This window comes from Epinephelus moara, chromosome 24, assembly GCF_006386435.1.
Source record: "Epinephelus moara isolate mb chromosome 24, YSFRI_EMoa_1.0, whole genome shotgun sequence".
NCBI classification, from domain to species: domain Eukaryota; kingdom Metazoa; phylum Chordata; class Actinopteri; order Perciformes; family Serranidae; genus Epinephelus; species Epinephelus moara.
In genome coordinates this window covers 25,156,398-25,228,486 of record NC_065529.1, presented here as the reverse complement: position 1 = coordinate 25,228,486, position 72,089 = coordinate 25,156,398, and the positions used below count along the sequence as shown (strand labels likewise).

At 41.1% G+C, this 72,089-nt stretch overlaps 3 protein-coding genes across 4 annotated transcripts; 2 read left to right on the top strand and 1 right to left on the bottom strand.

Annotated features, from left to right (window-relative positions):
- Nucleotides 1-921: 921 nt before the first annotated feature.
- LOC126385716 (ras-related protein rab7-like) lies at nucleotides 922-13,444 on the bottom strand. The gene is made up of 6 exons (XM_050037595.1): nucleotides 13,079-13,444; nucleotides 6,957-7,019; nucleotides 5,501-5,627; nucleotides 5,120-5,338; nucleotides 2,498-2,626; nucleotides 922-2,337 (listed from the first exon to the last, which is right to left on the bottom strand). The coding sequence occupies exons 2-6, from the start codon at nucleotides 7,007-7,009 to the stop codon at nucleotides 2,242-2,244; spliced, it is 624 nt and encodes a 207-aa protein (XP_049893552.1). The 5' UTR covers nucleotides 7,010-7,019; nucleotides 13,079-13,444; the 3' UTR covers nucleotides 922-2,241.
- A 4,631-nt stretch (nucleotides 13,445-18,075) lies between these two features.
- Nucleotides 18,076-25,205, top strand: si:ch211-157b11.8 (fibroleukin). 2 transcript variants are annotated; one of them, XM_050038152.1, is made up of 6 exons: nucleotides 18,076-18,671; nucleotides 19,361-19,556; nucleotides 19,911-19,988; nucleotides 20,071-20,183; nucleotides 20,320-20,582; nucleotides 22,236-25,205. In XM_050038152.1, the coding sequence occupies exons 1-6, from the start codon at nucleotides 18,393-18,395 to the stop codon at nucleotides 22,576-22,578; spliced, it is 1,272 nt and encodes a 423-aa protein (XP_049894109.1). In that variant the 5' UTR covers nucleotides 18,076-18,392; the 3' UTR covers nucleotides 22,579-25,205. The 2 variants fall into 2 exon arrangements, with proteins under 2 accessions (XP_049894109.1, XP_049894110.1); XM_050038153.1 differs by lacking the exon at nucleotides 19,911-19,988.
- Nucleotides 25,206-40,936: 15,731 nt separating this feature from the next.
- gata2b (GATA binding protein 2b) lies at nucleotides 40,937-51,113 on the top strand. The gene is made up of 6 exons (XM_050039042.1): nucleotides 40,937-41,111; nucleotides 41,315-41,747; nucleotides 42,337-42,912; nucleotides 44,666-44,811; nucleotides 47,722-47,847; nucleotides 50,082-51,113. Exons 2-6 carry the CDS (start codon nucleotides 41,519-41,521, stop codon nucleotides 50,358-50,360), a joined length of 1,356 nt encoding a protein of 451 aa, XP_049894999.1. The 5' UTR covers nucleotides 40,937-41,111; nucleotides 41,315-41,518; the 3' UTR covers nucleotides 50,361-51,113.
- The last annotated feature ends 20,976 nt before the right edge of the window (nucleotides 51,114-72,089 follow it).

Genomic DNA, 72,089 nt, shown 5'->3' with positions numbered 1-72,089 from the left:
TTTATGTAGTGAAAATAAATGAAGCTTGCCGATACTATCACACTGGCCTTTATTTGACTAAAAATCAACATGGATCCCGTTTTGTTAGTTGCTTCCCAATTATTGTCAATGATTGATAAAAAAAAAAATTCGGGGGTGGGGGGGTGACAGAAAGAGTTTGAGAACCACTGATTTAAATTGAGTTTGCCAAAGTCATCCACTTCCATATAATTCAAAACAATCACAAAAACTTTTACAGGTGAAGGTGCAGCTACACTAATGCTGTGTTCAAATGGGGTCGTGTTTACCGTGATCATGAGAAAAGTGTAAATGAACACCCTCAATGTGGTATTCATGATCTGGCAAGTGGAAATTTTCTGAGAGCTCCAAGTTCACAAGTTCGTTTTCACAACTTCCCATGTCGTAAACATGAGCTCCACTGAACGCAGCATAATAGGAGAGTCAGGAGGTTGTCAGTCAGGCACCTTGCATGCACACCCTCACAGTCCTGAGTGGAACCTGCTAAAGCTGGTGAAACACCTGTGTGTTTAAACACTGCAGTTCATCCAAGCATAGCATCACACAAATAAACTGTCACAGAAGAAGTTTTTGACTTGTCACAGTGGGAAAAGCACAGGTGTATATGATAAAATTAATGACGGCTGAATTCCATTCAGCTTTTCTGATTTCTGGTTCAGGTAAGATGCATGTTGGCTCAGTCACAACTTATTTCAACACTTGACTAGAGAAGATCCATTGTTAAGTGTTGTTGGTAACGCCTTTGATTTTCCTATGACAAGTCAAAATGTCTGCTCTGAGAGAGGCCCATTTTATGTTTCAAGTCAAGCTTGAAAACACAGAAATGAAATTGGTTGTACTAAAAAAAACTGTAAGAAATTAGGTAGAAAGTTAAAAAGAAATGAGACATTGTTAGACCATTGATATATTCAAGATTTTTTATTATTTGACGTCCCAATTTTCTTTGACAACATCATTGGCATCGCAGTGATTTTTTTTCTATAAGGAGAAGGAGTAATACCAGGGCAAAAAGTTGGATCTTTTCTTTAAATGGAAAGAGAGAACATCCATTTCAGTTCAATCCATAAACCTTTACCATCTATACACCGTAATGCACAATCCATTAAAAATATTAAGTACTTAGCCAACCTGAGCTACAAGCAGATAGAGAGAACAGCAATAACAAAGACATGACAGAAGACAGGTGTATGCTGTGTTGGTGACACGTATTGTAATTCCATAAGCGTTGAAAGATGTCTGATGAAGGACATAACACATACAGCAGTAATAGTAGCAGTACAAGTAATGTTACATAAAAGGCAAATATTAATATATCAAGGAATTAATCCATGTTTTACACTGTGACTGCGTTATCAGCTTTTACTTAAAGTCTACTAAGGAACATTTCTTCTGCAGTGTGAGGCCGTTATAAACCCACTAACACACGACCTTGTAGGGAAAAGGCAGTACAATCACCAAAGTGTTCCACAAATTCTCAGGGATTATATTTGACATGGAAAACGAGTGAGGAGGTATAATTTGAAGTTTACCAAAAGGCGTGTGGTAGCAGACGTTGCCCAAAATCAGTCATCCCGCTATAATATTTAAAGGCAAAAACATAAAAAGAAAGTGCAAAAAAACAAGCATGTGTTTCACATTGGCTCGAGAAATACCATAAGCCAATTAAAATATACATATATAATATAATATATATATATAAAGTTCAACTTGATTATTTCTTGACAGCTAGGCAATAGAAAGCAAAGAGAAAACAGAAAGAGAGAATTAGATACTTGGGATGCTGACATTAGCCAACATCATCTCACATTACAGAGCTTCAGCCAGTCCATCTAGTGTTCCCAACTGCACTCTTTGAACATGCCCCCTCAGTGTGAGAGTCAGGGGCCACAGTCAGAAGAGTGGGTGGGCAGGACAGGAGGTCACTCACTATCGAGTCGGGGGGGCAGTGAGGTCAAAGGGGGGGGTGTCATTCTTCTCTTGTGTGATCTTTGGGCACTGGATTTATCAGCGAGTGAACGCTAGTGTATTAATTTGTGTTCTAAGTGTGTGGGGGGTACATCCATGTGCAGCGTACTGCGTGAGGGGTTGTGTCGATGGAATGAACAGTGGCGTGAAGGAGGAAGACCAGTAGGGAAGTCTTTTCCCTGGGAGCAAGGTGCAGGTGATGTAACCGGTGACAGGGTGTTTCAGAAAGCCAAGAGAGGAGATGGTCCAAGTTGTCCCTTAGCAGCTGCAGCTTTCTGCTGAAGGTTTAGCTCTGTCATTCCTATCCAGTTTTATGGGCTCCGGGAATTCATTATACAACTCCACCTCTGTCTCCTGAAACGCAGCAAATGAGAGAACATAATCAGCGTAAGAGAAAATCAGACTGACAAAGTAATAGACTGGGTTTTGAGTTATTCATGCACTGAGATATGCAAATAACAAAGCACTCATCTTAACGGTCTTTCATTTTTCATTTCAAGCAGCTGTAACTCACTTGTTTGAGGGCGTTACGTGCAATTGTCTGGAATGCCTGTTCTACATTTATGGCTTCTTTGGCGCTGGTCTCAAAGTAGGGTATGTTGTTCTTACTCTGACACCAAGCCTGAGCCCTTTTGGTGGCTACCTGTGTGAATAAAGAGGAAGAGATTCATCAATATGGTGAGCTGGAATGCACAAGGATGAGTTCATGGTTGTCTTCAACAGAAAATCATTTTAATTAAGTCAGAATGTTTACATTAAATGTTGTTTCACGTCATTCTTTTTTGAGTAAAACAGATTAAGAAAACCATACGCTAGCTCTATTCAACTGGCAGCCCACGGGCCACATTCAGCCCAGAAGTAACCTCCGAGTAGCCCGGCTAGGGATGAGTACTGAGACCCAGTGCTGGGAAAAATTAATCAAGACCGTAGTGTTAATGATCTCTGACGTTATCTGTTCTTCTATTATTGCTTTTGAGTTTTGGTTTCATGTAGCATCATGCTGCAGCCTGTTCCACACAGCACACACACTCAGACACACACGAACACGACGCGGAGTGAGGTCAGAGAACAGTAGAGGTCGCGGTGCAAATGAAGGTGATGTAACTTTATGATTACTCTAGTTGACAAAAATTACGGTTGTTACTGTACCTAAGTGCAGTAAAACCTTCACCAGTAAAAAGCCAATAGGCAACTTTATGAGTACATTCAGCATGTAGAACCTGCAGACAGTGAGTCTCCTCGGTAGAGGGTCAACAGAAAGCAGGATGAATGACTGATACTGATGTCTGTGTTCTTTGTGCTTACATAACATTACTTTTTTCATTCAGTATTGTGATGTCTGGAGTAATATTATTTCATTGACATGTTAGATTTGTTTTCACTATTATTGAGTTTACATGGTGACTTTGCTGTTGTAAACTTGACTGTTGCTGCCATAGACTGTATAAAGCTTTGTCCTGTATTTTCCTAAACACTTGACCACAGAGGAAGACGTCAGGAGGGGAGGTATGTGCGTGTGTGGGTACAGAGAAGGGAAAGGGAGAGAAGGAGACACTAGTAGACAGAGAGAGTGTGTTATTAGTTGCTGTTAATGCCACTTGTTATGCTTCTGTGCAGTGATAGCTCTTTTTTATTCTGTTTCTGCATTATATGACGTTCCTCGGTCAGATATTTGACAAAAATATTTGTTTTTATTTCAAAGGTGATATAAGCATTGCTACTTTTAACAATTTACATTTGTTTAAATTTGTCAATACTAAAAGCTGAAAATGTCTGACATTTTCTCGTTTTAAAATCCAGCCCAATTAAATGTGTATTTGAATAGATCTATCATACGCCATATAAGGTCACCATAGTGCGGAAAGATGGCGGTATTTTCATCTATACTATAAAGTTCCAATGTCCATCCTTATGGACTCTCAAGACTGTCATGCACAAGGGCATCGAGTGGCCGAGTGGCTACGATATAGAACAAATCCACATTTCCTGTCTGTATCCCTGCTGTTATAAAAGATAACATAAAAGCAAAATATCTCCCCGCCCAAAAAGAATGTGATGCACACGGGTGCTATTGGGATTCTAGCCCTTTGATCTTGTCCTGCACACTTTGCGTGAACGTTTTAACACTTTGATAATTAAAACTGGAATGACAATAGTCTAAAAAAGATGGTCAAAAACAAATTCAAAATGTACCTTGCAGTAAGCCACGTTTTTTGCTGTATGGATCTAGGGTACAAAGTTGATATTGTTTTTTTCATTTACTGGTTGATGAAGTGGGTCCGAAATTTACTTGCCCAAGTAAATTTTTACTTTTGACGTACCTTTATAAAACCACTTGCAGCAAACCACACAATACATAATTGGAGTTTCGCCCACATTCTACAATGCCACCCTTTTTATTTCCTGTTTGTTTATTTTTTTGAATGCTCGCTTGCACTTCAGTTCATAAATTTTGTCTTTACCTGCCACCATTTTCTCATGAGTGCCTGATTGGTCCTGCGCATGTACAACTATCAACAGAGCTGAGAAGGAAGAGAGATGTCTCACTCCTTAGCTACTTCCATCATGAGTTCTGCAGAAAACAGTGTGTTTAAGTTTTCTTTTACCCCTTATGGGCGAGTGACTTGGTAGATTTACTAACCTGATGTGAATTTTAATTTGCCCCAGGCAATCGCGCAATCCTTAAAGTTGAACCCTGGATAGTATGATGTTGCTTTGTTTGCATCTGATCTAATCCAACACCAATAATATGCTATTTGTGGGTCATACTACAGTGAGTAACAAACACTGACCCTTATTAACCTGCATAACTACAAGCCTCAAACTTTACTTGGAGAAAATCCGTTGCCCAGGTAAATTGCTCTTCCACTCCTCATACAGCAGTTTGAGCATTTTCATTAAGACAGTGACGTTAATTTAAATCTCTGAGGGTTCAGTGTTCGCTCCGTCTGTACACAGTGAGCGAAAGCAGCACACTGCAGCTGTGTGCTCAAAAGCACTTCAACAGCACTCACAGCCCAAAACCCATTAATGTAGTTAAGTAGTGAAGTGTTTGAGTGATCTGACATTTGAATGCAGCATGGGTAATGATTTAAAATGAGGTCATGGTGTGGAGGCATTATTCACCCATACCAACCTGTCTGTTCTCCAAGTCAATCTTGTTGCCTAGCACCACAAACGGGAAGTTCTCAGGATCTCGAGGGCTGGCTTGGATCAGGAACTCATCCCGCCAGCTGTCGAGTGTCTTGAAGGTGTTGGGGGCGGTCACATCAAACACCAGCACGCAGCAGTCGGCACCGCGGTAGAACGCAACACCCAAAGACTGGAACCTCTCCTGTCCAGCTGTGTCCCAGATCTAGACGACCACAAGGAGACAAAAAGGTTAGTGTATGGACACGATTACAGAGCAGACGAGCTACAAATATTAGCATATATGGGGAAAATGAATAACACTCATGCCATTTTGTGTATCTAGTGACAACCATTTCATTCTCAAAGACGCAACCTTGTACTATACCTGCATTGTAACGAGCCGGTCGTCCACCATCACCTCCTTGGTCAGGAAGTCTGCTCCTATTGTAGCTTTGTACTGGTTACTAAACTTCTTGTTCACATACTGGTTCATTAGGGAGGTCTTTCCAACACTGAGAGTAGAAGACAACAGACAGCAGGATAACAGAGACTGAAAAAATAAAAGGTGGTACAGGTCTGCTGACAGCTTGCATGAATTACACAGTAAATAGATTCATTTAGAGACGGGTATATGAATGTAGTCAAGATCCCATTTACACTTTGTACCACTTCATGCATCTTGGGGCGGATCGGAGAGTCATCTCATTACACACAAATGGAAATGCAACCAAGACGCATTACAGACAGATTGAAATTTGATTCCTCGAGATACCTCCCAGGTGTAACTACTTTAGTTAGCGGTCTGTCATAATGTAACCACCCATATTGTCTCTACACATGTGATAATGGCAATGACAATGAATTACATGAATGAGATAATAAATTACAAATGAGATCAATCATCACTACTTCTGTCATCTATAAAGTGACAGAGAGAAAAAAGCTCCAGCAAATTCACTCTGATCCCGAATCAGTGCAAACACTGGGTGATCTGTGTGGGTGAGAGAGAATTGCCCGTGAAGACAAGCAAAATATTTGTCTCACTAATAGTCAACTTATGCAATTCACCAATAAGTTTGTGTTAGTTATGGATAACTGTTAACTGACTAGTTATACTTCTTTTTGCTGGGAACTAAACTGCTAAATCAAATTTCTTACAATTTTTGCAGTTACAAAAAACACCTTCAAGTGCATTATGACCATACACTGAGCCAGAGAAGCGTCGACCCCGATGTGCATATAAACAGATGTATGATATGGCTAACGGAAACATATTTGTGTAGGTAATCATATCTGGATTTTATCCCAACACAACACACTTGAAATGCCTTAAAATGGAGCCCATTATTGTGAAAAACAGTTTATAAATCGCCATAGTTTAAAATCTGGTACCAAAATCACAGACAAAATATTGTGACATCAACAGTAGAGGTAGAGGAGTGGATTTGCTTGTATCTATTATCACAATATTTATCAAACTTAAACTTACTTTAAGACAGGCTGTGAAACATCAAGAGCTTGTTACATAATTACTGTTCACAGACACTCCTGTGCAGTACTCAGCATGAAAGTCAGTGTGATTAAGTTTTATTAGGTCTGCAGTTAAGAAGCATGGTTGAGGAACAGCAGGACTGTTCTGCCTGGAGACAGCTTATGGCCGAGTAATAACTCCTGCCAGCAAGGAAGTAACACTGATACAAGCCGTTCTTCAGTAATCGGACAAAAATAATACCTTGGTATTAAGGTTGTTTCCCACCAAACTATTTTTAGAAAAGACTTAACTGATCATTTCCATGCTGGTTTTGAAATGAAGGAGAGAAAAATCTTGTAATGTGACTCACCCAGAATCTCCCAGGATGATGACTTTCAAGAGAACTTTCTTCCTGGATGTCATTTTTCCACAGCTGCAGAGAGACAAACAGCATAAAGTTCAGCATACAGGGAGCACTCGACAGTGCCTTCCTAACCTCTTCATTTCAAGTCACAGCCCAATCACCAGTTTCTATTGTTCAGGGACAATACAAACAATACAAAGGTTAATCTGTTTCTGTGCAGTCAGGACCTTTGGAAAACATTGCTCTATAAATTTGTGTGTAGAGTTTCATGGCCCTGGACCAATCAGGTTTGAATACCGTTCATTCCAGTCATGTGCTCTCTAAGCTGGCTGCTGGGTAAATCACGAGGAACACATCATTCTTTCTCTTTCTCCCTCACACGCCACAGGAAGTCACCTCCTAGAGGATTCGCTCCTTCTACGTATTACACAAACGGAGTGACACATCTAGATTTTTTTGCAAATATCAACATCACTACATCACTACATCACTACGTCACTACGTCACTAGTGACGAAATTCTAAGAAAATGTTATAATAATGTTTTCTAAGAGTTTCCCCTTACGGTTAAGACGAGGTCCTGGTAAAGAAAAGTTATTCACAAAGCATCTTAGCCCTTAAGAGAGCTCCTAAGGTAAAAACTGTTGAGAGTAGGTAGGTGGACTTCTAAGAGAAAGACAAAGAAGTAGAATCTCCAAACGCAGAATGACAGGGAGTAAATAAAATTCTTCAGATTAGATCATGCAGGGATAATGTTTGTAGGCCATCTAAGTCCCACCCAACACAACAGCTCTAGAAATAAAGTGATCACAACACTCAGATATTTGGCAACTGGGGAAATGCAAGAGTGCAGCAGTGCTGACTTGGGTCTGTCACAACCTTCCACAAACAACGACAACACTTTCAGTCTCATATTGTGACGCAGTTCATTTCATTTCCAATGGGTGTCCACACCTTGCAGGCTCGCAAAAGAACAACCAATCACATCTGTTAATAGACTGTGTCATACCTAGCAACAGAGTCAACCATACCTCCTCATTAAAGTGAAAGTTTCTGTCCCTTCCTTGCTCAGAGTTGCTCTGAGAAGTTTCCTAAATCACTCCAAAACTAGGACTCCATGCTAGAAATTTTTAAGCTAACTTGAGAGCATTCTCAAACGGTTTGTGAATACGGCCCCAGGTGTTCCCAACAAAACAACAATAATCTTGTTGTCTGTGTGATTTCAGTTTGTCAGTCAGAGATACAGCATATGATGTTGCTTTCAGCAAGAACTGTAAGTCTGAACATTCAAATGCAATGGTGGACAGTGAAGTGCATCATTTCCTCCATGTCTCTTTAAAGTTAAGAAAGTAAGATCTGAGATATTGCACAATAAATGACAGAGCGAGAGCAAATTATCTATTGTCCCCATCTTTTGTCTAGATGATGTTTTCACTGATAAGGTTTGGTCTTGACGGGCCACCATGGCAAAAATATTCTCTCTGTACAGTATCCTATATTCAATCTTTTATCAGCTGAGGGTTTTTATAATACTTGCTTTTAGCCTGTGCTTACTTCCTACTGCCATGGCTATGTACAAAAATAACGATAAATAAAGTTTTTCAGTACAATATTTCTTTTAGGCGTCATGGAAAATTACCTCACTCCACAAAAAATCTAAATTGCATCTGGGAGATGATTCATTCAACCATGGTTCCACAAAACTGAGGAAGTTAAGTGTGTAATTGTAGAAATGCCAGAAAGGAACAATGACATGCATCATACAGTCGATCCTGATCACTGGTGTTTGAGTTACTTAAGTATGACAGAGGCTCATCTTTACTCCCTCCTACTGTTATTAATTCTGCCTTCTAACTGTCCACAGTATTCCCCTACCTTCACAGATTTCACTTTCACTTATAATGGAGGAAACTCGTATCATGAGATGAACTGTGGGGCTCTAAAATAATCAAAAAATGGCAGCATTTAAGTCTTAATCCTTACTCAAATAGGCTTAAACAAACCTTGATTTCACAAGAAGCTGCTTTATCTTTTTTCATACTTATGTCTTATCTGTGCCACGTAAACAGTCCAGCACACTGTTATTGACGAGAAGAAAAAATTTACTGTAGTTGAGCTCACTCTCAGTGAGAACGGCAGCAGTAGCAGCTGCCTGGTGGAAACACTGCCTATGATACAAGGTTTAAATAAATCAGTTCCTGTGAGATGTAATACATTTCCTCATAACACTCACTGAAGAGTATCTCAAGAGTATCTGCTGGAAATAAGGCCTGTCTGTGCAGTAATAATAAGACACAAATATTTTTGAAACAGGTGCTACATGACCTGAGAACACAGAGAAAAAGGTCTGTGGCATTCGCTTTTGCTCAAGAGGTAGAAAACACAACTATCAAACTGCACTGCGCCACATCACATTACTAGATGCTCCTGCTGGTGAGTGGCATTATGCAAGCTCGTCCGTTTGACACAATGGCAGCCAGCTGGCAACAAATAATCTTGTACTTCTGCTGAACATAAGCTAAAGTATGTTTCTGAAAATATTTGAGGTGAGAAATATGCAAGTCAGAAACAGAATCTTGGTTCGTATTTGATCAGCGTAGCTTACTTTTACTGTCTGATCTCTGTTTGTTCAGCTTCTGTTTTCAGTATGCAGCAAACAGTATGGCACCTACTTCCTGCTCACAAACTCTCGCAATTACAGCCAAACAGGGCACTAAAATATCATTATGGAAGCATTTTAGGTGAGAAATAAGCAGTGCAGTAAAATAATCTTGATTTATACTCGATCAGCAAAGTTTTACAGTTCAATTGCATGTCGGTATAAGATCATGTGCAAAAACGCATCATCCAGTGGAAGGGGTGGTATCTATGCATTAGTTAAGTGGAGGTTCTTTTACACATACTACCCACAGTTATGATACAAAGCTGGTTGAAAATGAGTAAAGTATCCCTTTACCTTTCACTGACACTTGTGATTTGAAAACAAAATTGTCTTTACGAAAAGTATTCTGTCTCTGATTTGGGGGAATACAAGTGATTACTGTCATCGCTTTTGATCAGTGAAGCATGATGACATATTAGACAACAGTTAGCAGAAAACATGACCACTTCCCATCAGCTCTTCACTTAAGTAAACATAGGTTGAGCACAAAGCACAATGACATTTTACACATGCCAAGGAATCCACCAACTCAAACAGGTTTTTGATGCATGCCAATTATAGAACATAAGCCATACTTATTTAAAAATAACAGAGGGGAAAAAACAAACAAATTTGATTCAACTAACACTGAATCACGAGCTATTAAAATGAATCCAAATTCTTAAACTGAGCCTATAAGATACAAACTCTTCAGTTCCCCTCAGGAGCTGGAGAGTACACTTGCATTCTTTCTGACTTGAACAAGGACAGCACTCCAGTGACTGCCGTACTGTGAAGCACAACATGTGAAGCACTATATGCTAGTGACCGATTAGCTGACAGAAGCATGAACAACAGTACATCCCTGAAGTCTAGATGTACTCAGACCACAGTCACATGATTACAAAAGAAACTCAACTCCGGTCTTTCACCTTTGACAGACAGCTGAGCGTTAGACACTGATTCCTGAGTGCCAACGAAGTAAGACATCAGGTAGATGTTTATCACTACAAACAGTCTGAGTCCCTCTGTCTCAAGACTCTTGAAATACGCTAATACACCAGCATCAACTGCCAGGTTTCACTGATACTAGTATCAGAGCATTTTGTGACAAACTGAATTAATCTTAATTAAAAAATGTGAAGTTAATTTTTACAGTATTTACCTGTCTGTGAAAACACATGATAGTATGGCACTGTAAAAGCATAGCATTTACTGCACCAGTAAATTGTCTTTAAAAATGCTGCTGGTTTTAAGTAGCCAATGTGTCATGGGCATTTTTTCATGCTGTTTGCATTAGCTAAAATAACTGTGTAAACCTTTTTCTTGCATGATTTTGCATTAAAATATTCAAAAGATCATATAGTTTAGAGCAGTATTAGAGAGAGTCCTGGTATTTAAATGTGTTTTTTTTTCTCTACTAGGAAAAAGTAAATTTGATCTATTGGCTCCATGTCTAGTATTTAATTTCCTGACTCTACCATTATGAGTTTGATGCATAGCTGCTCTCTCTGGTCCCTAAAAATGACCCAAATACATAAATTATCATTGCAGCACAGAAAGTTTCACCTTTAGTTTGCCACCACCAAATTGTCTATCAATTAATTTGTGAAATCTGTGAGTGTAATACTGATAATGTTAATTATTTTTCAAAAGCCACATTGTTTTTCTTTTGATGTTTTATCCATCCATTGTTCATGGACAGTGTTCCATCTGTTTACATTATTTAAGAATCAAAAAGGATGACTGGGCAAACATCTGTAAGACAAAAAAAAACTGACAACTACCCATCAATGCACTAGCTAGCCAACTGTTCATAGCTTCATATTGAGAAATGTGTGCTCAAAACTGTCATGTGTAGCACTCAAGTAAGAAATCACAACCGACTTCCCCCTTCTGCCAGTAAATTACTGGCACAAGCAGCTGGAATTCACAGATCACCTCTGATATGGATTATGCCCGTACACCCACAGACACAAACAAACTAAATATAACTTTGGATGGCTTCAGATGTTTCTCAACGCTCAAACCCATCTGTACACGTCAGAAAGTTACACCATCTTCATGATTCCAGGTTAGCTACGTAATGTGCATCTTGGTTAGTACACAAAATGTGATTAACAGATGGTTCAGTGACCCAGGGTTAACAAAAGGAGTCACGTCAGTGCGGTCAAAATCGAGCATATTGACAGAACGGAAAACAACATACACATGTTAAGCAATTAAAGCACTATACTACTGTATTAAAGGAGTACAAAATATCACATGCAGTAACAAATTCCTATATAACAATGCTTACAAACAAGGTGTTTCCCTACAATTACACAGTAACTCAATTTTAATCTTTCATTGCTGCAATTCAGGATTGTATCAAATGTAAAAACATTTCCACATAAGCCTTCAGACATATATATAGACGTTCAACAATAAACACTGACGGTATGTACTTCAGTACAGCGGAACAAACTGGGAGGTACATTGTGCAAGGTGAAGGTAAAAAGAGACACAGCTGAGTATGCTACACTGTTAACCATGAAAAAAGGGTAAAGCATTTTAGCCATGATGATTCAGCATGAACATAGGTTGTATTATATTCAAGAAAATTAAACGAATCTCATATCAGAGCTGATCCTAACTGCCAGGCAGGTGTTTCAGGGTAAAACTCCAGTATGGTTGCTGGTTGCCAACAGCAGAAAAATGTCTCAGTGTCCATACTCAGTAAGTATGATCTTGACAACCAATCTAGATGAAGTTAATGAAGAAAGCTGGACAACATTTTAACTTCAACAAGAAAAAAAATGGATGGAAGTGGATTTCAGGTTACATTTAATCTTGGCAAGCTTTTGGCACAAGTGATGGGCGTTGTAGCTCTGTCAGATCATTAAAACACACACTTATGATCAAACAAATAAACTGAGAGACGAGTACCTGCGTGACCTGTGAGTCACAACTGAAACAAAAACAACTTAACACAGACAAACATAGTCTGCCTGGCAACACCACGGCAGAGACAACAGGGTATTTTTCTCATACAGCCTGTTGACAGAAGACATACATGAACTCGATCCTTGCCACCATCAAAATGTTTTCTGTCAAAATCCACAGTGACAGAAGACTAATCAATCAGCAGCAGAGAGTGGTGGGTTTGAGGTGAAAAGCTGAGTGTAGCCCGCACCCCCTCCACCTCAATATGCATGGACAAGTAAAAATTAAAGTAGCTAAATCACTCTGTCATTATTTGACAAAGGGGGCTTCTCTGTTTTTTGACAAAGCCTTGTTCGACCGACCTCGTCTCCCCGGTTCTGCTTCCTTGTTGGATCCGACCCAGAGGAGCCACAGGCCGGCCTTGTTTTTGTCAACCAGCTTCTCGAAAAACATTGCACCACCATTAGCTGTTGTAGCGTTGGCGTTAATAGGACACTGACACGAAATGATGACTGAGCAAACATTATACGTATTAACAGTCTGTCGTCGTCTCTTGTACTTACTTTCAACTTGTAGCACACCGGAGCGGCGACTTCTTGACTTGAACCGAGCTGTCCGCGAGCTAACTAGCTGTTATTGTTCAGGGCAGTTAGCGTTAGTGGCTAACTAGGCGTTACGTTAGCTAGCTAGCTCGCTGGCACCGAACTCGTTAGCTAGCGTTAATTTGGCAGTACCTCGTTTCAAATTGTTAGAAAAATGTGTTGCCCTTTGCGTGGACGCTAACAAAAACCGCGGCGTAGATTGACGAGGCAGATTATCGACAAGTGGTGTGTAAATTTGGCACTTTTCTTAGATGCTTGCCTGCCAGCGAGCTAACTATCTGCTACCCCCAGCTTCTCTCTTCCCCTTTCACTTCCTCCTCCAAAACAACGTCTGCGTGAAACGTCACACGCAGCCCGCTGATAGTCTCCGCCCACCTGTGAATTATTTCTCTATGTCACAGTAAAAGTTCTGCGTGGCTTCTGCAGAAATAATCAGTTTGTTTTTTGGAAGATAGAACAATCAATATATATGTAATATAATGACTATATGGTTATATGTTCAGATTCAGCTGCAGTTTCAGCTGTTTGTCATCAGTGCAACATCATATCATGTTACATCATATGATTGGTAGGCCCATAGAGGTTCAGTTTAATAAGGTCCCTCCACATGTGGGTGTAAAAGCAGTATTTCAGCAGTTTAGTATTCCCATCCCATAAAGTTGGGGGACACACAAAAGGCAGATTCAACATAAAAAATATGTTAAATTAGGGTTGAAGTCATATACAGGTTCAAGGTATATCATGTACATTTGCTCAGCTACGATATCGGGGAAAAAATGCAACTGGACCTAGAATATCCCCTCTAATTTTGATTATTTTCAAAAGGGAGAGTTTTTACACATACTTTCATTGACAAAATGGTTTCAAATTTCAAACTGAACATACCCTTAGTTCAGGCAGGACAGGATGTCAAGCTCAGCTCCCATCCTAGCTACATTAGCTGGTCTCAAACAGCCCAATCAACTGATGGAGCAGCTGATTGATGGAAGGGAGTCAGCTGATAGATCACATGATTCCTTTCTATGCAAATCTCATTCAGGGCGCCTATTTAAACTGATTTGGCCTGCCCTCTGTTGCAGCTTCCTCTGCAAGCCGCTTTGCAACCCGCTTCCAGCCCAGCTCCTACTTTTCATGCTGTGTCTGACTTATCAGTGTCATTGCTGTTTGTCATTGATGCTGCTCTGTTCTGCTCCTGGGGGGTCTTTGCTGCTGCTCTCCCTGCATCAGGCTTTCTATGTAGGCACATGGAAGGGCAGGGAGGTTTGCTCTCTCCGCCTCAGGCTTTCCTGGTTTGCATGTGGAAGGGCAGAGAGGTGTGCTCTCTCTGCCTTCAGTGGAAGAGGCTCGCTGCATTGGCCTAGGAAATGCAGAGGCCCCAGAACAGAGCCATACCGCCAAATGTAATACTGCAAATGGAAATAAAGTTTTCTTTGACTAAAGTTTTCCTGACTGAATTATAGTAATAAAACATTTCTTCAATCAAAAACAACCCTTGCATTTTCATTTCTTTAAGCATCATTAGGATTGATGATAATATCAATTCTGTAATACAGTGAAACCATGATATTTTATGAGATGGTTAATATACCATGAAAATATCATACCATTGCGACCCTATTTAAAATTTCAAGCAAGAAAGACTGACATATCCAAGTGCTAAGTCTTTATGGGTCAAACTCCAAAAACACTAGTACCCATAATTCCCACAGTGCAACTGCCTCCTGGCTGTGCACTTTTATCAAATCCCACAACCCTCAGTTTGAAACAGTTTTGCTATTAAAATGTTGATGCCTCAAGCCCAAGCTAAGACAACCTGACAACATCAACAGGGTTATTGTCTGAGACTTTGTCACATGGAGACATGACCACAAAACTGAACTTAAAATCAATGGTGTGCCCCTTTGAAAGCAAAGGTCCACTCTCAACCTAGAAAACAGTTTCAAAGTCCATTTAGTAGCCTTTCTGGGGCGTTTGACCATATCACATGATTCTCATCACCCGAAGTGTGTGTGTGCATACTAGATCACCTGCCCTCTTACTTTAACACCTCCCCCCATCAGTGATGTTTTTTCATCTTTACATGATCAAGATAACATGTAAGAGACGTGATGGTTCAGTGTGGTTAATTGCAGTGAATCAATGACAAAGTGGAGAACTGTGATGATCCACCACTAGAGGACGGTGTCAACTCACTTTGAATCAATGCACCAGGTGAACTGGTGGTCCCAAACACTAGCCCACATTCAAGTTTTAAACCTCTATAGAGTGCTGTAGCACACTGTGGTACTGACATTGTGCTGTGAAAGTGTTACGGTCAAAGACAGGTGAGTGAGCTGGTTCGGTGATACATGAAAGACTGTCTATGCCCTAAATACAAAAACACAGTGTTTCAGAAACATGTAAAGATTGGGATGTAGGTCAGCCTTTACGGCCTGTCTGTGGACTGTTAGTCCAGGAGAGAAAATATGTTTTTGTGAGTGTGTGTCTGTGTATATGTGTGTGTGTGTGTGTGTGTGTGTGTGTGTGTGTGCGTGTGTCATGTAAAAATATATTTCTGACAGATATGACAGAAAGTTCATGTCTAATTAAAACACATTAATATTTTCCCCTTCAAAATGTGACAAAAAATGTACGATACCATAACACATTACAAAAAACTTTCAAACTGATTTTGAACTTTATATTTATAAGGGCTGTGTGATATTAATATAAAAATATATAATTAGGATACATTATAATGATATTAAAAAAGATTTCAGAAGTGTCACTTTAAGCAAATTGTTACTGTAAACTCCCAACTAAGTACCAAAGACATGCTTCAAGTTCTTTAAGAAATATAATCTCTGGTTAGTGAGAGACACACACAATAGTTTTAGCAGCAGAACCGTATTCATAACATCTGAAATATTTGAGTCACAAACAGCTGCATGTCTGTCAATAACAACATTCAATCACTACATGCATTAAATTGCAAATATCTATTTTCTCAGCTACACATAAACAAAGTTAATTTGAGTCGCAATAACAAAATGCTTACCCTTAATACATTTCTATTTTTTCACATTAAATGATCTGGATTAGCTCACAACAGTCACATATAGTTTTTACAATGGTCTCATTGTGGCATTATTTATGAGTGAATGTGTGCTGTACTATTTTTATATTTAAGATGTCGCATATACGTATTTACTTTATAAGACATGTTTTTTTTCTTCTATTTTTAGGCAATCTTTAACATCTACCTATAGACTACAGGTGACTGGCTCATTTGCAGTTTTTTCCATCAGTGAATAAATACAAAATAAAAAACGAATTTGTTTCTTAAATACAGAACTGTAGCATCTATAGATATCCTATTGTTCACAAACTCCTAGTGTTACATTTATCATTAATCTAACAGAATCTTTAAAGGTTCAATGTGTAGGATTTAGTAGCATCTAGCTTTGAGGTTGCAGAACTTAAACTTTCTACTGTCATGCGCGGATTATGAGATGATGGGCTCCTCACAGATATGCAAAAGGCCCCACCACCTCTCCTACACAAGAGCAAGACACAGACTTTGTGGTGGTTTTGCATCTCTTTGTAGTCACTGTACATTCTGTGGGTTTGTGTCCCTTTGTGGTCATTTTGAGTCTCTTCCTGATCAATACGTGGCAATCTGGCATTTCACATTTTGCAAGTGAAGGCCAGGGGGGCCATAACACTTTGGGCCCCTGGGCCTGTGCCCAACAGGCCCATTCAGGAATACATCCATGTGTGTCCAAGTGTGTAGAAGAACTACAGTGGCTGACATAAAAACAAGAATATCCCTATCTAGAGCCAGTGTTTGGTTTGTCCATTCTGGGCTACTGAAAAACAACATGGTGGACTCTGTGGAAGAGGACGCGCTCTGTGTGTAGATACAAACGGCTTATTCTAAGGTAACGAAAACACAATGATTCTTTTTTTCAGGTGATTATAAATGAATGAAGACATAGTTATAAATATTATTTTCCATTTCTGCCAATAGATGCCTTTAAATCTTACACATAATTATGTACCAAGAGAAACGTGTGTGAATTTAGTAACTTAAATTAGGATCCTAACTATCTTTTGAGTCTTTAAAATCTTCATTTAAACTCTAAATAACAGAGAGCTGCCATTGGCTCATCAGAAGTTTCACATCATTAATCCAGAGATTTCATACTGCTCCATGCTCATGCTTAAGTGTGCACCTACGTGTGTGTTTGTGCTCCTTGTTAGTGGGAGTGTGCCTCTGCAGAATCCTGATGACTGGTGTTTATAGAGGAATTCCTGCCCTCTCCATCCTATTGAATGTAGAGTCTTTATGGCCTCTTTGGAACGCCGTTTGTAAACACAAACACTGTGACACAAAAGGATGTGAGCGAGGAAATGGTGCACAGGAGGAAAGGAGCCACATACTTTAAGCATCTGCTGCATTTTCATCTCTGCAAACATTGTATGCATGTTGATGGGTAAGAGGGGGTTAAAGTCTGTTCAGACTGGGTATGGGTTAGGAAAGTTATGTTAGCATGAACATACAGGATGTGAGACAGGTATTGTTGCAGAGGCAGGCAAAGTGCTACTCATCCGCAGCATTAACAAGTCCATTAGTCTACGAAAGATTTGTTTGCATAATGTTACACTGCATGTGCGTGTGTGTGCGTGTGTGTGCGTGTGTGTGTGTGCGTGCGTGCGTGTGTGTGTGTGTGTGTGTGTGTGTGTAAACGTGCACCTCTGTGTGTGTGTGGCTGTGTGGGAGTCTAAAAGAGAGAATGAGATGAGTTAAGGAGATGGACAGATTGTGTGTGTGTGTGTGTGTGTGTGTGTGTGTGTGTGTGTGTGGGTGTGAGTGTGTGTGTGTGTGTGTGCATGCATCAGGGGGTGGGTGCATTAGTCCGTGTCAGACAGCAAAGAGTGCCGCAGTTATCTAGGAATCTGAGCCAAAGCAACCTCACTAACAGACAGAGAGCAGGAGAAAGAGGAGGACGGGCAGTGAACTGAACTGAGGACAAAAAAAGAAGAAGACGTAGAGGATGAAAGAAGCTCAAAGAGTAGAAAACAATAGAGAGATCTAAACAAAAAGGACAGGTCAGCAAAAACATTCCACCTGAAGAGGCAGCTGTTAAGATATAAAGTAAAAGTTTTCTGAGGACCCTCAACAACAAAAGGACAAACAACTTACAGCTCAGAGAAAGGCAGCTTTCCTCCTGGAGGAGAAGGCTCAAGAGTTTAAGACAAAGGTCAGGACGAGCCTGCATTATTGCACTTTCCCATGATTCCCCTCGGTTCTCTCAGTTTCCTTTCTCTGCTGTCACTGTATGCGGGAGCACTGCTGTCCTCCGATGCATCTCCAGCCTGCACGCATCCTCCCTGCAGGGACAGTCTGGTGGCTGCTCCCATCCAGCCTGGGACGGGAGCAGGAGCGGGTACCGGGGCCTGCGAGGGTCAAACCGGGACAACTGCCTGCAGGATGGGGCTTTCACTTCCAGCAATCTCAGATGCTCCTCGGAAGGTGGAGCACAGGCACGACATCACCCAGGTTCAGCCAAAGGTGAGTGACATCACCTTCAGTGTAGTGGGAGGTCATGGGCTGTACTTCTCTCAATGAATCTCATTGTTTAATATCTCAAGTGTTATTCTAAGAAAAGCCAGATAAGGGGACTTTTAATCAGATATTTCTCAGCTGTGTAACAGTGAGGTGGTTCATAAACAGTGATAGACGAGTTGAAACAGAGCTGCCCCCATGTCGTCTCATACATGTGTGCCAGGGAGACTGAGCAGTGAGCTACCAGGCACAGGTCAGCAGGTCCTTTCTCACGGGACAGTGGGCACACTAAACTTGGCACCACCTAACAGCCATGGAGCAATGACAGTCAGCAATCAAAGAAGGGATAAAATTAGGTCTGCTTTAAAAATGTCCTCATCATATGGTTGTGCTGAGCTCATGCAGCAACAGGTGTGTGAGAGGGACGTGACCATGGCTGATGTAAGTGTGAGAGACAAATTGAGTGTGAAACAAAAAACTGAGCTGTGAGTTTTGAGAGTGGATTAGCCTCTGAGGTGTTATCTTCCAAACTGAAGGATGCATGATTATGCACAGCCGCAGCTTGATTTATTACAGCATCATTTCACCCATCAGCGTTTATGCATATTAAATTTCCTTGATAATTAAAGAGGAGTTGGCAGTTTTGTGTGTAACAATGTCGTATCAAGAAGTACCTGTGAGCACTGTCTTTGCAGACTGGAGGTGTCAAAGAGCGTCTTGTTCAGCTGCAGCGCTGCATGCGCTCTGTCCAGGAAACAGGGGGCCCCTGGAGTCACGGGGGCCAGGAGAGCAACTCCCTAGGGGCCATCCTGGCACTAATGGCAGCTGTGTTGACAGAGTGTGACCTCCACTGTCACAGCCAGGCCCTTGGGGCGATGGCCAAACGACTGGGTGAGTAGTACACATTTATATCCCCCACCTCTACTACACACAGACAACCTCACACACACACATAGAAATGCCAGCGCAGGCACTCCCCCACACATAGTAAACAGAACCTCAATGAGGCCTGCTAAGTGTCGGTCACAGGTGAGTGCATAGGAATTTAACTGCACTGAGAGGGATGAGAAAAACTCTGTGTACATGCACACACAGACACACATACTACAGTATATGGCTCACGATGTGAAGATTTAAACAGCCTTCATACAAACTGAAACCCCTCTGTGTCATATATCAAGACAAGGCTTCTATTTTTAACCCCAATGTCTCACTGATAACCCATGTCTTTGTCGGGGTTGACAGAGAGTGCAGCTGTGGGAAGAGAGGGGGAGAAAGACCTGCTGCTTTTCCTAAAGAGCATCACACAACATCCACCCACAGGTGAGGGCATCAGACATGATCACATGATGCAACTGTTGCTGATTAATGATTTGAATTAAAGTGTACTGTTCATGGTTCTCAGTTGCCCCCTTGGAGAGGTTGCATCCTCAGGACTGTGCCGAGATTTACAGGCTCGGGATCAAAGAGAATGGAATCTACACCATCCAGCCTGACCTGCACCGGCCGGCTTTGGAGGTATTTCAGATTCGCCACACTCGTAAAATACACAGACGGACCCCCACCCTGCTCCTCTTCTTTTAGAGATGTGTATGCTATCTGTGGATCACTAAAATCTAGGCTTTATAATATCAAAGTCTTTGTTTTGACTCAGGCTAAATGTGACATGGAGACGGCGGGTGGTGGCTGGACAGTGATCCAGAATCGGTGGGACGGCTCGCTGGACTTCAACAGGACATGGCAGGAATACCAGGAGGGCTTTGGCAGTCCGCAGGGAGAGCATTGGCTGGGGAACGTGGCGCTGCACGCCCTCACCGCCACTGGCCAACACCAACTCCGCATCGAGCTGGAGGACTGGCACCAGCAGAAGCGCCAAGCTACCTACAACAACTTCAAAGTGGCCTCAGAGGCACAGAGGTGAAACACACCACAGAGGCACAAACGCACACTCCTTGCAATAACTAGACGGGTGGAATTCATTATCTTAAAGCTCCTGAGAATATGTAGCATTCAGAGTATAGAAAGATTCATCTTGGTTGTCATTTATGGAGTTTAAGAGTTTAAATAAGTTCCATTAACACTTAGAATTGGCTTCATTGGAGCTTTGTGGATGTGGTTTGATTGGGTTTGATGGCAGGGCTACTCAAGACCAACTTAATCGAGTCCAAGTCAAATCCAAGAAGACCAGGCCCAGTTGAGTCCAAGTCAAGACCAAGTCCAAGGCAGTGGAGTCCAGAGCAAATTAGGTCCTGTTCATGACCATAATAGGCAATAGTGTATTTCCAATGCTAATATAATAATTAAGGAGTTAGGATGGACAAACATAATCTATCTATAAAGAAAACTGATCTACTCCCCATGCTGCAAAATGTGTATTTGGCTTTGTGCTTCTTTTTCAACAAACTGCTCACAAATTCTTTGTGGCTGGTGAAACCACATTTACTTACAGTAGAATTCACGAACATTTTGTCATCTAACGGAAGATGGCTAGTGACTGGCTGTAGGTGATGTTGTTGTTAGCAGACTGTGGTGGCAAGTCCTGAACTCAGAGCCAACATGGTTTGACAACTGGACAAGCTCTCAGCTCTCAATAGCCAAGCCCAAGACCGAGACAAGTCTGAGTCCAACAAGGCACAAGACCATGACCAGTACAAGACTTAAAAGAAGTGGTCTTTAGACCAAGACCGGACTAGAGTACCACAACTCTCTTTCACTGACCGTGCTGGTCTTGTCCAGCCTATTTCTCCTACACATAACTGAGCTCAATATAACATAAATATGAGATTTTTCTCATACATCTTAATGTCACCTTCTGAGAAATATCCTTCCTCATGTCTCAGCTTGATCCTAATTTAAGATCTTATTATGCTGTTTCCTCTCTAACTGCAGTTATCTTTATTTGTCTGAAATAATCAGCTCTTGGGATAACAGTAGGACCCAAAAGAAAACTTGATTGGCTTATTAATGAACCTGCACAATTTCTGAAATTGTCAGATTAGAAACCGATCAAAATTTTGTAATCTCAGAATAAGAAGCTTATTTATTTCTAATGAGACAAAGATAAGACTATCATGAGCTGCAAAATTTTCCTCTGGGAAGACAACAACACCAAATCTTTGTGTGTTCTCCAAAATGAAATGGCTCTTCTTTGGCCCATGTTACACCCTCCCACAAAGTTTCATAAAAATTGGGCCAGTATTGGATCAGCAGTTTGTTTGTAATTCTGCTGACAAACAGACAAACCGACAGACCAATAAATCGGACCGAAACATTACCTGCTTGACAGAGGTCACACAAAACCAGGCTTGTCAGTTTCTAACATCTACTGAGTAAATGAAAACTGGGTCTTTTGTTTTAGAAATTGCAGGACTTCTTAAAAATCACACAACACACAGACACATTTGCTCTGACCTCTAATAAGTCTGGTTGTGATTTTATACCAGTAGGGTCACCACATGCCTGGTTGTGTCTATGTATTTAATCCACTTGGTTCCCCAGTACATGCATAAAGACTTGGATGTCACACACAACCCTGATAAATGTATCATATGTTGTTTCTCTTCCTCCCAGGTATCGTCTAACAGCACGAGAGTACTCTGGTGATGCAGGCAATGCATTGAGCTACAGCAAACGTTACAACCACGACGGCAGATCCTTTAGCACAGCTGACCGAGACCACGACCGTTATGCAGCTGGAAACTGTGGTCATTACTACGGTGCAGGTTGGTGGTTCGATGCCTGTCTGGCAGCTAATCTGAATGGACGGTATTACCGTGGGCGCTACAGTGGAGTGACCAATGGGATCTACTGGGGGACATGGTACATCCTGACAGACGGGCGGACTGGAGAACGCTATTCCTTCAAGAGGGTGGAGATGAAGACGAGACCCAGGAACTTTGTAGGAACATCATAAAGATGTTGACAATTCTCACAGATAATCGTGTGAACCACAGATTTGTTTTAGTCACTGTGTGGACATCACTTTTCTTAGAGCAGCTTTCATATCATTTATCAGTTACATGCAGATGGCAGCTAATAGATTAAAGAAATAAATATACAAAAATTAATGTTTTAACATCCACTAGCAGACTGTTTGAAGCCACACTCCATATTACAATATTCTTTTGTTTATCGAGCTCCTTCACTACGATGGCAGAGATGTTTCACACAAACTGCATGTCCAAATGCTTTGCAAATTCAACAAATACAAGTGCATGAAAGGAAAACATAAATACGAGAGCCATTAACTGGAAATGATGCACAACAGTTTCATTTCTGTCGAGCAACACTTATACAAAGTGTTGACATATATGCAATAAATCAGCCTTAATATCGTGATGCCTCCACACACAGGTACAGATTAGGTGACATCTCCATGACTGACGTTAGCTAAATGACGTAATGCTAATGTTACTGCATAACGGCCAGTTAACATCTGTTGACGCTCACTTCAATGTGGCTTTTGCATTGGTGTTGTCAGCTAAGGCTACAGTTGGTAACTTTTATAAAAACTAACTTTTTGTCATATTTGCAAATGAGACAGATGATCCATGAAAAAAAATCATATTACTCTGCATTCTTGTAGTCCTTATAATGGCATTACAGTACGCTATGCTAGCAGCTGTCAATCACTGCCTATGAGCGGCAGGCAAACTGTCAAACTAGGCAGCGCTTATCAACATTCTGTTGCTGCATTGCTTATTTCTCATCTCAAATGTTTTCATAAACATATTTTACTGTACTGTTTAGCTGTAAAATGAGAAAGTTGGGGGCAGCTGGGTCACACACCTTCTCATTTTACAGCTAAACAGTACACTAAAATATGTTTCTGAGAACATTTGAGATGAGAAATAAGCAATGCAGCAACAGAATGTTGATTCATGTTTGATCAGTGCTGCCTTGTTTGACCTCAGTTCATGTGCAGTGATTGACATGGGCTGTCTTAGAGACTCCTTGGCTTTGATTGGTTGTTTTTGGCGTGCTGCGGAAGATTCTAGGCAATGCCATTAGAAGGTATATGATTTTTTTTTCACAGCCTATTTGTCTGTTTTAATCCTTTGTGGATATAGTGACAGTTTCTGCAAATATGAAAAAAAATGATAAAGTTATCAACTACAGCTGTAATGTGTTTGTGTTTTCTAAATATGCAAAGCATTTTGGGTATGCAGTTCCTTTATCGAAAATACTGCTTGTAGAAGTTACTGTTGTAATACAGTTCCTAAGTCTTTATTGTACATTAAAAATAACACTCTGTGGTACTTTATTTAATCACTAGGATGCCTGGTGAGGCATGTGTCTAATTGCAATCAGGATGATTTTGTTGTGATGCCACACATTCAACAGGATGAAGAAGAAACTCAACCCAAACTGTTCGTCAAAGTGTTCCTGCAAGATTGTATGAATTAACACTGGGAGTCTGTATGTGCCCTACCTGCTGAAGCTTCATGAGCCATTAAAATACAGTCTGCAACAGCTCACGTGTTTTAGGTCAGGTTATGTCACGAGAGACAATGTCAAACTCTCTGAGGCTAAGAGGCCATTATGATCCTGCAGGATGCTCTAACCATTGGGTGATCACAAATCCTCAAATTCAGACTCCATCACCATGTCGTTCATGCGACAGAGAGCTGATAGGAATTTTTAAAACCCATCTGTGTTTACTCACAGGCCCCTGAATTCTGCCTTCAGCTGAGCCAAATCGAAATAAGTCATGATTTGACACTAAACAGAGAAAAGCCCAGTTCTGGAGAAGCCATTTTTCTCACCTTACCTTGCTCATACTTTCCCAGCCCTGAGCCTGACACACTGATGCTGACCATTATGAGCTTTACCCTGTCATCACACCACGAAACCGCCCTCCGCCCACCACTTTAAGTCAAACACACACAGAAACACACACCCAGCCTCACCTGCTTTTTGGATTTGGCGTCAGGCGGGCGGCTCCCTCTCTGGCTGAGCTTCACAAAGGCTTTTCTGGGAGTTTAGAGTTGGTGTGTGACGTTCACATGTGATGCTTGTCTGTGTGTGGAGGTGAGTGTGTGTGTGTCTCACTGTGTGTGTACATGGCTGCACCTATTTTAGCAGCATTCACAATGAGCTGTCAGTCCCTCCAACAAGCAGGGTGTCTAATATTAACCAGTGAGGGGGCTCAGAGCACTCTGATCTGAACACACACAGACTCACTGCAGGCAGACTGCAGACCAGTTACGGTATTTCACATACACTACTTATACACACAGTGGGCAATGTCGAACAAACACACACACACACACACACAGAAGACTCAGCGGTTCTCTCAGCAGATAAGGAGGTGCATGATGTGCTTGACTTCATTAAAACAAGTGCACATTAGAAATAAAATGGCTTCAATTTAAGACAGTTTAATCATGCTGCCTTAATTATTGTTAAGCAGCCACAAGCTCCTTTTCCTCTTCTCTCTCTCTTGCCCATAAATGTGCACACACATAGACACACACACACACACACGCACACACACACACACACACACACACACACACACACACACGATGTAATCAAGATCAATCAGCCATATAAGCCATTATACAGATCAGCTTTCTCATTTGATATTGTGTGTGTGTGTGTGTGTGTGTGTGTGTGTGTGTGTGTGTGTGTGTGTTCTTGCACTTGCTACATACTGAGGACCAGCGCGGGTTTTTAACCAACAAAGTGAGGTCNGTGTGTGTGTGTGTGTGTGTGTGTGTGTGTGTGAAGTTGAGTTGAAAAAGGCTCTACATTGTGCCCCCTGGTGGCTCCTGTTCATACTGAAGAGTGAGAGAAAAGCTTTATTTTAGCTGAAGATAAGTAGTAACATTTGCAGTGGGTCAGTTTTGAATGAACACATGGTCCTGTCTGTCTAAATAAAGTTCCTATTGTTGAGAAATTACTCATCATATTGAATCTCTTTAAAATGCAGCTCAATCCAACATTAAAAAAGACAACTGATTAGTGATAAATGAATAGATGATAAATAAGTGATAAACAAATCACTTGTACCCTCTATTTGTCATTTTCTACTCATCTTCACCTTCCTTTTTTCCTCTCATTTTATCCGTCATTCTCAGTTCATCTTGCCCAAATTAAATAAACAAATGAATATATTTGATTCTACTCTTAGCTGCAGTCACTTTCGATATCAATGAGTCCTCCTCTCCTCTCTGCATCCATCAGTCTTGTTGACAAGGGAGGAACAGAGGCCCAGGGTGGTGTCACCACAGTATCCTGGCACAGTGTCTGGAGTGGGGTGATAGTGGCGGTGCTGCAGGGTGTGAGGGGGTACCGGCAGGCTCAGCTGCCCCAGGGCCGGAAGCCCAGCCTGGGCAGCGGTTAGCCAGCACATCCCTCTGAGAAACCCTGCGCTCCTCTGAGGGAAGTTCCCCTGTGACCTGTGTCTTTCGTTACTGTGTGCCACAAGACATCAGATTAAAAACAGACGTCTAACTCGTTTTTATGTCACATTGTTGGCCCTGATAGAGCACAGTCTGCACTTCTGGAGGCAGACATGCACAAGATGTCTTTTCTGGAGCTATTATGTGATGCACAAGCTGATAGGAAAAGTCATGATGGTCACAGGTACTTAAGAAATCATATGAACAAAAGTGAAATCCCCAAATGGCCACTGCAATGCATTTTGTTTTAGTTTCATGTCGTTTTATGTTTCATATCCAGGAGATATTGATCCATCAACCTATCCACCTTCGATGCTGATCAGCTTTACTGATCATCTAGTAATCAGCCTAACTGTGGGTAAATAGTGACAATATAATGTGTACAGGCAGAGTCTGGCTTCAGAAAAAGACTTTGCAATTTTTAACTTTAGTAAAAATTTAAGTTCCAGCCCTTCCTCAGATTTAGTTCAGGCACACAGAGGACCTGCATGGACCGAAACCTGACTAAAAAGATGGTCATGCATTTCATATAGAGCAAGACAATGTGCAGCCTTCACAGATACACTGTTCAACACCCATCAGCTCTCATCTTGAACTACTTTTAGACTTAAACAGTTTCAGTGAGCCAGTCTGTCTCTGTTCAACACCAGGTGGCAATGTTGCTTTGCAAAGAATAGATCTGGGAAATGATTTTCACTTCGTCTTGCTGGCACTTTCATGAGAAACCGCATCTCTGCCACAAAAAGGCAGAAACATTCTATGCATAGAAGCTACAGAACAAATGATATTGTGCTCTACGTTAAAAATAAACAGTTGAAAATTATAACTGAGTCATTTTAATGTGAAAACTGCTGGATGAGAAGGTAAATCATGTCATATTAAAGCTATATATTTCAGTAGAAAGTGATTTTACTTCAGTGCTTTTGATGTATCAGACTGATGAGTGAACCAGAACCACTGCAGAAACAATTTTGACTAACAAAATGTTTAATTTTTAAATAGTTTTAAATAATTTGGGGGAGATTTGAGGCTCAACTCAAACCAGAAAACTCTTGTGCAGTGCTTCCTTTCAACACTAGGGGCACCATAATTAAGGTTGGAGGTCAAGGACAGAAAACAGATGAAAGTGAGACGACTTTGAGACATTTAAAGACTTTTTTTGAATTCAAATTACAGTTTTAATATCTAAAATCAAGATAATTCATCATACAAGTTGAACATCAGTGTGTCTGTAGTCGAAAAGGAATCAGTGGCGTGACAGCGTGAAGGAGGCGAGCGGAGGTGAAGAGCTTCGCGGCCTGGGGTGGGAGGAACTTTTCTTTTTCTGAGCCTGCTCTCATGATAAGGGTTAGTACGTGGGCTGTCGAGGATGAGGAGGGGAGGAAGGCTCAGGGGGAGGAAGCAGGAGCGGGTGAGGTTTCAAAGGTGTGTGAGTACAACAGGCCGTTGGAAGCTCCCCCTCCCTGACCACAGGGCCACCAAGAGACAGCATGTGCCTGCTTTTAATACTGGTCCTGCAGAAAACCAGAGCAAAGCAGCGTTCCGTTTGAAACCGGAATTCACCAGAACAAGTGTATCCTGATGTGGTGAGGAGCTGGGGTGAGGAGGGGAGAGGAGGGAGGGGAGGACACAGAGGGCGCCATGTGGCAGGCCTCACTCCATCTCTTGTCATTTCTAGATCTGCATAAGAAAGTGAAAAAGTGTTTTTTTTTCAGGGAGGGGAAGAGACACCAGAGGCTGTGCTGTGTGTGATATTTTGTAACACACAGTAACATTAAATGGACTAAAATGTTTATGTAATTAACACTCAGCGTGAGCAGCATCTGCTTGTTGTCTGCTTGATGCTGATACAATCATTTTCCCACGTGGCTGTAAAAAGTGGCTGTCACACACTCATGTGACACTGCAGAGACAAAGCTGGATTAATGATAAGTGCTTTGATGCCATGCTGATGAGAACTCAGTAGAAATAAAATAATAAGATTACAGCAGTGCATTGTGAGCCCTCACCCATGACTATGATCAACAATGGACCAGAAAGTCTGAAAGTGTATGACATACATTTCCAGTTTGTCTTAGTGTAACCTGGCTTGTCCCACAACGTTTCCCTCGGCTGTATAAACTGAAACCTTGAAATGTTGTTGTCAAGGTTTGAAGGGTCAAGATAGCAAACATTTTTTAAAATGTTTCTCTGGAGCAAAGACAGGGTTTCCGCGGGTCATTAAAAAGCATTAAAAGTCATTAAATAGATTTTGCGAAACTTAAGGCCTTAAATGGCAATAAAAAGCATTAAATTCGATGTCCAGAGGCATTAAAAAAATTAAATACACTTGATGGAAAAAAAACATTGTTATTCACGATTTATTTTGATTATATAAACATTTAATAATTTTGATCGGAAGTATAATGTGATGATTGACAGGCGGAACCCTTTAATTGGCTATTGTTTACGGTCGGTGCACAAAGTCTCAAATCCTGATGCTTGGACTGCAACGTGCTGTGAGCGTGCTCATGCTGTGGCGAAAGAGCGGAGGGAATATTAGCGAAATGTCGGAAAAATGCAATAGTGGAAAGCTGACATAACCCATGGCCTGATGGCCCGGGCCAATAAAATAGTATGTCGGGCAAGTTGACTGACAGGTCACAGGCCCGCTCGGGCCAGTGACGCTGTAAGGCTTTTTTTGTCAAGGGAACAACTCCAGCGGATTTTTATCCCACTGTTCTGGAGCCTTCAGTGGATTTATTGGGCTTTTTAGCCAAAGGTGCCCTCACCTTTGCTCGTGCAGTGAAACGCCGGAGGAGGGGGAAACGTGCCGGTGCGCTTGTGCGTCTTCGCCAACGCGGACACCGCACACCGCTGCCATGCAGGTATATTTCTCTCCAACGTGCGTTCGCTGGCCAGTAAACTGGATGAACTTCAGCTACTGATGGAGAAAAACGGAGACTTTCTACATCTGCAGTTTTGTGCTTCACGGAGACGTGGCTGTGTGGATCGACACATCTGCAGTTTTGTGCTTCACGGAGACGTGGCTGTGTGGATCGACACCGAACTCTGCGCTGCAGCTGGCAGGCTTCCAACTCTTGAGCGGATCGTAACACGGAACTCTCCGGCAAAACTAAAGGTGGAGGTATCTGTTTTTACACCAACAGTGGCTGGTGTAATGACGTGACAGTGATCCAGCAGCACTGTTCTCCTGATCTAGAATCTTTTTTCATCAACTGCAAACATTTTTACTCCCCCAGTTAGTTTGTTTCATTCATTCTGGTCGGTGTTTACATCCCACTGTAGGCCAACGTGCAGGAGGTAGGCTACAGCGCACGCTCGCCGACCAGATAGCTACTGTGTGTGGAGCGGACTTTACCCAGACTCCTTAGTTATTGTCATTGGCGACTTTAACAAAGGTAACCTCACACATGAACTCCCCAAATAAAAACAGTTTATAAAATGTCCGACCTGAGAGAAGAATATTCTAGATCACTGTTAGACAACTGTTAACAAAGCCTATCACCCCGTCCCCTGCGCTGCACTGGGCCACTCTGACCACAACACCGTCCACCTGATTCCCTCATACAGGCAGAAGTTAAAGCTCTGTAAACCTGTTGTGAGGTCATCTAAGAAGTGGACAGAGGCTGTGCTGTATATAGACCATCACGCACTATGGTGAGGTATAATGGAGTTAAATGAAATGAAGTTAAATGAAATGAAGTTTTATAGACATTTTTTCTCTCTCTCTCTTTTTTTTACTTGGGCCAGTAAGAATATACAAGGGGCCAGTAAAACTCTGAACTACTGGCCCGGGGGGCCAGTGGGGAAAAAATGTTATGTTGAACACTGTGCAAGTTTCAGCAGAAGTGGTTGGATGAGGAACTATTCAGAACCTGGTTAAAGTCTGTCGACGATAAACCACGAGTGGCGTTTTGCAGCGTGTGCAAAAAGATCTTCAAACACAATGCCCGTCAATGCAGTGAAATCACATATGCTGTCAGATAGTCACAAGTCGGTGATTAAAGGCAGGCAGCAGTTAACTGTGCTGAATTTCTTTGCCGTGACCAGCAATGCAACTTTTGCTTTCACCACCACCACACCTGCCGCTACAGTGACTGCCTCCGGCCTTTTCAGGTTAGAGTTAGTTTTTCACATCATTCTTCAGGCTGGTTTTGAAATGTGCAAATAAACCGTCTTGTGGGCCATCTGCAGTTTGACATGGGCATTAAATTTGTTTAAAGTGGCATTAAAAAGGGCATTAAAAAGCATTAAATTAGATTTGCTGATACCTGCAGAAACCCTGAAAGAGAGCCTGATTAACAGTTGAAGCTTTCAACGCTTCCTGGTGCAACACCCTTTCATCTTTACTGGCATTTCTTTACACATTTTACATGCTACTATTATAAATATGATCATTCTCAACTTTGTAAGGTGATGATATGTCAGTGTTTGCATCTTTTTCCCGCTGCCCCCAAACTGTCAAAAACTGAGCTATTGTAGGTTCACTTTTACCCCTTTTCCACCGCATTATCTCGGGTTCTTTATCTGTTTCCGTTCAGGACTCTTGGAACTTCGGTGCATCTAGCAAACCAGCTTGCATTTCCTCTAGTTTTGCATGAAACCACTGTAATCAAGGATATGTCATCAACGCAGGGCGTTGCACAGTGCACAACGAAAGTAAACAGTGGTAGCAAAATCATGGATTACATTGATTACCAGCAAACTTTTGTTCTGTTTTTACAGATATTTGTTTTTAGCCCCAAAAAGCATGAATCATCTACCAATGAGACTACCGTATGCTCTTTTATTTCCTGATGATTTCTCATTTAATTTCTCCATTGTAGAGTTCTCCGTCCTCTTGTTGTCACAATTGGCACCTCAGGTCAAGAAAAATCTGGTATTTTTTTGGTTCCAGCTGAGAACCAACTTTTCTGGTTCTGAATCAATTTATTGTTGGTTGAAGTGCTTTGAATGGTTCAAAATTAGGCACAGGAACTGGAACAGAACTGGTTGGTAGAAAAGGAGTAGCCTATAAGAGAAGCAGATTGGGATTGTTGTCCTGTGTAATAAGAAAACAAGCTTTAAAGGTGAATGTGTGCCTATTCTAAAATATTTTTGTGACCAATTTTGATTTAGAAGGACAGTTCACCTCTAAATCAAACACACTTTTTCCCTCTTACTTGTAGTGCTGTTTATCAGTCTAGACTGTTTTGGTGTGAGTTGCAGAGTGTTGGAGATATCAGCTGTAGAGATGTCTGCCTTCTCATAAATATAGCAGAACTAGATGGCACTCAGCTTGTGCTGCTCAAAGCACCAAAACATACATTTGAAAAACTCCACATCAATGTCTCTTTCTAGAAATCATGACCAGGTTACTGAAGATAATCCACAGACCTTGTTGTGAGCAGTTTCATGTAGGAACTATTTTCTACTGAACTACACCTGCCAACCACATCACCATTCGGAAGGAAGCGTGCATCTACTCATGGACAAGAGGCTTGTGACAGTGTGATATATAAACATCAATGACGTTCTCCTAAGCTGAGCTGTAACATTAGCTAGCTCAGTGGTGCTAGGTGAATTCGTAGATGCATGCTTCCTTCTGCAGGGTAATAGGCCTACAGTTGGCAGCTGTAGTTCAGTAGAAAGAAAATAGTTCCTACATAAAACTGCTCACAACAAGGTCTGTGGATTATCTTCAGTAACCTGGTAATAGCACTACAGATAAGAGGAAAAATATGTATTTTGGATTTGGGGGTAAACTGTCCCTTTAAGTAAAGAAAAAATATGTATCTAGAAATACTGATTAAAACCTTCACGCCCAAAACAATATTTGATGATAATGCTTCACAGCAGTTGCCCTCTTCAGTTCCTGTTTGTATCAGAGCTTCTGGTGTTGACTGTTTCCATTATAATCCACCAAACTGTCACTCTGATACGGAGGGGAGAAGGAGAAAATACTGCAGCGAGAGGAAAGGTGACAAGATTGAGAATGCTGATCAGGCAGACTCTATTTCTGAAATCAAAGGATTATCTAATCTGATAATGCCGACTGACACAAACACACATGAAAGGAAACCACCGGGTCAGAAGCAGCTCATCGTAATCCACACCAAATACCATGAAAAGCGTTTGACAATTAATAAACCAACAAACACACACACACACACACACACACACAAAATTATGAAACATGAACTGTGTGTGTGTTGTGTTTTGTCACCCTGCCACGACCCTCCGCAGGTGCAAGAGAGAAAGCAACAACGAGAAGAGAAACACAGCTGACCATTAGGATGCTTTACCACATCCTTCATACTGTACTTCACTTCTTCCCCAGCACACACACACATGCATGCACACACGCACACGCACACGCACACGCACACACACACACACAAATCTTGTAACTGCAATCTCATGACTTGAACAGAGCAAGAGACAGAGGAGCACAGAATGGTGGAAGAGATCAGATCCTGTTTATTTGCTCTGTGTGTGTGTGTGTGTGTGTGTGTGTGTGTGTGTGTGTGTGTGTGTGTGTGTGTGTGTTTGACAGGCAGGACGGGTTAGCTCTGGAGAATCAGCTTAAGCAAAGCAGCAAGACATTTCTTCACAGGAGGAGGAGGAAAGTCAGGGGATTTATAGACTCGCAATCACTGAGGATCAAACAGAATGAGCAAAGAGATGCGTGCGCACACACACACACACACACACACACACACACACACACACACACACAAACTCAGCCTTTATACAATATAAAGCACATGGTTACCTTCTGCAGTAAAGTCTTTGTCACTTAAGGTGTGGACATGTCATTTTCCTTTAGCTCTTGCTGGAGGTGAATCACAGCCTCCAGTTTTCTCTATGAAACATGGACTGAAACAGTGAAGATGAAAAGCAAACAACAGTGTTACTCAATCTGAGCGCCATGCTAGGACCATGGCTCTGTGGGTATCAGCTTCAGTCAGTCAGTCCACCATTTTTGTCCAGCCGGGATAGTATCTAAACTATTGAGAATGTGAAGGTACATCAGGTCATGTGGGATGGAGGCGCCATCTTGTAAGGTACACGCTCTGCTATTTTTTATTACCAAAGTGTATGCATTCAGCCTGGGGTCTCATTTTGTAACTGCTGCTGGGCAGAAAACAGGGCTTGAAAGAGGCGTACGCACAAAAGTTGTTTTTATAACAACAAACAAACTCTGACCCATGCGTACGAACATTTGGAAACAGGGGAAACTGGTGACACAAATGGTGAGGTGGTACCATGTATGATAATGTCTCTCACACATAACAATTCACTTCATATAACATGTCACTCATTGATCCACTTTATCCTTTACTTTCATTACAGCAGTGTTATTTGTGAGCCATAATTATTCCATAAGCATCTTTCAATTGTAAAAAGCCAACTCAAATCTCAAATCAAAGTCTGGTCAGGGAAAATATTAATGTGGCTGTTAAAAATGTTTTGGGACATGAAATCCCAAACACCAGCCTTGTGATGTAACTCAGGAACAGGTGTTGTGATGACAAAAGATATTGACTTGACTAAAGTTTTACTTGCAGCAAGTAGGAAAGCTGTTGCCAGCTGTTTGAGTTAGAGTGGGGAAAGCAGTCATTGATGCGATTACTTTTGTGACACATTCTGTCTGATAGCTGTAAACACATAAATACTGTGGGGACACTCTGTTGTTGCCATGATTCCCCATAAAGAACGACTGAGCAGCAGGCTCATGTCGATGCATCAACATCCACAAGTTGCTTTGCACTGATAATTCATGGTTGAATGTGGGCGTGTAGAGGGTGGGATCTGAGGCTCATACACGTGAAGACAATTCTAAGTTGATCTCATATGAGTCAATGCAATTTATCGTGATTCGTTTTTCCAAATACCACTGCTTGTGCAATGTAACAGCTTCAGGTAACACAGCACGATCCTCACAAGATGGCGCCCATGTCCAAAAAATTTAACACAGCGTGATATCAACTTCAAATTCTCTATTGCTTGGACTGGCATGTTATCTGGCACAGTCATGGTTCCCAGAGGATGAATCCTACTGACTTAGGTGATCCCCTGACTTTGTATATAGCGCCCCCAGCAGGTCAAAGATTTCTCTTATCCTGTGAAATATCTCAACATCTACTCAATAAATTAGAACAAACGTTGGTAGAAAACATTCACTTTCAAGCGACCATGTGCAGCTTATCAACTTCTCTGTCCAGTTAGCACATATTTCCTGACCAGTCCTTATTACACACACTATTACACACATTTGAACATGCACTCTTGCTCACCAGCGGACGCATATAGTCACACACACCGGATTCATGTTGAGACAAAATAAAGGCACCAAGTCTGAAATTGATGAACACTCACAGGTTGAGAAAAAAAGCAGTGTTTTGAATTCTACAACTCCCCGAACAGCTCCGGTGAAACTGAGTTTGACTGACAGGTTGTTAGTGACAAGGTGTTGTAAACTTTCACTTCCTGCTGCTCTCTGGGCAGGAAGTGAAGTAGTGCACCTCTGACCTCTAATGACTTTGTACAGATTCTTCTCGAGACTGCACACAGTGAGATCAAGTAGGGACATTCAAAAGACACTGGAGACACTGGAAACTCTCAGAGAGATGCTGCAGGAGAGTGTACTGTGTGCACAGAGTCCAGTTTAAAAAAGAAAATAATAAAAACACTGTATAATGTAATCTTGAATAACAGGCCTGTGGAGCTACAAATGAAAGTAAAGATGGAGAACAGTTTCAGGGTTAAAGTTATCATGGCCAACCTGTCCTCAAGAACAAATGTGACAGTTTTAACATACAGGATGTGGTGGACGAGTCTCTCTCAGACTGGACTCAAAATCAGATGACAAATCTTCAGACGGAAGAACGTTAACTTGAGTACCACTGTGTTGAAATACTGTGTTAATTTAAAGTACTGACATCAAAATATACTTTAAGTAACACCAGTTAAAATGCTCGTGCAAAATGGTGCAATTATATTGACAAATAATTCTGAATGTATTAATGTGTTGCCTCCATCACTTTAATGTTGCAAGTGGTGAAGGTGGGGCTAATTTGAATTACTTTATTTTCTGCAGGGTCGCTTGTGAATCTCCCACGTGGATCAATGAAGTCTTATCTTAATGTGTTTATTAGATGTTTTTTGTGTTAATCTGAATCTGCAACATACTAGTAAGTTATCAAATTAATGTGGTGAAGTAAACGGTACAATATTCGCCTCTGAATTGTTGGAGTAGTAGTAGAGGTATAAAGTAGCTGAAAATGAAAATATTTAAATAAAGTACAGGTACCTCAAAATTGTACTTAAGTACAGTACTCGAGGAAACTTGTGTAGTAATTTTACACCACTTCAGATTTCGGTTTTAGGCCTGTTGCCTCAACAGTGCCTCCTCTGGGTGACATCATGTTTCTGAATGAATTTACTCATCATACAATCACTGCCACTACAGTGACTGTTTGAGTGGTGAGTCTGTGTCAGTGAATGTAGAATTAAATCAAATAAATTAAGAATAAATTAAAAATAAAATAATAATAATAGTAATAAAATTAAATTCAAATAAAATAATATTTAAATCAAATAAATATATATATTTTAATAAAAATGTAATTAATAATTAAATCAAATTCAACCAAAAAAATTCAATCAAAAGTTATTATTTGTTTTAAATAAACAAATATTTAAATCAAATTTAATTGAATGTAATTCAAAATTAAAAATTAATTTTATTCTTTTTTTTTTTTTTAAGGATAGCATTAAAATAAACCGAATAGATTATCAAATCTTCATTGTCTGATGGGGTAACTCTCTACAGGTAATCTGTCAATGGTCATAAATCAGCTTTCTTCATTTGTTCAATGTGGTAACTATTTTGAAAGTGCAGAGCAGACTTGTGATCGTAGGAATCATTCTTACAGACAAAATATTTCAAGTTCATCAGCACTGCAAGCAGTTTTCTCAGTGACCACGTGGAGAGTTGTGCAAACTGTCCTCTGTGGTGTAATTGGGATGTTCTGATTTGTTGGTGAGTCGATGTGATTGTTATTGACTCAGCAGTCTAATCTGTTTTTGGCATATAGTTTGGATTTGTAGCTTATGATTAGATTCTTTACTTTGCACTGCAGCTACTGCACAGCAATTCCTCCTTGGGGTGTATACAGTTTTATCTTCTTTTATCTTAGCCATCAAAATATGCTTTTAAAATAACATAATTGTTGTATATTCCTAAACACCTATGCAATGAGGCACATTACCTGCAGCACACTACTGACTGTGTGCAGGTCTTTGGCGTCCTCTGGGCTGCCTGAACTTCAGACTCAGGAGCAACTTAAGCAAAATACTTTAATAATTACTCCTAAACCAAAAACTTACAGTCAGAGTCTTAAAGTTAGAACTGACACACCTTTATTTTTAGGACTTTTCTCTGAACTCTGACAGTTATAGGAGCTACTGTAGCTTTGTGAATATACAGCTCCTGGACCATCAGGCTGCTGCCACAGAAATACTCAAACCTTAAGATCCATATGATGATGGATGAAGGCACTGCACAAATCACATCTTTGTTTTTGTCTCATGAGTCAAGAATAAGCACTGTTTGGGTCACAGTGAGTAAAAGAGGTGAAGGAGGGATGATTCTAGAGGGATAAGACACAAGTGTAACAGAAAATTACAGTGCACAGTGATGGTTAACCAAACCCCACTCAACACCACAAACACTCGAGTCCTGAAAGGAGAATCCAGGGAGGTTTGTTGTCTGCTGTGGGAGGTGTGCATCTATCAAAGCATGTCAGCGAAGGTCATCACACTGGTTTAACTAGATAATATGAAAAAATGGGAAATGCTCTGTCACTGTAGGGTGAAGGAGGAGGAGGAGGAGGAGGAGGTGGAGGAGGAGGAGCACTCCTGGCTGGCTTGACTTTATGTTTGACCTTTTCGGGAAGGAGAACTAATCCTTGAATATAATAGACTGTAAGATATGGAAAATGACTGCGCTGTTATCTGTGTTACCCTGGAGACCATCAGCAGCACCCAGGGCTGCTGCAGCTGCCAAGTTATTAAGCATCCAGTTTGTATATAATGGAAAAATACCTTTTCTGCCATAACTGGCCACTACTCCCCACACACTCGTGCACAATGCTTTAACACTACAATGGGCTCCTCTTCATTCTTTGTGCCTACAGGACACTGATTTTGTAAACCTTTGTGTGAAGTGTGCAACTACAGCTTTTGTGGTGGGGGGGGGAATGTTGAGTTGGGATTTTTTTTCAAGATGTTTTCCTTAATCATGAAGTGTTTTTTAATTCTAAGACACCAGAAATTGGTAATAAAGTTTCTCTTAACTGAAATGTGGTCTATGTTTTAAGCAAATTATTTTTAAAAATAAGAGATAAAGGGTTATGGTAAGAAATTTTGTCAATTTTGACTTCATTCAGTGGCCTAATCAAATCATTCTCACTGTTTTCATGATGTCAAGAAACACAATGCTTCAGGAACAGCCACATAAAGTGCTGGAAGATTTCGACTATGATAAAAATAAAATAAAATGAAAATAAAATCAATCCCACACTCCTGGCCTATGAGTTTCAAATATCAAGAACATCTAACACGGCCTGTTTGTAACCAGACCGCTTTACACCCGTGGTTTAATACCGCGTGCTCGCATTTGGCATTTGCAAAAAATTCCCAACACATGAAAACATTATTCAAATATATTTTTCTCAGTGGGTGGAAGCGGCTGCGTCTGTTTAACTCTTATCCAGCAAAATCCAACATGAAAGAAATAAGATACCACAACAAAGAACCGGAACCTCAGATGGCTCCCACAGATAACCTAAAAAAATAATGGGAAAAGCGAGCTGTATTTATGCTGTCGAAAATACACCGAATAAAGACTTTGCACATGCACAACATTAAACTTGTAAATAATAGTCAACACCATGCTCTCCCCCCCCCCTCCTCTGTGCAGGCCCCTTCCTCTAATCTATCTATCTATCATTTACACAGATCTGCTCCAGTAAATGATGCATTCCCTGCATTAGATGTATTTGTTGTGCGAGTTTGAAAAGGCGGCGATAATCTGGGAGAGAGAGATAAGAAATGCCATTTATTCCGCGGCACTTTGGAGCCTATTTCCCGGGCCGATCAGCCCCCATTCTCCCCGACACCTCCAGCAGCTCGCTGATAACGATTAGGCTATTTATTATCTTCACAAAGAACAAAGATTAGCCAGCACCGATGAAAAATTACCCCGGGATGGGTTATAATCAGAGGGACCCAAGGATCCTAGCAGCATTGGATTTCTCTTTCAGTCTGGGGGAGACACACACACACACACACACACACACACACACACACACACACACACACACACACACACACACACATGCACGCGTCAGTGTAAGGTGCTCCTAGTGCAGAAAAGCATACAAAATATTTATTACAAGCAAATAAACACCACAATAGCTTATATTAGTGTGATAAAAATAATTACTTAAATGTAATTAGGCTGTCATTAAGATTAATACTCACACTAAACGTCTATATTACCTATCTATTGTCATTTTTTTTGTATAATACACCACAGTGACATTTCATTTTTATCTTTATTATGGGGTAAAACCACTTCCTTTCAATGGCAGTCACATAATGAGATTCCCAGAGCTGAATCAGGCTGCGACCTCTCTCTTTCTCCTCAGCTCGTGTGAGAAAAAGACGAAGAAGAAGGAGAAGAAGAAGAGGGGCGGATTGAATTAATGTCAAATCCTAAAATGGAAGTGGATGTTCGCCGCCGATAAGGTTTTATCGCCACGCCAGATCAAAAGGGCTCACACTCAAAGCATGTGTATTTGCACATTATCATGCTGATGAGCTCTAATGCTGCCACACTCTCCGTCCCTCCGGTGTGCTCCGCTTTTCTTCAGCCTGTACGGTGGATTTCCTCTTAATGCTGCATGAAAGAATTCATTGTCTCCGTGTAAATAATGACATTCAGCTCTTTACGTTGCAGCCTGGTTTAAAAAAATAGATAAATAAATAAAGAAAACAGATTTATCTGAACATATTAATCATGTAAAGCTGCAGTATATCATGGACTTGGAGTGGGACTATTAAACTCTGTTACTGTGGGATAGATAGATAGATAGATAGATAGATAGATCAAATTTGCACTTTTCTGACCTGTTGGACTTTTTTTTGCAAGTGCACAGCAAGCTCCTTATTTTATAATTTTGTCCATGCATTAATGCCCTAACTGCAGAGTTCAAGATGACCGAGATGCTTTGCCACATTTTTTCCTGCATAGCTCGCAAAAATGTGCGTAAACGAAACGTGTCTGTCTGCGTGCGTGTTTCTGCAAGAGGAATTTTCACACTGACAACATCTGAGTTATCTAATCTGATCATAATCTGAACTGTAATCTCTATATAGTCCACCTTGGCCCTGTAGTTTGCCACGCATGTGCTCGTGGAAATCTCAGCAGAGTCACGAGGATGTACTTGATGTATTATTAATGCTGCCACAGTGTAAATATCAGTTGCAGTGTCCTTCCTCGAGTTCATCCGCTGGGACTGCAGCAGACTCCGGGCAACCCCTCTCCCTCTCTTTCTCTCACTCCTTCTCTCTTCTTCTCTCTCTCTTGAAAAAGTTCATGTCCTGATCCTGATTTTTTTTTTCTTTTCTCCAAGATGCACTGACGTCAGGAAACGGCGTCTAGCAGGCGGCAGCGTCGGCCTGCCGGGGCTGCACGCGCTCCCTCTCCAATTATTGTCTGTCAATCATGCGCGAGGAGAGAGGAGGGGAGGCAGGGACAGAGATCTGAAAAGGCAGTCTGAACTTTTTAACCATTGAACTGTATAAAAAACAACACACAAGAAATCAGGCCAATAAATACTCACGTTAAATTCCTTTTTTTCCCCAATTGAATATAAAATAAATGGGTGAATAATTAACCTTATCCAAATAATATAATTAGTGGAGAGTTTATGTAACACAATATTTAATCAGACTGTTTACTCCAGTTTATAACAACACTAATGTGTAAACTATTAATTTTGAGTGTTTATGTAAGGGACATTGCCACATCTAAAGGAACTGTTCCACATTCATTTCACTGATTAAAGTTTCTTTGGCGCATGTGATAAAGTGTAGTGTAGTGTGACTGTGCTGTTATAAAACAGTCTCCAAACAGCAGATAAACATTAATATATAGGCAGTAAGACTAAAAGAGGTGGGTATTACTGACATGTATTTCCAGCTGGTGTGTTTACAGTGGGATTTTTTATTTAAATTCAGTGTTGCTAGATATAATAATCATTGTCTGTGGCTGCCAGGCTGTGGAATAAAATGCAAGGGCGTAGGTTTTGTTTCAACATTGAGGGGGACAAACACACGTGAAAGGGGGGTTTGGGAAAGAAAATGTTGAGCATCAAACATTAAATTTTCCTGCACTCTGGACTGAAGAAGCCTCTTGGATGAGAGGCGAAACATCTTCAAGAAGTCCAGCTGCCTATGATGTAGCACTGAAGATTACCATGACCTGGATGACTGAGAATCCTCACTGACATCCTGCATTCAGGTGAATTTTTATGCATCAATTTGGGCCCTTTCTGCCTCAATTCAAGGTGTAAATATGATGTCATTTTGTCAAAATAAAAGTCATATTACGGGGAAATATAACATCAATTCCAAAAAGTACAACAAAGTCAATCTACAGGCCTGTCTCTCCACATAGAAGCATCTCAGAGATTGTTTGGTGTGGAGGGAACCGCCTCTGAGGTTTTGCAGAGGTGCTGTGCAATTGGCTGAGTCCAAGCTTTAATGGAGGCTCCGCCCCTGCTTGACAAGCCTGGCCCCGCGCTGTCAGCCACAGTCATACGTGTTGCTTTAAGTCCCAGTGGACGGAGTTCACTCTGACAAACACCAGCCGAGAAGTGGAGAAGTGGAGAGGACCTGCAGCAGCAGCTAAAAACAGAAGGGGAGAGTTTTCCAAAGAGGCTCGAGCTGATCGAAGTGTGTGGATAAAATAAGACTGAGAAAGGTACGGCGTGTTTGTCCTGCTGGGTGAAGCATCTGAGTGGGTGTTGTTGTAGTGTAGTAGTGAGGAGAGTGATGTGGTAGTAAATATGGTGGCTGGGACGTTTTTTTAATCTGAAGTTGCACCACATGAGCTCTGCGTCCAGAGCACGGATGCTTACATCAACACCCTTTAAAATATTAACATCTGATGTTTGCTTGTTGCAGGTTTCCAGTGTCAAACTCGACTCCATGTCCGGGAGAGGAGAGGAATTAAAGTCAGAGGAAACACAAGAACAAAACACTAGTATTCTACTGTAAATGGACACAGTGAAGATCTCGTAAAGGGACACATAATTCAGACCATCTTGTGTCCTCTCCCTGGATATTTGTTCACTCTGCGTAAAGCGCGCTTACAGAGAAGCCACAGAGATGGATGTGGCGGCGGATCAGCCCCGCTGGATGCACCACCACGCCGTGCTGAACGGACAACACCCAGACTCTCACCACCACCACGGCCTGGGGCACAACTACATGGAGCCCACGGCGCAGCTGCTGCCTCCGGATGAGGTGGATGTTTTCTTTAATCACCTGGACTCACAGGGAAACCCGTATTACCACAACCCTGCCAGGGCCAGGGTGTCCTACAGCCAAACGCACGGTAAGATGGAGCTGTGACACAACGGTGCAACTTAGGGAAGGAACTCGTAGCTGGTTATAGCATGAAAAATATCAGCTGTAAAGTAAAAGTGGATATTTTTCTGTAAATAATCGCCTGTGTAGTTTAGTTTTTATGACAGTTAGCAGGTCATTTTATCTCAGTGTGACAGTTTTCTGCTGATTGAAACATAGATTAAAATGTGATTAAAATGTTTTCTGGCCTTGTGCATAACTACATTTCCTGCTCGTGAGTCTAATAAAATGAATTTAAATACAGTTTTGTGATTAAAAAATGTTATAGAATCACCCAAGAAAAAAAGCATGCAATTACATTAATGTTTTCAATGCACATTTTAGTTTAGTAAATATTTGTTTAATTGTGGTCTATTTTTGTGGATTTGTGTGATATTTTTATACCTTATTTGCAAGTTTAAATCAGGCAGTGTCCCAGTGAATCAACAAGTCTCGGTTATTTTTGCATTCACACTTCCACGCGACGTAAAAACACCCCACAGTTTCTGTAAATGCTGAATCAGCCTGTCATCACCTGTATCTATAATAAATAGTCTGCTCTTTGTGTCGTCTCTCAGCTCGTCTGACGGGGACTCTCATCCACAGCCCGGGGATCTCATGGCTGGACGGAGGCAAAGCAGCCCTGTCTGCGCACCACCACCACAACGCCTGGGCCGTCAGCCCCTTCAGCAAGCCCAGCCTGCACCACCCGGGCTCCGCGTCCCCCGGCGGCCTCTCCGCGGTCTACCCTTGCAGCAGCAACTCAAACACGGTCTCCGGGTCCTCGTTAACGCCGCCGTCCCACTCCAGCCCGCATCTGTACACTTTCCCTCCCACGCCGCCAAAGGACGTATCACCGGACCCCGGGGCCGCGTCTCCCTCCGCCACCAGAATGGACGAGAAGGAATCTATCAAATACCAAGTGTCGTCGTTATCGGAGGGGATGAAGATGGAGGGCTCCAGTCCGCTGAGGAGCAGCCTGGCCTCCATGAGCACTCAGACCACCTCCACCCACCACCCCATACCGACGTATCCCACCTACTCTCTCCCAGCGGCGCACGAGTACGGCAGCAGTCTCTTTCACCCCGGCAGCCTGCTGGGAGCATCATCCGGCTTCACCTCCAGGAACAAAGGCAAAACACGGTCCTGCACCGGTGAGTCCACCAAAAACACACCTCACACTCGTCCCCAAATATAAAAGAAATTAAATCTGAAAATATTCAGACAGGATTTGGACTAAGAGGCTGGTAGAGGATGTGATCTAGTGTCCTATAGCGAGTCAGTGGAAATTAAACCAAACTAAAACTAAAGGAGACAATAGAAGTGCTCAATGCATTTTAAAAATATCCTGCAGCACTATATATAATATCTGTATATATGTGATGCAAATATGAGTTTATTAACCCTATAATGTAGCTTTGTATTGTTTTGTTTTTGTGCCAAATTCATAATTCATAGTACTCTGTAAATACTCATTTAAAAGGATTATTTCACAATCTACACACACAAATAAACTAATTTAAACTGGCTTTTAATTAAAATAAAAATGGTTTATGAATCTTAGCCAACAAAGCAGATCTATGGTTATTATCTCACAACTCTCAATGAGCCTAAAATCATCTATAAAGATTTTTTTTGAGTATTAAAAGGGACATGTATTAAATTAAAAAAAAACATCCCGTGAAAGCCATTTAATATATTCCAAATGTAACCAGATTATTATTATGATTCTATTTATCCTGTGTGACCGTAAACGCAACATCAACGTGCAGACTGTGATTTGAGCATCATCACCGCCTTTATCATTTTTGGAAATTGTATTATAATAATAATAAAATAATGGTATTTTCCCCCACTACATGTTTGCAGAGGCCTAAGCCAGCACTCGACAGTCCTCCGACACAGAGCGACTTTGATAATCCTCTTTTGTTAACCGTGACTCTGTAATTACGCCTGAGCTGGCTGCAGCAGCACACTGAACTGGAACCAGCCCAGAGGTGTGAAAGGAAGATCCGCGGGCGCACGGAGCCAAAAACCTCAGTATTTAGGCTAGGAGTCTCTTCTCTGTTACATAAGACACTAATACATTGTCCTGATTGTTATTTGATTACAGAGCAGGAGACTCCCAGCTTCAGCCTGACTGTGCTTAACCAGTTTGTTATCAGGGAGACAGAGCAGGGTGACCTAAACTCAGAGTGACTTGTTTTTATTAAATAAGAGCTAACTGGCTGCAAAATGTAGTTTTATGACTTTACTATAATTTTAGGTTATATGACGAGATGATTGGTGTTATAAAGTTACACATATTTTCTTTTTAATGTTTTTTTTGCCTCATGAGGAAGGGTAAAATGTATCCAACTCACATCTACTCATTTATTTTGGAAAGTAAAATTAAATGGCTCTGGTTTTATGTAATAAAATATATATTCTCCTCCATCAGGCTGTTTAACAGGACATATATTTTATAGGAGTGAAGCATTAGTGCTGAACTGATGTTTGAGAACAACTCATTATACATCTTCAGCTTTTATCTGTTGTGTGCTTCTGTTAATGCTCAATATATTCCAGTATACTACACAAAGACACTGTTTCTTTGTCTTTACCCTCACAAACAAAGAGTCAGAGGGTAATAAAAGTTAAATACAACATGTACTTTAGTTTATAATTGAAGGTGCTGCATGTGGAAATGCATTGCTTATACTGTGTCCACACATATGCACATAATTAATTTAGAAAAGTGCCAGTAAATGTAAAATTAATTCCTGTTAGGAAAAGGTGAATCTTTACAATTTGGTCACACAATCATCATCATAATAATAATAAAATCTAGATCAAAAGGCAGAGTGGATTTGTATTCCAGGCAGGTATCAGCTTTGATATCTCCAACATCTCTGTGTTCTTCTTCAGAGGGCCGTGAGTGTGTAAACTGTGGAGCCACCTCAACGCCCCTGTGGAGACGTGACAGCACCGGACACTACCTGTGCAACGCCTGCGGGCTGTACCACAAGATGAACGGCCAGAACAGACCGCTCATCAAACCCAAACGCAGGCTGGTGAGTCCCATCAGTGGGGGCAGTGAATGAGTGTGTGTGTGTGTTTCTGTGAATGTGTGTGTGTGGTTGTGGCAGTAAATAAAAAGAGTGTGAGGTGGAGGGAGAGGGGGAGGAGGTACAATTCCAGGAAAGTTATATTTTCCCAATCAGTTTCCAGGAATTGTGTTTGTCGCTCACCTCCTGCTCCTTCATGCTTGGGCTGTGAGCAGAGTGGGACTGTCTGTGTTGTTTCTCTTATCATTATTACTGCGACTTCTGATACTGTCATTGATAGCAGGGCCAGCACCCCATCCCTCAGAACAACACAGACCCTCGCTGACACTTTATGGCTCATAATGCTGCTGTGGATTGCTTTTTTTAATTTGTGGAGCAAGTCAAAAAATTTATTTTGACTTGTGAGCAGCTGACTGTCAGTGTCCAGTGAAAACCATGTGTATGCATGATGATGATGATGTTTTAATTTTTTAAATAAACCAAAAAATAAAGTGTTCATTTTTTGGTTGAGAAAATGTAAGCCATTAAAAAGCCACTGGATTATGTAAAGATATATTGTCACAAACCTACTCCTCATGAAAAGTTGACTTTTTTTTTTTAAAGGGCAGTGAGAGTCTGTCTGCAGGGGACAGAGCAGTTTGGGAGTTATTTCCCATCATGAACTGCTTCAAACTTCAATGTTTCTGGGAGTCAGATACCACATGTCACACTCATGACACACTTTAAAACTGTTTAAACACATAAACCATTGATTGCAAATGTTCTACCTGGCTGGGGGAGTCACAACCTTAATGAAATATAATTTGAATTAAATACTAGAAGCATCAAGCATACTATAAACTATTCAAAAATATATATGGCCAAACAGTTGGACGTTTTTTGAGACTTTTACTAAAATAATGATTGACACAAAATAATTATTCCTCCTATTTGATCATTTTCTGAACAATTTCAAAATAAAGCAATAGTCTATATTTGCACCATCAGTGTATTCATGCAACCATGTGCACCAGTTGTGTTTGAAATGAGGACAGTATTTGCAGAGCCAACAGATCCCGCTCATTAAATCAGTGGTATTCTATTAACAGTGTGTACGGCACTGAGCCATGATGAGACTTATGAAAATGGTTTGAAATAGATTTATTGAAGGAATCCTGGACGAATGAGCTTGCAAAAAGCGAGACAATAGAGACAAAAGCAGCATTTAATCTAATATGATTACGTACAAGAAAAAAGTGCGCATCTACACGGTAATTAAGGGAAAAAGGTCAATCGACAAAAGGCTGCCGGTGAGAAAATATTATTCCAATTGACAAAAGACTTACTTAAGCGAATTTTGGGATTATAATTTAAAGTCAATCATTCAGAAAAATAACAGATTTGTATTGACCTGGTCAGTGTGTTTGTTGACGCATGCGGGCTGATGTGAGTCTGCACCGCTGCGACAAACAGCTCTCATCCATCGCTACTGACCTGCAGGACTCTGTGCGCACACAGCTGTCTGTTCCACACAAAATATATGAGCGTTTCATTTCAGCGTCTGTTGGCCATAATAGCGTATAATACAGCCATATATCAGGCCTGGTTTCCGTAGCTCGAAGTGCTCCACAGCGCCTTGTGTTCAGTGGCAGCAGCCTTCCAGTTGTTTCCTATCCGGATATCTGACCGGTCCAGATAAAGCAGCGGAGCCAGCGCCTGTTTCCTCCTGCGGCCTCCTAACTATAGGCTCAGACCTCAGCTCACAGTGGTCAAGCTCTGCGTCCACCTCCACCTCAGCCACACAGAATGCGCAACACAGCGAACATTTAAAGAAAGAAAGGGTTGGGAAAGTTATGGAGGCTGATGTTTGACGCAGCAGGGCAGGGCACTTGGTTTTCAGTGTTCATGGGGGAAATAACTTCGGGGTGATGATTATATAAATAGAATAACTAAGTTATTTCATGGTTTGATGGATAATACATTGATAAGAACGTTTTAACTGAGGGTGCAGATTAATGTATTCATTTCCTGGAAATTAGACCTAGCATGATATAATCTTTATAAACTAGTACTGAGCTTTGTGCATGTGAACTGAATATTTGTATTTAAGATTCCACATGTGATTTATTGTACAGACATTTTCGTTTAAAATCTGCTGTTAAAATATTGAGGTAACTTTAGTTGATTAATCGATTTGTCACTGGAGAGAAGATTAATTAACAATTGTAATAATAAATCATTAAGTCATTTTTTTTAAAGCAAAAGTTAAAAGTATTTACTGGTTACAGCCTCTCAAATGTGAATATGTTTTGTTTTCCTTACTAATTTATGATAGTAAACTGAATATCTTTGGGTTTTGGACTATTAATCCAACAAAACCAGACATTTTAAATCGTCACTGTGGCCTCCAGGAATCTGTTTGTATTTTTGCTGACGTTTTATGAGTCCAATAATTAATATATGAAGGAATATATATCTGATTATTGTTAGTTGTAGCCCCAATACAGTGATACCCATCTTACGGCCTGCAAAAGGGTGCCAGGTGGCCCTTTTTCTAATTCACATTAATATATATACATATATTGTGTACTTTGAATGTAAATAAGGTCCTAGACTGTATATAAGAGGCATCAAAATAGAGTTTATTTATCAAAAACAGAGCCAGCCCCTTGAATCCTAGAAATGCCTCTGTGTAAACCTGACCTGTGCGGGGCTGCTGCGTCTGGCCCCTAGCCTCCTGTCATTTTGCAAAAGTGGCCCCCGAGCAAAGCAAGTAGAGTATTCCTGCCTTTATATCATTAAACAGTAAAAGTTAATAGATTAGAAAGTAAAACAAATCTCATACAGACAGAAACAGACTGTTATATGTGTTCTCAAACTGCCCTGTGCTGTGTCTGTGCTGCCAAGCTCTAATCAAAGCTTAACATCTCTCCACAGTCTGCTGCCAGACGAGCAGGCACCTGTTGTGCTAACTGTCAGACGACCCTCACCACACTCTGGCGGCGCAACGCAAATGGAGACCCCGTGTGCAATGCCTGCGGCCTCTACTATAAACTGCATAACGTAAGTCTTTCACTGCTAAACGCCAAGTTGGGCCCGGCAGGGTCAAGTAGACGGGAAGTAGGCAGGCAGGTCACACTGATTGTTGGGGGATAAGAGAGAGTGAGAGTGAGAGTGAGGGCCGTTCTACTCTCAGACACTGTTGGACTGGTCGGTGTTTTCTTTCTTTGTGCTTTATTGTTTCCATGGTAGGCGTAATCCCCTTGAGAGTCACAATGGTGGGACTGTTGTTGAGTGGGACCGCCACAAGGCTCCATATGAATAGCATTAAGACCGGAGGCATCAACATAGATAACAGGGACTGGGGATGGATATTTTAAAGGATGAATCTGATCATATTTTATGTACTTTTTTTATTGTCAACAAATCCCATAAATCACACAAACAATTATTGTCTGTGTGGCGAAAGCCAGATAAAGCTTATTTCTTTGTACCATAGACTGCCACTGTTGTCCAAAAAACTATTAAAAAACCTTAAGGAGCCACACAATGCTACTTACACTGTTCTGATGTCAGATATACTACAGCTCCAGTTGTGTATTAATCCACAGCTGAAAACAGTCCCCAACAAATGCATTATTTACTCTTCTTTATGTAAAGTTGGCTATAAACTACAGTGCCCAGCTGTTTTAGGGACTTATTTAGCCTTTTATAAATTTGAAAATATACCCTAATAACCAATTTTTATTCATTTACATTCTTAGTAGGAACCAAGGGGTTTGGGGCTAAGTGCCACAGACAGGATGGGAAAGTAGAAAAGTACTCAGGGATGGTCTAATGCATTGTTGGTTCTCAGCTGCGGTCGAATACTCAAAGAAATTACATACTATATGTTTTCCTAAACACTTTCCCTTGACCTCGAAGAGTCAAAAGGTCAAGGAAAGGTGTGAAGAATTTATGAGGACTGAAAAAAAGACAACCAGTCTCACTTACATACGTAATTATGCATTAGCGGATGTTGTTGATGTGAGTCTGGTTCTGTGAAACTACAATGTTCTGAAGATGGAGTACTAAAAGCACATCGTAGATACTTTGCGTGTTGTTTCATGCAGGCTTTATTAATGTGGAAAACCTGGTGAAACATATGACGTCATGGTTGGAATTAAAATAAAGAAGGAATATAGGCGACCAGTGACAGAAGCAAAACAACATGGCTGTCATATCGAGAACTGTTACTGACACCCACCCCTCTGTCCACCCATAGTTATCAACATAAATCTGTTTTAGTATGATTCTATGAAAAAAAAAAGATTAAATGTTTGTGAGATAGGTCCGACTGTTCACGTTGGTTTTCATGAACAGTCAGATGGTGCATCGCTTTAAATTTCCTTTCCTTTCGTAAAGGATGGTCCAATGTACCCTAAGGTAGGGGAGATAACAAAGGCATTGAAACCCCTTTCCTTAGCATTTAGAGAATTCAACTAGCTCTTATCATGGCTGCTGCTTTCGACTGAAATACATGTAACACAGATGCGGCGCAACATGTTTGCTGCAACAGGCCCACAGTCGAGCCGTCCATTATAATCAACTGAAGCGGTTACACTGACTATGGAAACCGCACATGCTCGCGTGGGCCTTGTGTGGCTCCTCTCTAATTTTACGTGGCTGTTTTAATTCTCCATGTCCCTCGAGCAGGTAAAAACTACACAGAATCAATCCTTTTAAAGATGGATAAAATGAATACCTCAGTGAAATGCGAAGAAATGTGAAGCAGCAGAGCAACTTGTGTGTGTTTTTACGTTTCACATTAAAATATATCAATCAAATCAATGCATCCCGTTGTTAAAACACTCCAGTTAATTGATTCAGTACAAGTTTAAATAGTGGATGCTTCCAAACCCTGCAAAAACAACTGCATTATTACTTGTCAAAAGACTCAATATGCACACAGTGAAGATGGCAGCAACCACATGCTAAAGAAACAGAGCCTGTGTAGCAGGTAAGAAAGCTACGAAATGCGTCAGGTGGCGTCACTTCGAGTCGCGCTCATGCCTCATGTAATTCAGCTGTTATATACGTTAGATAGGAACCTTCCCAAGAAAAAAAAGACTATTCGACCGCAGCTTTGGTCTTCTCATGGGATTGGACAACAACAAAAATATAGAATATTGTTATCCTTTAAGGACATAGCAAACTTAAACTATTTGTTGACACAATATTCCTAATTTCTGGGTTTGAACTTTCCCTCCAAAGTTTCACCAGATCCCTCACCTCCTCACTTCTCCCTCTCCACACAGGTGAACCGGCCTCTGACCATGAAGAAGGAGGGAATACAGACACGCAACCGAAAAATGTCCAACAAATCAAAAAAGACCAAGCGGGGCTGCGACAGCTATGAGGAATTTACCAAAAGCCTGCACGACAAGAGCTCCCCCTTCAGCTCTCTGGCCGGACACATGTCCATGGGCCACCTGCCACCTTTCGGCCACTCTGGACACATGCTTCCCACGCCCACCCCGATACACCCCTCCTTTGGGCACCCGCACCACTCTAACATGGTGACGGCCATGGGCTGAAAGGGAGATGGGTTAATGTGTAAGAACACTGGGGGAACCTGAGATGGTTGTGTGAGGGTCTCACTAGAGGACAGTGTGTACAATGTTACAGACATGCAGTTTGTGTGTCTTCATCTTGATTGTCTCTTGATTGATTGATTGATTATGCCAATGGTATGTTGGAGAACAGATGTATCATGGGAGGAAACAACCTTTTTACTCCTTATCTATAGGTACCTATTTTGATTGTGGAAGACAGAGAGCGATATTCTGCTTCCTGTCATCCAGGCACCCACATGTAAACACAAAAATGTCATTGCACCTCATAGTTTTGTCGCCGCTGACAGCCTGACTGACTGCAGTGTGGCTCAGTATGTGCCGAACAGGTTTATAGTAACTGTGAATATTGTAAATGTGTGAGACCGATGGGGACGTCTCCGGCAAGGGAAATCACCATCGCAACATTAAATGAAAATATGCTGGATTTTTTTTTTTTTTCCGCTTATGGACAATTTTAAAGGAATTTTCACAAAAGAAAGAAAGCAAACAAAAAAGGTTTATGAATCCTAATTTGACACTGTTTATTATAATTATTGTTATTATAATTATTATTGTTATTCAGATAATTTATTTTCACTGCCTTTTGTTTTCTTTTACTATATCACCTGAATCGTAATATGGATACTGTTATCCCACTTATGAATATATTTTTAGCTGAAGCGCTTTCTTTGAGCTGGTCAACATTTATACTCATAAGAAATAAAGAGATCAAGTTCAATATCCAATCTGCTCCTTCTATTTAATATCCAGTATTCACTATTTAAGTCTTTAACATGACAACAGACACAGACATTCATTTGGCTAATTGTGGCACCCTGAACTGCTGAACATATACAGTTACAAACCTCTCTCTTCATGAATGCACACTTATTATTAATACAATTAAAAGCTACAATTTCAATAACACCTATTTGTTTCTTTGTTCCATTTCAAAGGCCTTTACACACTAGAATGTGACGAATAAACGACTCGTGAATGCCTAATGCTCAAATATTTTGCACCAAAACTAACCACACCGGCAGTGATGCCAATTTGCAACAGTGGCAACAGGTCTGCCTTTATCGAGACGTGGTCACGTGACGTCTGCTCTGCACAATGTGATTCACTGATACTTTTATTTGGTGCCAAAGCTCAGAAAAATGGACCTGTTCCAAAATAAAATGATGGCACTTTTTTCTTGCATAACATTCGTGTTCTGTGTGGGAAAAAAAACACCAGTTCAAAAAAATATACTGATATGTGAATTAATCACGTGAAAAAAACGGCCCTGGTGTGCAAGGCCTTAATATGTTTTAGGTTTATCTTCTGTGCATCAAATGCTCGGATACTTTTACAGAAATACACTTATGCGCTTTCTTACAAGATGAGAGGATTAATACCACTTTCATTTTTGTACGGGAAATATGAAGCTACAGCCAGCAGCCTGTTAGCTTAGCTTAGCATAAAGACTGGAAACAGAGGGAAACAGCTAGCCTGTCTCTGTGCAAAGGCGACAAAATCCACTAGCCATCATTTATAACTTTCTTCCACTGATTTCCTGGAGTCCCGGAAGTTACTGCGCCAAGCCAAGAAATAATCAAATTCATAAACTGCTGTAAAACCACAGGGCATCATGTTAAGTCTTTGAAAAAGACAAGCTTCGGAGGTGCGGATAGGCGGATTTATCTTTGGAAAGCTCCTTGTTAGCTTTGTCCAGTCGTTATGCTAGGATAAGCTAACCACCTGCTGGCTGTAGCTTCATATTTACTGTACGAAAATATGCATGTCCTGGGATAGTGAAGGCATGACTGGCCTTTGATTGGCCAGTACTTATTGCTCTGGTTGGTTGGTCAGGTTAAGGCAAGAGGAGTGAGATTGGTGAGGGTTTGAATAAGAATGTCAGGGTAAACTAAGCTGAGGCAGAGTAAGGTAGAGGGTAACACCTACGCCATCCTAGGAATATACGCTTACCGTCGACATTATGTGATGACCCCCTAATCAGCCTTATGATTCAGTGCCATATAAAATGCTTTATTTTCTGTTCTCTCAGCTCACATGTGACTGTGTATGTTTGCTAAAGAAAGTGCTCTTTGCTTTGTCTTGTACACATTGTGCACATTGCCGTTTTTTTATAATCGCCACGGTGTGGGAATTTATGATGACACATAAGGGTTTTGATCTGCCCATGGGAAGAATGAACATGTAAAAGTCTGTCTATTCTTGATTAAAAGCTGTTTTCACTGTCTACCTTTCACTCTTTAGAACATGACATTACATTTCTCCAACTCTCTTTTTCCGACTTTTATCTCGTTTCGTCTCTCTCGTATATACGTCTCACTCACTGGAGTCGCAATCATGTGAGATGATTAACACATGCAGTTTGTCAGTGAGTTTCCTAGGCTGCTAAATCAGTGCTACAAATGCTGCGCTGGTTAAAACAGAAACACTCTATCAGAATTAATATTTCTCAATAGTTTTTGGGTTATAGGTCTGGGTTCGGATAGGACAGCGCCTGGGTCTGGACCCAGGAGATGGAGACACATTTTGGTCATTTTGCTTACAAAAGGGATGGCGTCCCCTGTCAAACTGCTTGCTGACTATAGACACAAGAGTGGTACCAATCTTTTCATCTAAATCTCAAGTATGAAAGCATATCTCCCAAAAATTTCAGACTATCCCTTCAACAATTTTTGGCATATAATGTCACCATGTGCAGAACATCTTGCAGCTTAAAGAGGGGGAAACACCATCTACAGTACAACTTTCTATTAGCCTCTATATCTGGACTTTTTCCCAACACTTCTTTGATCCTGCCAGAGTCAGAGAGTCCATGCTTACTGTCTACTACCTGTCCTACAAAGCTGAAAACCTGGTGGCCACTGCATACTGTTGATAATAAAGACACCATATGAACCAAGCAGTGAAGACTGAGAAATCTTATTTCCCTTTCGGAGCAACTCTACAACCTTAACTTTATTAAGACAGAAAAATACCACAACATTTTCCCATTAACAAACGCTGCCTCAGTTTTTTTTATCACACTATAAAAGGATCATGTTTATTGACTGGGACTGGGACCATCTGTAACTCTCAAACAATCTTGCCTGCATAATAAATCATTCCTATCCTCTCCTTTGAGGACAATCATCCCCTTGTTGACATGCAGAACCACTTTCTAATAAATAGGTTACTTCACTGAGCAGTGGAGATTAGTGCTGTTGACAGAAACTGAGCAGGTTGAGCCATATGTTCCCACAATTACTTAACCAGTTGCATCTGCTCATTGGATAATACTCTTATGACATTGTCCTTCTCATTATCTGTTACATGATTCTTTCTTACTGTGATATAAGACGTATCCTTTTACACATGAACCCTTTGACTATAAATGATGTAGATTTGATATCACTGCTGACCATCTTATGTTTATGATATCTGAATGTGATTTTCCTCCTTCACAAGCAGTCATTGCTCTAAAATATGAAGATGAACCTAACTTGAAATAAATAATTAATCACTGTGAACATCACATCTGCTTTTGGGTCAAAGAGACATTATCAATGTGTGGTAGCTCAGTGCAAAACCTTTTGAATCATATCACTAAGTTTGCAACGGTATGAGATTTTCAAGGTATGATAACCGTCTCAGAAAATATCACGGTATCACAGAATTATTATTATCAGTTTGTACCCTTAAAGGAATGAAATTGGAGGGGTTACTTTGGGTTGGACAAACATTTTATAACTATAATTGTAATTTAAAACCAGTTTTTAAATGGAACTATGTGTAAAAAGTCTCCCCTTTTGAAAATGAGTAATATGAAGGTAAAATTCTCCGACCAGTTGAATTTTCTTTCAGTATCATCTTGTATGTTTTTGTGGTGTTATTTTCTGTAAGTTTCTTTTTCTCTTGTTTTTGCATTCGGGGCCTGCTGTGCCATAAGACAAATTTCTGTGCAAGCAGACAATAAAGTATATCGTATCGTATTGTATCGTATCGTAGATAAGAAAATGTACGCGGTATGCTAACTGTCAATTGTCATATCACGGTATAGCCTGAAACCTTTTTTTCAGAGATATTTTTTAAAGCTTTAATCAATAGGGCATTGATAGCGTGAAAGGGGAAGAGAGAGGGGCTGACATGCAGCAAAAGACCATGGGTCGGAACCATAGACTGTGGTCGGAACCGAACCCCTGGCTGCTACGGCAAGGACAAAGCCCCTGTGCATGGCGTTCCTGCCCCACTAAGTGAGCTACTGGGCGCCCCGATATCACATTTTTAACTGTATGAACACAATGTATTAATGTATTTACTGTATCAACACAATGATAACTGCATCTCTGACACAAATAAAATAAATTCAGTCTGACATATTACCTGTGTCCAGGGTGTACACTCCTCAGGGGAATCTCAAAAATATTGACAATATGCTATTTTTGCCTTGCATTTCTATATTTTCTGTATCTTTACCATCATGGATCATGCATAAAATCAGGCTATTATTCATGTGTGCTGGGTTGCTAAAATGTGACCTTCGCATTTAATGTCCTAATTATATCGAGAAATTATTGTGCTCATCTGTATGTGATGGGTAACTTGTTGATGAGGACTCGGCCCTGTGTAGGCAGCTTGGTGCGCTCTGTTTTTGATTTAATGCTCAAACATTTGTGGGTTTATAGGCTTCTTTGCAATCTTACCTATCTGTGTCTTATTTGTGCTGATAAACCTTAGTATATAGTTAATGACTCTGCAGAGTGGGCTACACTGTGCCCTGATTTAGTTGCCCACAAATAGTTAGCACACAGGGCACACATGAAAACCAGTGGCAGCCTGCATGGTTAATATTTTAAAAAGTGTGGTATATCTGTGAAAAAGATCAGCAGTAAACTGTACAGAGTTTAGTAAAAGAGATAAAACATGCATGAAAAAAAATCTATCAAAGTGTTTCGGTTTCGTCTTGTGGTGCAGATTTGAGTTCCTCAGAAAGCCGCTGTCTGTCTCTGCCCCGAGGCTACAGCAGTGAGGAGCCTTGAGATGACACACAGCTGAGGGTCAGCTCAAGTGCAGCATGCAGCCTCCTCTCAAGACTTCCCTGACCTCTCAACCTGGATGCACTTACTCTGTCATTCTTCCAGGCCCTCCCACAATGCACTCAGACTTATTTACAGACCTTTTTATAATGTCACATCCTCACCGAAACTATGAACGCGATTTCCCCCATAAAGAGGAGATAAAAAGTGTCTTTTCGTGGTGAGCCTCCCTGAGGACCTTTGTGAAGGAGGAGTTTGGGGACTGGGTGGGCACCCTAAATCACCAGGGGGATTTATGGCTCCCACCTTTGCGTGAGCGCCCCCTTCTCAGACCATTTGTTTTTCTACCAAACTCAATTAAAGGAACTGAGAACAAGGCCAGGAGTGACTTCAGAGGAGTGAGTTAGCAGAGAGATGGTGATAAAGGAGATGAAAGAGGAAAAGAGCCGAGTTTTATCCAGTTCAGAGCTCTAATAATGATGAAGGGAGCGGGCGTTTACTGGAAGTGGGAGAAAACAACTCATCCACATTATGTCTGGTTCCTCAGTAGTAAAAGTTGTGTACGTGAAAGAGCATCTGCTGAAGTAAAATCCCAGATCAGTAAAACAAAACATAAATGATCTTATAAGCTGTTTATAGTGCAGAAATCTTTGTTTCCCTTTTAAATCACAGCTGTGACTTTGTCAGATGACCAAATTCACATGTAAAGGTTTTGCTATCTCACAGTTTTTATAAACTAATTATTTCCTGTTGGTGGCTGTGTAATAAAGGACTCACTTTGTTAAGGGTGTGAAAATGTAATAAATCAGTTTTATGGCAGACAGTTGTGTTAATCATCATTTCAAAACCAGTGATTGAATCATGTCAGAGTTTTTTGGAAGGCAGTGATGTGTAACAAATTTGACATTTTTTTTCCTGTCACACAGATGAAAACTGTTACATAAATTTCCCCCTGAACATTTTAAAAATCAGCTTTGAGAGTAATCCATTTTTCAAAGTTGTAAGGAGTTCCTGTGATTCATGAGCTGCTGACCAAATGCAGCATAAATTATATGAGTGAATACACACAACACATGTAAATCTACATTTAGGTCATTTTCCTCCAATCATAATGAGTAGAAAGCAGAGGTGGGAACAAGTCGTTGTTTTGCAAGTCACAAAGAAGTCTCAAGTCTTTGCACTCAAGTCCCAAGTCCCATACAAGTCATTATGTGCGTTTCACCAAATATAATGCCAGTTCAACAACAGACTAATAATATATTAAATTTACAATAATCATGAATGCTTTTTAAAATTTGCGCTCATTTGTTAAAACAAATTTATTGAAAGTTGTTGCGTCTCCGTCTGTGATCTTTGACCTTCATGTTTTGCATACTGCAAAATTTTGTTGACCACCAAGTAGTTTTTGTATGTGAACAAAATTATCTTTGGTATAATTTCTTCCACCTGGCGCTGAGCAAAATAACATTAGTTCTTCATGGATCCCTTCTGTAACTCGACTGGATTTCAGATTGGTTCACACAAAGTGGATCAGAAAAATACTGTCAAAATACTGGGAATGAATATTGTTAGTTGATTCAGGACATGAAGGGACATGAATTGATTCATGGCACATTTTTTAAATGACATACATTTTAATTTGTGGGGAAGCTGTCAAGTATTTTCAAGTCAAAATAGGGCAAGTCAAAGTGAAGTATCAAGTCATTGCTGTTAAAATCTAAGCCCAGTTGCAAGTCTTTTTTGATTTTGTCAAGCTGAGTCTTGAGTCATCAAATTTGTGACTCGGGGTCTGACTTGAGTTGACACCTTACCTTTGTGATGGTCCGTCAAGCTGTTGGAGCAAGCATGGAGCCCACACTATCGTGAACTGCACTCCTTGAAGAAATATTATCACATTTCTGGAAAAATGAAAACGTGACTTCAGAGAGAAGCAGACAGAGGGGTCTACAGTATCTCTTTGAAGGAGATATCCATGATGTCAAACTGACTCATGTTAAAATGATTAAGATCGTAGGAAGTTAACTAGCCAAACTATAGGCTACAGATGGCAGTGTAAGTGACAGAAAACAATAACTATTATGGAAAACTTTGCCAATATTCAACCGGCTGTGTGTCATCGCAGTGTGTGCAGATGAACGGTGTTTGGCTTTCCCCTGTGCCACCAGTCGGGTGGAGAGCTTCGAGTATAGCACCACCTCGATGACTGCATGACCCTGATTACTTAAACAATCTACACACTCCTCCCCAGGGGAACTGCGAGACAAATAAAGCTGTGATGTAGTCATTTTATTATCTACAACATGGTCCCACAGTGTGCTCTTGGAGGACCAGACGATGTGAGATATGTCCAGTGGGACTTTGCTGCAATCTGGGACGAGCTTCAGTGAGATCTGGGTTTGATACATTAAGATTGTTGTCTCTGCTTGGATCTCAAGAGGACTGACATGCACAAAAACAGTGAGAGGGCTACTATCGGTGATGCTCAGAATATCTGCTGTGTCCCAGAGGAGAAACAAATGACACCTCACTGACAAAACTTTCATGTCCACAGAGACACAGTGACACAAAAGTCTCTCATGAGTGTGGACATGGAGGTGTGCCTCAGTTTTCAACGTAGAACAGAGATTCTTTAAAATATTATCATAACGTAGACACCACAAAGTGAGATAAAGCTTCCTAAAACAGGAAGAAAATGAAGAAGGAAAAGGAAATCCTACAGGAGACGGTGATGAGGATAAATTATGACAAGAAGGAGTAATCAGGGTGCATGAGTCCCCATGTAACGATGCCAGAGCAGGGATGCACACCAGAGACTCACACAGATGTGCACACTTACACACACTGTGCAGCCACACACACTGTGCAGGCACACAGACCGGGCTCTGCAGAAAAGGTAGAACATGCTGACACACAGTGCATTCTCTCTGAAAAGTGGGACACCCTCCAACCACCCGATCCACAACCACTGACAAGTCCCTTTCAAACTGCCTTTCTTCTCCTGTCTGTGGCGGACAAATTCATCCCTCTTGTCTCCAAACAATCACCTCTTTTCTTCTGCCAGTTGCACCAATGAAAGACTGAGGGAGGGTCCAGGGGAGAAAGAGGGAGGGAGGGAGAAATGCATCTGCCCCACAGAGCTACACTGTAGGCACTGAGCTAATGTCCTGTGTGTTAGGGCCCCTGGGACTGGGCGTCTGGGCCCCACTATCTTATAACACAGTTGACAAAAAGCCCAGGGCTCAGCCCTCAGGAAATCTGAGAGGTGGGGTATCTAGGCCGGGAGGGACAAAACATCTCAGGTACGTTGCACCTACTCTGGCCCATATAACACCGGGATTTGCTCGAAACAAATGAGTGTGTATGATGTGTCATAAGACCACGTCAGAGGGCAAAAGTGTACCTATTCCAGATGGCCACACTTGCTGCTGCCTGTTGTCATAAGTCAAACTTGCATACAAATCTCTCGTTCATGGCGTTCATGGTTTTGTTTTGTGTTGTAAACACAAAAAGTGAAAAAGCAGGTATTAATGTTGTTTATCATCTTAGCTTAGTGTGTTAGCATGCTAACATTTGCTAACTAGAGCACTCGGAGAGCGCAGACCTCCGCCAAGCAGCTCGGATTTCCCGCCATTTGATTATTTTATCCACTTCGCTTGAACCGATCACCACCAAAATTTTATCATCTCTTCCTTGTCCCATTATCAACCTTTCCTGAAAATTTCATCAAAATCCATTCAGAACTTTTTGAGTTATTTTGCAGACAAACAGATCAACGCCGGCGAAAACCTGCCGGCAAAAACATAACCTCCTTGGTGGAGGTAATTAGCGTCAAACACAAAGCACAGCTGAGGCTGATGGGAATGTCTTTCACTTTTTGCTTCATAAATCATAAATGTAGCCAATTAATAAAAGCTGAAACTATTAAAATAATTTAGGTTGAGGTCATTCTTCAAGCTAAAAAGAAAAAAACAAATCTTCTCAAATGTGAAGATTTTCTGCTTTTCTTTGTCTAATGGGACATTAAATTGTAAATTTGTTAGTCAGACGAAACATTCAATTTGAGGATGTCACTTTAAGCTTTAGGAAACTGTGATGGGCATCTTTTAACCATTTTACAAACCAAATAATTACTCAAGAAAATAATCCGTCAATTATTTGCTAAGGAAAATAATTCTTATTTGCAGCTCTACAATGATTTTTGAGACAAAAATATTAAGCTTACGGTGGCACTGGAGGAAAAGTTAGGGAACCACCAAAGTCAGTACAAACTCTGTGTTAAGTGGTCGTGCTTGTCGGATTGTCAGTTTGGAAAAAATTGTCAGACACAGCTCATCCAAGTCTCCAATATTGGACAAGCACTTGGTTTGAAGCAGATGAGCTGATCAAACAAAATAACTGGAGTGCGCAACTCAGATGTCTTTAGAGTATAATGGGTGCCAATCCAAAAATTACAAAATTAGCTAGTCATCAGAACTCATAGATAAGTATGTAACACTGTTAATGAAGAACAACAGCAGAGGGAAATGGTTGCGTTTCAGCCCTAGGTTTTCCTCAACGAAACATTCTAATGCTTTAAAGGTGCAGTCAGCGATTAATATCGAATACACGTTTTGTCAAATTCAGCAAATATGTCTCGTGGTCCACTAGCAATCCATTCTGTGTGCTGAAAAAAAAAAAAAAAAAATCTGAGGAACAGCCCTGGCTCTGTATGTGGGAAACAAACAAAGCTGCTCAGATTGAGTCACTGGCTGCTCTCCCTCTTCAAAGTCCTCACCTACGAGGAATGGAGCTACACTATTATAGAAATGAAACATTAATAACATTGGAGGTTGCTCACTGACGAAAAGGGTGTATATGTTCGCGTGTTGAGCTCAGTTGTTAACAATCCTTCTCCAAAAACTTCTAAAATAAATGAAAAATGTGTTGTAAAATGTGTTGTTGCTGGTGATACCAAAAAATAAGTCCCTAGTATTTAATGGAGGAAGAGTGTTTGCGACAGTCTTGTGACTGCAAAAACACCTCAGAGGTAAGAGGTCAGGATCAGCCACTGATCTGCACCTTAGCTGGCAGCCATTCAGTGTTTTGCTCAAGGACACTTCAGCAGAGAGGAGCAGCAACAATACACTCACTGTAAATTTCACTAATCTCCCTCATTGTGTTTCATGTGTGTGAGGAGATGCGACACAAAGACAACGTCTCATATTCACACACACACACACACACACACACACACGCACACGCACACGCACACGCACACGCACACACACACAGACACAGCGCTACCTGAAGGCCCCTGGACAACATCTTTCCCTCCTGTTCCTTCCCTCCATTCATTACTACTCACTTTTTTAGTTTTCTTTCACTTTCACTCAAGTGCCACAGACATACTGCAGTGTTGGGGGTGCCATGTTACAAGTAATTACATTACTGTAATCACATTACATTAGACTGTAAAGCAGCAGCAACATTACTGTTCTAAATCAGGTAATCACATTACAGTTACTAATCAAATGATTATCTCATTGCGTTATACATGGGTTCTTCAATTATCTGCTTAATGGGCAGATAGAAAAACAATCAAAAGTGCCAACAACAGTGACGCCGTCCAGTGCGCCCGTGGAGAAGCTCTTCAACCAGGCAGTCTTGTGCTGACTCCGAGGAGAAACAGGCTGTCTGACAAATGATTTGAGAGACCTGTCCTCACTGAGAAACACATCAAATAGGCTGGACTAGTCTGCTATAAAGCATGATTTGGTGAGTGAGCATCTTGAGTGAGTTTGTGTGGCTCGTTACATGCAGCTCATATGCCATTTAAATGTGTTTCTTTTTTCCTCTTAGGTCTGTCTAATGGTGTTTGGAAGTCCAGTCTCTTATATTATTTTATTTAGGCTCAGTGATAGATTCTCCTATTGAGCCATGTTTTGTGCTAATATGAAGGCACATGTAAGGTTTATCTTTATATCATTAACTGGCAATTAAATGACAGTGTATCTCAGGCAAAGTTGTGGAGTATCACAAAAGTAATGACATGCATAATGTAACCAATTACTTTCTACAAGGAGTAGTTAAGCAAAGCAAATATTTTTTAAAGTAATGAGTGATAGAGTGCCCCAGGAATGAGTCCCTAAAACAATGAGTTAGTATTTCTGCACTCTCAGTTCCCTCGTCTCGAATTCAATGGGGTTTTTTTTAATGGGTATTTGCTTAGATGCCTGTAAGAAGGTCAGCAGTTCTCACACTGTCTTCTATGCAATAAAATATTTCAGTGAATACTGCTCTTGTGAATTTTGAAGCTTTAATGTGTCTTAAAAAAGGCAGATGCTAACAAGTGGCTAATTGAGACTACAGAACGTCATCATGCCAAACACGGCTTTGCAGCCTTGTGTGATAGTGATGTTAACTCAGAAATCCTGAAAGTGGTGTTCAATTGTGAAGATTATCTTCCTGAACAAAATGTGGACGTAAAGATTTGCTTGCCGCAGAGCTTATTCGCTGCAATTCTCCAAAATCTGATGGAAAAATCCCATAGGCTTTTTTGACGAGGGAACCAGGGGGACGCTAACTTCCGCATCGGCCCGCAGAAAAGCACCATCCATCGAGCACTCTATAGCCCCGTGTCCACCGAGCAGTACAGTACGATACAGAACAGTTCGGTAGGCTATTTTTCCATTTCTGCTCTGAAAAGTTGTGGATGGTACTGTCCCCGTATTTGGTCGCCCCTCTGTTGGGGTACCTAGCACATAGATCTGGTACTAAAAGGTGGAGCTGTGAACACTGCAGTCTGATGATTGGTCAATAGCAGACGGTCACTCTGCTCAGGGCTGAGCTGTGGCTGGTTTTAAAGCTCATGAAACCACTGTCCATACTGTGGAGAGTTTTATTAGAAGACTGTAACTATAAAAAGAAAGGATGTTTTGCTGCCTCTTGCAGCAGCTGGAGTCGGAGTACAAAATAACTTAATTCACTGGGCCGACTGCCGCCAACTTTTAAGGTGGAATGTTAACTTGCAATGTTACTCAATGCATGAGTTGATGACATGAATCCATCAGCACACCTTAAATTTCACTGTGACAACTTTGACCATTACTTCAGTTCAACACGTAGTAATGAGTGGATCTTCAAGTGTTTATAAATATATTAATTTCGACCGGTTATGTGAACGCCATATATTCTAATCCTCACTCGGGGAAAAACACTAAACCCCCGAGCTTGTCTGAGAAGGACTAAATGCACAAACCCTCTATTTTTAAATATCCCATTGAGAGAGACTCTCACTGCAGCCTGTTTTATTTTGTTCTGAAAATGTTGGCGTGCAACCTCGTTCTGTGGGCGATAAACAAGGCGCAGACTTCCATCCGTACCATCGGTAATGAGGAAATACAGTGAGGGCTGGACGGAGCAATGAGTGACAACAACCACGTCTATATTTAAGAGTACTCTTTGCAGTGGAAACGCTAAGCACACTTAGGGTCTAGGTACCATGTCTGAAGGGTTACTTTTGGTTCCAATGTACCATACCGAAAGTATTTGGTGGAAACAGGGCTTACTGTATGTGTAATACATTATTGTTTTTCGAAAACCAATCCCAACACTGGTGATGTGTACCTCAAACAAATCACAGCGTCCTGTGACGGCCATGAGCAGGGACACTTGAGGGAGTGGAGATAATCATTGTTAGGGGTTTATGCTGGAGGCCAAGTGTCTCTGCTGTTATGTTGCCTCTGAGCTGACCTTCCTGTGACCTGCAGAGCATACAACAGCTCAGAGCAGAGGCCCCTTCTTTGGCTGGGGACCAATTACTGGAGAGAAACAAACGCAGAAAGAGGGAACAAGACGAAAAGAGAGACACGTACTACCAGGAGAGTTACTGCGGCACAAAATAACAATAAAACAGCCCGAAAGAGGAAGACATGATGACAGACGAACAAGGGAAGCTGTGAGAGGAATAACAGCGAGTTTGTAAAAGGAGGAAGAGCGTGTTGGGGTTTTTGTTTGTTGATTTAAGTGATCAGGTTGTCTTGAGCAGAGCTGAGCAGCATTAGAGACTCGGTATTGAACCCAGTCACAGCGTACAGCTCACATGTTGCAACTCCAGTGCTTTTTTTTCTACAGCACTCACTTCCCCCAGGCAGATCACAGCTCCGATATCTCACTCTGCGCAGTGGAAATGACTGCAATCGAAACTGATAATGAGCTAAATATGCAAAACTGGACACGCATGCACCTAAACACACATGGAAGATCACACACACAAATCTATAAAGCTTTGATTCTTCCTCATAAGACTTTAATTGCAAAGGTATCCCGATGTGACATGTGCTGCCGTCTCTTTCTTGTCCCTCACATCTCTCTTTCTTCTCACTCCTCTCCTTCACTGTTTTTTTAATTTGGGCCAATTGCCTTTTTGACGAGTGCACCTCCTATCACCCTCCACCATCAAGCTGCTTTTCATTTCCTCTCCTTTTTATTGCTTTTCTATTTTTTTTATAATTTGTGTGGTGTGTCTCTTTAACCCTTCCCCCACCCAGAGACTCATGTATCCTGCTTGCTCTTCACTCTTTCCTACAGAACTGTCATGAAAATATTTTATTTCTTATGTTTTATCATCAAAAACATATACACAATCTCATAAGAGCAAGGCGTTCTGTGAAGAGGAGATGCACCCAGCGGCACAGCTTTCACACACTTAGGTGGGGCAGTGGGTGGAAATCGGGGCAAGAGAAACTGGAGACTTGGATGTGAGCGCTGAGAGAAAAAGAAGCAGTGAAAAAAGAAAAGAGAGTGACAGACAGATCCGCCTCACCTGTTGCTTCTGCTTGAGTGCTGTATATAAGACCCAGCAGACTACCCCCCCCCCCCTCCTCCTCTTTCTACACTACCCCACCACAGCCCTCTGTAACCATTTCCACTCCAACAGCTTCTTCACATCTTTAATTTCACTGCTATTGTTGTGGCGGCCACAACACCCTGGTGTATTGTCCTTTATACAGCCCTGATATAATGAGGCTGTTTTGTCACCTGCAGAGGAGCCATTTCCAGCGAACAGAAATCACTGCAGGCATTTGCAGCTGCTACGACTCAATGAGTCTGTAGACAATGTGTGTTTCCTAAACAGTTTAACCCCATTAACCAGTCACTCGCTCATAGACAGACAATTACATGCAGAGACATCTGAGATCTAATGAGGCCACGTGAGGGTGCAGGGTTGGATCATGCACTGCAAAAAAACAAGTATTTTCAAGTCTTAACAAGTCATTTTGTTTGCTATTGAGTCTTATTATCCAAAAATAAAAAGAAAGTCTATGGATTAATATCTGAGTACAAAATGGGATTTGTAGAGAAATCTTAACTGAACAAAGAATAACTTAATTTGAGCAAACAAAAATCCTCTGTTATTGCAAAAGCTTTATTTTATTTTCCTATCCTAGCGTTTTCCTTGCTCGTCCATATCAGAGACTCAAATGTTAAAATACATAGTCTTGTAAGACCATCCTGATGATGTGAGCTTGACTCTCTGTTTCGCTCTCTGTATCAGTCTGGACTTGGTGCCGCCTCGCCTTGTATCCAGATGTTAAAATCCAATCAGGGATCCGCACTGTAGCTGACAACGTAAGCAGCACTGGGACTGTGTTGTAGTTGATGACATAAAATGCAGGCCACAGCTTGCAAAACAGTAATGGCGGCTCCTGAAACAACAAGAGCAACCTCTTACATTAGTAAACACAGCAATAAGTGAAGTTACTGCAGAAATAGAGTCAATAACAACAGTTAAACAAGAACAAGAGTATGCACTTGCTGTGTTTCTCAGAGGAAAAGACTTTTACAGCGTTGTTCTGACTGGATTTGGAAAAAGCTTGATTTATCAACTGACTCTGCTGGTGATGAACATGTTTCCAGTGTTTGTTTGTTTTTTTTTACACTGATTGGCTGAAGTAGCTTGTCTGTCAAGGTGAGTACTCCCACCCATTGAAAGTGTTCGGGGTGGCACACAGTCCAGACTGATACAGAGAGAGCAAAACAGAATGTTGACCTCACGTCATCAGGATGTGTCTTACCAGGCTGCAGTGCACAAAGCACCTAAACATTATAATGTAAAATCTTAATCATGTTTTCGGAGCTACAAGTCATTATATCGCAAGAAAAGAAAATTTAAAAGACATTTGCAGAAATGGTAACACTTTCTATGAAATTCAAATCTAATAATGCACTCATAGTGAATTATAATGCCTAGAGCAGACAATTATCATATTCATCCTAAACAGAAGCAACCAACATTGTTTTTCTGGTTGCTTTATTAAATTAATATAATATATAAATTTAGCCTTTTTGAAACGAAACAAAACAAAACAAAAAAATCTCTCCTGGAAATGGTACAGTATGAGTTGATTTTTCTTTTGTACTCACTGGATATTTTAGCATAAGTTATAATTGTATGTGTTTAGTAAAGTGAAGTACATATTGATGCATGTGTAATAATGCATGCTTTATGATAACATTTTAATGTTGATGGTAAGTAAAGTGTAATCCACTTTCATGCATTTAAAATAATCTATTCTGCATCATAAGTGATGCCTACCATACACTACAAGACTTGGACAACTAAAAAGTATCTGAAAATACTTGTAAAGAACTAAAGTCTGACACCCTCCAACATCTAAAGACAATGTGAATTAAATCAGATTTTTTAGCCACACACTATAAAATTGTGTGTGTTTATGGGTGTGGTCATGAAGCTGTATGAATGCATAATTCACTATGAATTCCATAATGCATTATAGATTTGTTCTTCATAGACAGTGTTACTGTAGAAAAATTTGCGAAAATGTTTCCTCTGTTGATAAATGCTTGTATTATTTTTCCCTTACAATATACTGTATTTGTTGCTGCAAATCAGTGGTGATAAAAGTCATTCCCACTCTGAGACAGTGGTGGAAAAACAAAGAGCCAGATCTGGAGAATAGCAGCGAGGCCACTAAATATCCAAAAATCAGTAAGTTTTACTCCTTCGTACTCAACCAAGCTCTCAGTACAACTGAAGCCTTTTCACATTCCTCTCCATTCAAGTCCTTCTTCGGGTTTGTTCTCCTGACCTGCTGATGAGCGAGCTAGATAGCATCTGAGTGGCCTCCCTCCACGCCGTGCCGCCAAACCACGACCAGAGACGGGTGGGGGTTAGGAGACTGGTTTTAGTACAATGTTTTTACTGTGTAGCGTGCAGACCTCGGCCATTGTGAGGGTCCCGGAGTCAATGTGGGCCAAAGATTGGCCCGTTACATCAGTCTGAGCTTCAGACTTTGACCTTTACCATTATATACAATCACACACACAAAATTTCAATGTCAAACTCTGATTGGACAATATTTCCACCGCTGTGTATAAAATAAAACTCACAAAAAACAGTGGCACTCGTGTGCGTTACAGCCACAGATATTCATTCTGAGATTTTCACACAGTCCTCCTGCCTGTACTCAAGTGCACAGAGTGTAAGGGAACCCACCCGCTTCCTCTAAACTGGATCTTTTATGAAATACACATGATCAAACTGCTCGCTTACACCCTCTTATTGTGCTTTTTATTGTCATTTAAGAAAATACTTCCTTCATGAACCACTGCCTCGGGCCACATACCAGGACAATGCTGCTCAGATTGCCGTGACAACGCAGCCGAGGAGCTCCGGCACAATCGCTGTGGATTGAGTGACGCTGTGAGGTTATTAGTCCATGTACTGAAACCTCACCCTGCTCACCTTCTCCTCTCATCTCCCACTATAAATTACACCTTGTACTGTGCGGCACTCCTGTTACACCTGCATGACTATGAGGGCCTCAGATACCATGTAAAGTAGTGTTACTGTACCTTCGTCTGTCACAACAACATATTGCGATGTTGTTTCCTCTTAATTTCCTCTAAACTCTAAGATCAATGGTCATTATTTGAGAACACAGAGCATTAAAGTGGGACTGATTGGAAGGCAGAAAAGTTACAGTGAGGAGCCGTTTCATAATGTCCATTAGAGTTGGGTTGAATTCTGGTTTTGGCAGTGTGGTCCGGTGCACCAGCTAAAACTGGTTTTATTCTATACAAATTGGCTGAATTGGCATTTGTCATTATGACACATTCTGGCAAATTAAATAGCAGCCTACATCAGTAACCTGTGCTGACAGCATCACAGCGCTAAATCCAGCTTGAATTGCACTAGTAATAAACAATATGACAACATGATTAACATAATATTTTATTTATAAACGGACTAACAGCACCATTAGTGTGGAACAGGCCATGTGCAATTTACTGCTGAGCCACGGCCAGTGTCGGCAACACGAAGAGGATCAAATTTTAGTAGATGTGGGAGTGGGGACGAGCAGCCATACTGTGTTTGTTTACTTAAAACTTAATGTGTTTTTTGGGGTGACGAGAGGAGACGCAGCAGAGTTAGTCCCACAAAAAAACGAAAATTTCACCAGCACGACAACATTTTCGATTTGAAGCCGACAAAAGAGGCTGCAATCGTCGTTTTAGGTTAAACTTTCGTTGGATGCCATGTTTTCATTTATTCCTGTCACTTACTTTGAAAATGCCACAATGGATGAGGTACGGCTGATATACAAAGTTGAAATTAAGAATTATCTCCACGATACCTCCTTATTTAACTACAAAAACCGGTTGGAGAGAGACCGCCAGGGAGCTGAAAGTTCATGGATTCATGGGAAAGGGGTAACAGTATATAAGTTTTACTTCCTCTCACTCCTTTTCGAATATGTGCATTTTTTTCCCTCACTCTCTTAAATTTTTTTTTTCTGTTCATTTGTTGCTATGCTTCTGTTATACTTGCTTTCCTTGGTTTTATATTATTTGCATATATTTGAAATAAATCAAATCAAAATTTACTGGTAAGCTAAATGACCATCACTAATAACAAGCTAAGCCACTTGCTGTTGGCCATACTGTATGACATTTCCAGTAAATATCACAATATCAAAATGTGTGTTTTCTGTCTTCAAAGTATAATTATAAACACAGGAAGATAGCAAGTAGTCTACTCACACTCTTTTAAGTGTTTATGTCTCTAACATGATCTCGAGCACACAGCTGATACTGACGTGGTTTGTTTACATGATGTAACAGAGGTGCATATATAATGGATTCAGAGTGGACAGAGAGCTCAGATGTTACGCAATGCTACACAATAGTCACAAACTAGTTTCTATTGGGTTACAGTGTCACTGAGTTCGGGAGTGACTGCTGAGTCGTGTGGGAAACCTGGTCAAATTCTGGATACCAGTCCAGTCCAGTGTGTGGCTTGATATCAAACCGGTTAAAACATTTTCAAACCAGCCCAACTCGAGTTTCCTTTCAAAACACAGATGTTTGTAATTTTATTTCAATACATTGTATTCTATATGTATTTACTACTTTATTTCAATAGAATGTATTCTATATGTATTTACTGTCAAAATAACAGTAAACATATTCAGAATGACAGCACAGGTACTTGGGGACCTGCTGAACAAGAATATAACACGGTTTGCTGATAACAAGTTCAACTTGATTTGATTTTAAAATAGAATTATTTTAAATCTGTCTATGTGGAAATAAATGGGATATGTTATGATTAGAGCATTGAAATATTAAAAACTGTAGTGACACAACAAGAAAGAAATGACAGATCTATTTCAACACCCCTTTAATTTACACTGTCACTGTCAAAGCTACACTTATTTTTCAGGTTTTCAACACGTGTGTCATGTTACATTAAAATATTCTTTTGTTATGGCGATATTTTTGAGATATCTTGTGCATGCGTACGTTTTGACATTACAGCATTTGTTTACCTTTAAGTCTCCATTTTGGCCAGTTTTGTTCTTGTTGTTGTTCTGACTCTATTGTGTCAGCGAGCAGCACACATACAGTATGTCACAGACACAAACACACACACTCACCTACAGATGGCTGCGGGGCTGCTGAGGGTGTGTGTGTCTCTGTGTGTGGGGAACGTGGTTCCGTGAATTTCTATAACAGGAAGCCAAGCTGGAGTCAGCCCACACACCAAGGATGCTGGGAGGCTGGAGGCCCTGGGCCCCAACCGTGGGAGAGACGGGAGAGGTAAGAGGTAAAGTATAGAGAGAAAGAGGAAGTCAGCTTCGGCGCCCTCAGCGAACAGTATATTAACTTATAACAGCCGGTCGGTAAAATAATGATTTGAAAAATAAAAATGCTGCAAAGGGCTTTGATTCCGGTTGGGTGAAGAGAAGGAGCGTCACAGCTGACAGAAGGCACACGTCTGCTATTAACACAAAACCCAGTTCCACCTCAGGCCACCTCATCCATCTCTCACCCCACTAATCCCTTAATGACAAACCAGTGAGAGGGAGAGTCAGCAGGCAGGAGGAAATAGAAAAGAGTGAAGACAACAGGGTTAAAAGAAAAAAAAAGGAATGCACCGGCAGTGCTGTGAGGCCTGCGGACTGAGAGTGCACAGATGAACACATTCTCACTCCTCACCTGTGAAATACGGCAGCTCGGTCAGTGGCCCTACATGTCAGTCTCTCTGGATACCCCCCAGCATCAGGTCTGGACAGTCAGGGACAGTGTGTCAGTTTCAGCTCTTTACATGGATAATGTCTTTTCAAAATTAACTTCCGTGTTCACAGGAAATGTACAGTTTCCACGCGTAAGATGTACACAGTTTATTTAAAAAAAAATAATCTTGCAATGTAGGTTTTATTAGTTTAGGTTTACTTTTCTAAGTTTAGGCAACAAAATTGCTTGGTTAGGTTTAGAAAAAAGATCATGGTTTGAGTTAAAGGAAGTCAGTTTTTTACTACTGCAATGTAACGTGATATATGTCACATGACGTATTACATTACTCAGTTAAAACAACTCAAGATTGACTTTTGGTTTCACACAGGACACAAATAGCAGTCTCCTGGGTCCTAAAGGTCCTGTGTTTGACCCACCCACCTACCCTAACCACCTCCCTATGCAGACTTTCTCACTCTTTATACTACGTCAGTTGCTCTGAGTGTCTAATAATGACCCGGTGCATCTCGTGAGAAGCGTTCTCGCCCACTGGAAGTATTTGGTTTGGTGTAGGTGAGGGGTGGCGCCTGGTTAGAGTGTGCAGGGGCCAGGGCATGACGTATATTACACCATGCTTGTTAAGCTGGTTTGTAATTTGGTCATAAGCAATAGCGTCTCTTGCTGTTCCTTTAATTTGTCTAATAAATTTTGGCTTCGGCTCTTACCGACAGAAGCTCCCCAATCCAATCATCTCTCCAGTGGGACATTTTTGTTGCTGTCTTCATACAAATGACCCAGTTATGCAGTTATGCTTGCTCGTTGTGAATTCTCCGGACAGTCACCTGCTCATACATGGGCTCAAGTGGACATTACACAGACTCTGTACCAGGGAGTTTAATGTCCGAATCAAACGGCTCCTCTGGGTAATGTCAAGATAATTTCTGACGTTAAAAGGTGTCACAATAAGACGCTAAGGGCCACTGACATAGTGTCGGTATTTGACAAGTTGGGAGTGAGAACCGGTTGCATGGATATAAAAAAGAGATGGCAGCAATCAGACGTCCGCCCTGAGAGATCAGAGACAGATCCAGCTGTGGAGCTGTGCATGACAATAATTATAAAGAACTGTATGTCAAATATTGATTATTCTCCATGTTCATAAAATGCTGCACTTGAGACAAAGACAGTGTTTGTGTGTGTGTGTGTGTGTGTGTGTGTGTGTGTGTGTGTGTGAGAGTGTGTGATCTTTTTTCTGGTATATGTGACTATTTTTGTGTTGCGTGTGTGTATGTGTTGTTCTGATTAATACTCCATTGTGAATGGAGAAAGGGGGGCAGCAGGGGATCATGTGACAAGAGTCAGACTGAACCCGGCGCCTACACGCTTCTCAGGGGTCACGCAGGGGTCGTCACATGGCTACTGTGCCCACTGCCAAATATACAAACATGTAGATACATAGCGTGCACAGAGACACAAAAGCACTTGAGCACATACACTGACATTACACAAACCAAGAGCACAAATGGGATAACGGAACAAGCCGAGGCTAATTTTCACATGACCATGAGCAGATATTATACACATGACACATCCTTTTATTATCAGCTCTATCTCCCCCACTATTTTTTTTAAATTTCAAAACAATGATTTTATTTTTTTTCTGTCACTTTCCCCTCGAACACTTAAATACACTTGTTTTCCTCTTACGTCCACGCCGTCTTCTACTTCTATTCTACTTCTCCCCTCCGTCCTCTTTTTCCCAGGTCATGTAACCTGAGATTCCCATGTTCTGTCCCTCCTGCATATTATACAAGCCATTAGTGACATCAGCTCAGTTCAGATGTAGGAACAAGCAGATCAGGAGAAGGAGACGTTGGGGAAATGATGGCGAACGAGCGAGACAGGAGAAAAATATTTTCCGCGGAGTAAAGAGAGACATTATTAAGATAGAAAGGCGGGAGCAGGGGAGAGGCGGCAGATCAGGTTTCAGTGTGTTTTCATGGTCTCTCCCCATTACAGTAATGTGCCGGGGCCACTTAACTAATGCATAAAAGCACTGTGATACCCACAATAAACAGCATTACACAATGAATTAGAGTATGAGAGGCGGCGAGAGCCACTGAAAAATGTAGACTGTGCATACTTAACCCCCCCTCCTCTC

Excerpts from the sequence above, each read along its gene's own strand:
- LOC126385716 (XM_050037595.1), bottom strand. The coding sequence starts at position 7,009 with ATGACATCCAGGAAGAAAGTTCTCTTGAAAGTCATCATCCTGGGAGAT. Across the intron at positions 5,339-5,500 it reads ACCGGCTCGTTACAATGCAG|ATCTGGGACACAGCTGGACA; the intron begins GTATAGTACAAG and ends GTGGTCGTCTAG. Across the intron at positions 2,338-2,497 it reads CACGTAACGCCCTCAAACAA|GAGACAGAGGTGGAGTTGTA; the intron begins GTGAGTTACAGC and ends GCTGCGTTTCAG.
- gata2b (XM_050039042.1), top strand. The coding sequence starts at position 41,519 with ATGGATGTGGCGGCGGATCAGCCCCGCTGGATGCACCACCACGCCGTG. Across the intron at positions 41,748-42,336 it reads GTCCTACAGCCAAACGCACG|CTCGTCTGACGGGGACTCTC; the intron begins GTAAGATGGAGC and ends GTCGTCTCTCAG. Across the intron at positions 44,812-47,721 it reads TCAAACCCAAACGCAGGCTG|TCTGCTGCCAGACGAGCAGG; the intron begins GTGAGTCCCATC and ends ATCTCTCCACAG.
- si:ch211-157b11.8 (XM_050038152.1), top strand. The coding sequence starts at position 18,393 with ATGATTCCCCTCGGTTCTCTCAGTTTCCTTTCTCTGCTGTCACTGTAT. Across the intron at positions 18,672-19,360 it reads TCACCCAGGTTCAGCCAAAG|ACTGGAGGTGTCAAAGAGCG; the intron begins GTGAGTGACATC and ends CTGTCTTTGCAG. Across the intron at positions 20,184-20,319 it reads TGCACCGGCCGGCTTTGGAG|GCTAAATGTGACATGGAGAC; the intron begins GTATTTCAGATT and ends GTTTTGACTCAG.